Source organism: Malurus melanocephalus, unplaced genomic scaffold (genome assembly GCF_030028575.1).
Source record: "Malurus melanocephalus ecotype Western Australia unplaced genomic scaffold, MMel_1.1 scaffold_32, whole genome shotgun sequence".
Lineage (NCBI taxonomy): Eukaryota > Metazoa > Chordata > Aves > Passeriformes > Maluridae > Malurus > Malurus melanocephalus.
This window is the reverse complement of record NW_026623264.1, coordinates 1,513,336-1,584,881: the sequence shown is the minus strand read 5'-3', so window position 1 is coordinate 1,584,881 and position 71,546 is coordinate 1,513,336. Positions and strand designations below refer to the sequence as shown.

The 71,546-nt window shown below is 39.3% G+C and overlaps 3 protein-coding genes across 7 annotated transcripts in view; 2 read left to right on the top strand and 1 right to left on the bottom strand.

Annotated features, from left to right (window-relative positions):
• XKR9 (XK related 9) overlaps positions 1-3,965 on the bottom strand; it is a 10,443-nt gene extending 6,478 nt beyond the window's left edge. Inside the window, exon 1 of the mRNA XM_057363883.1 lies at positions 3,691-3,965. Coding sequence (XP_057219866.1) covers positions 3,691-3,965 — 275 coding nt within the window. The remainder of the gene's footprint in view (positions 1-3,690) is intronic.
• An 8,407-nt stretch (positions 3,966-12,372) lies between these two features.
• LACTB2 (lactamase beta 2) lies at positions 12,373-28,279 on the top strand. 4 transcript variants are annotated; one of them, XM_057363926.1, is made up of 8 exons: positions 12,373-12,604; positions 13,206-13,387; positions 14,685-14,808; positions 17,480-17,658; positions 21,560-21,708; positions 23,425-23,506; positions 25,663-25,725; positions 27,439-28,241. In XM_057363926.1, the coding sequence occupies exons 1-7, from the start codon at positions 12,483-12,485 to the stop codon at positions 25,704-25,706; spliced, it is 882 nt and encodes a 293-aa protein (XP_057219909.1). In that variant the 5' UTR covers positions 12,373-12,482; the 3' UTR covers positions 25,707-25,725; positions 27,439-28,241. The 4 variants fall into 4 exon arrangements, with proteins under 4 accessions (XP_057219909.1, XP_057219912.1, XP_057219908.1 ...); XM_057363929.1 differs by having other exon boundaries at positions 13,206-13,369; positions 23,425-23,502; positions 25,663-28,279; XM_057363925.1 differs by having other exon boundaries at positions 25,663-28,277.
• A 2,241-nt stretch (positions 28,280-30,520) lies between these two features.
• Positions 30,521-44,603, top strand: TRAM1 (translocation associated membrane protein 1). 2 transcript variants are annotated; one of them, XM_057363923.1, is made up of 11 exons: positions 30,521-30,744; positions 33,547-33,610; positions 34,199-34,320; positions 34,523-34,639; positions 35,543-35,601; positions 35,989-36,073; positions 39,303-39,373; positions 39,463-39,567; positions 40,081-40,224; positions 41,074-41,234; positions 44,408-44,603. In XM_057363923.1, exons 1-11 carry the CDS (start codon positions 30,622-30,624, stop codon positions 44,479-44,481), a joined length of 1,125 nt encoding a protein of 374 aa, XP_057219906.1. In that variant the 5' UTR covers positions 30,521-30,621; the 3' UTR covers positions 44,482-44,603. The 2 variants fall into 2 exon arrangements, with proteins under 2 accessions (XP_057219906.1, XP_057219907.1); XM_057363924.1 differs by lacking the exon at positions 30,521-30,744 and adding an exon at positions 31,598-31,616.
• Positions 44,604-71,546: the final 26,943 nt, after the last annotated feature.

Below are 71,546 nucleotides of genomic sequence, written 5' to 3'. Positions count from 1 at the left end.
TCCACAGATGTGACAGCTATTTGGTTTTGTTGTTTCACAGCTTCACAGCCTTCACATGTGACAAGCAAGCTGCCTTGCCAATGTTTCCATATCACATGCTTCCCCTCAGATTTCCACTGACTTTGCAACACAATCCCAGTATTACAATACATATCCCATCTCATCAAACTACACCAATAAATATTTGGGTGCCATTTAGAAATTCATAGAGGTAGGGTGGGAGTGGCCTGGCAATGATTCTTGTCCTAGATTCTGATCATGCAGTCACAGCTTTCAGCATTGTATAAATCCTTATCAAAGATAAATTACTCTCTGTTGCATGTTAAATTTCACCTCCYAAGCATCAAAATACTTTGATTAAATCCATGAAAATGATGCAACTAAGTCAATACTTAGGTCAGTAAATTTATATTAATAAAATATGATCAAACACTCATCACAGAATTGTTTASTTTGGAAAACATCCTTAAGATCAARTACAACCATTGCTCTAGCACTATCAAGTCCWTCACTAATCCATGTCCCTAATTGCCACATCGACATATCTTTTAAATATCTCCAGAGATGGAGACTCAACCACTTCCCCRGGCASCTCTTCCARTACTTGTCAACSCTTTCAGTGAAGAAATCTTTCCTAATATCCAATCCAAACTTTCCTGATGCAAGTTGGGTCCATTTCATCTCATCCTTTAACTTGTTACTTGAGAGAAGAAAATGACCCCCACCTCTCTGCAACCTACTTTCAGTTGCAGAGAGCAGTAAGAGTTTGAGGTGTTACAGGGTGTAGGCTGACTTCACCTCAGTGACATCTCCAAGATGGATGATCCATCATCCTGATTATTATTCAATTCCACTTTAAATTAACTCCTGCTATGASAGGGCACCTGTGAAGGTGGGGTAGTCACAGGGGAGACACACCTGCTGCACTGGGCAGGAACTTTTTTCCATTGCCCCCTAACCTTGAGTCACTGTGCTCAGCCAGGTGAAGGGTGGATARGGAATCATCCATATCATGTGTTCTACCTGCCTGTGGGGCTGTCTCAGAAAAGGCAGGGTGTGATTGCAGCACTCTGTGTCTCTGTCTCTCTGTCCCTGATACTCCTCAACCTAYTCACCTCCTCCCAGAGCTCTGTCACAGAGCACAGGAGTTCCTTTACCAGAGTGCATTTCCCATATTGGTGCTCACTGCTGCCAACTGCTACGGCTTCAGAGCAGGGCCCACCCTGCAGCCCRTCGCCCAGGTTGGCTCTGAATTTTTCTCACTGCCTTTTAGAAACATATAATGAAATAACCCCAGATTAGCAAAGCACTCACATTTACTCTGATGCCTCATGAATTTAGAATTAATCTTTGCAATTAAATGCAAAAAAAAAAAAAAAAGTCCTTTTCATCTGCTTCCATTCAAACTTGCAGGGCATTCTGAGCCTATTTCAAGTGTCATGAGGCACAACAGCAGCTGCCAGTACCACAGTGGCTGCTGCCTGTGTGACCTTCTAGTCTGACAGCAAAGGTCATGAATTGCTAATGTTTAGTCTTCCACAGGTGTGTCCTTGACTGATGCAGCACAGTGCTACAGATCAGACAGCTCCAGAATTCACATGGTGCCCTAAGGAAATGTCCTATTTTCCCACATTCCCTGTGTTGTTGTCTGAGTGTTATCTGTCATGTCAAGACTGTTTTCAATTCTASAAACATCTATGTGAGCCATTTAGATGGGTCAGATTGAATATCATTTTAGTCAGCGYAGTTAATATTTACATTTTTAACTTAATTTTGTTTCCTTGCAGAGCATATGATTTCATATGGAATATAATTGTAGGTATATGCTCTTTCCAATAAAAGAAACAAAAGCCTTATTAGCTAATAAATTCTATTCATTTCATTTTCCTCTAATTTTTATATATATATACATATGTATGCAAATATGATCTTCATATTTATTACTTAGCCTTATCAAAATGATAGCAAAACCAACCTGATTCCTGTTGTGCACTGTAGAAACATGATAAAGTTTCAATACCTAAAGGGTACAAGTTTGTAACTTACCAGCTCCAGTACCTAAAYGAAGCCTAGAAGGAATCTGAAGAGGGACTTTGTCCAAGGGCATGGAGTGATAGGACAAAGGAGAATGGCTTCAAACTGAAAGATGGTAGTTAAGGATGAGATATTAGGATGAAACTCTTTCCTGTTAGGGTGGTAATGCACAGGTTGCCCAGAGAAGCTGTGGATGCTGCATCCCTGGAAATGTTCAAGGTCATGTTGGATGGGGCTTTGAGCAGCCTGGTCAAGTGTCTCTGGWGTGCAACCTGAAAGGTGTCTCTGSCCATGGCAGTGGGGTTGGAAGGACATGATTTTTAAGGTCCCTTCCAAACCAAATCATTCTAGGAGTCTAAGTTCAAAGATGGATCAAGAYGTGTAAAAGGATATGAAAGAGTGAAGAAGGAAAGAAAGGAAGAAATGAAGGAAGACAATTTGGTAAGGTAATTTTATAATTTCAAGCATCCAAAGTTCCCTGACCAAATCCTATTTACTGGTTAGGCCCTCATTTTCCTGTGTGGTAAATGAAGAATATGGGTTTCTGCCCTAAATGACCTTGTGGAGAACCTCACCATAACAAGCGTGACCTGACTTGACAGAATCTATTTTTATTCATTTACTGCACAGATAAACCTGAGAGACTCACTGTCTAAACAAACTGCATAAATCAGTTGACTAAGAGGGAGGTCAGGAGGAAGTTGTACCTTGATACACCTAAAAAAACACATAAGAAGTATATAATAAATAATCACAAAGGTACAAGCACAGATGCCAGCTTGGTGTTATCAGCTTATACTTTACAGTATATATTAACACACTGCTGAATTGTGAGGAGTGGCTGAAAGAACTTTGTCATTTATACATAACATCTTGGAAGTTTTCCAAGCATARATAGCAGCATAGGAGAAAATAACATTTGGGCAATAAAGAACAGGCAACCAAGTTGACAACACTGTCAGAGTAAAGGACAAAATAACATTTACTAGAGTCACTCAGAGAATATKGAGCTAATTCTGAGAAAGAAGATTCAAAATTATAGAAATTCATGRTAAGAGGTATTCATTGGAAAGGGTATGAGTTCAGGTAAATCCACAAGTTTTATGGATTACTTTAGAGTTAAGGTAATTCATTAAGCAAAGATTCCTATCACCATTAAGTCAGTCCCTGTGGAAAGTACTACTGTAAATATTCTTACTAACTACTCAGCTATTAATTTCTCTCCTGAATCTTGGTGGKTTTTCTACATATGGTTAGACACTCAGGTTCAAACATTACCTCTTCAGCTGTCTCAGTTGTTCAGTGTACGTAATATCACTTTGAAAACTTGTATTTATCAGTTACAACAGCAGTACACTTCAAAGGAAGCATTTTTATTAAATATGCCCCATCAAATTGCTGATTAATCAAATAGAATTGGGTTGTAAATTATAAAAATTATTTCTTACAGGTATATGAAAGAAGAACTACATGTCCATCAAAACCTGACAAAATTTGCCACTGGCACAACCAGACAAAAATCCATTTGTTTTTATGGAGCAATAATCATTAAGGACAGAACTGTTCTTGTCCCTGAAGCCATACTAAGCACTTTTAAATAACAGTCCCAAAGCAACATGATTTCTCATTTTAAAATAAACTTTTTAATGTACTTACCTTGTAAAAATTCCACACTGAAAGAGATGAACTAGAAAAATCAGTTTCAGCTTCCAAGTATCAGTACCTTCCCAGTCGTTTTTAAACCACTCATAACTAAATATCTGAGTTATTAATGATGAAAGACCTCTAAAACACAGTATCAATAAACTCCAAGAATACTGTCCTTGACAGAAATATTTACTAGCTACCCAAAAGTCCACTCCAATATCAACTACATAAATTATCATTCCAGTAACTAAAAAAAAAAAATTCTGCATAGTAAATTTCATCATGTGTGAAACTGCCACTGTTGTCATTCTCTCCTCACTTCAYGTAAAGGARTATGAATGTTTTCCTACAATAGAGTCTTTTTCCTGTTGATACCACCTGATCATATTGCTTTATTCAAAGGAAAGTTGGGTTATGTGTTTTTATTATGGCAGGGGGGATTGTATTTTTCCACGCTTTTGATTTAAATATTAAACTAACTTCTAAACTGCACTTCTAAAATGCAATCTATTCTGGAAAAGATAAATGTAAATTGTCTTTAATTGATAGAGTTGTTCTTCATTACTGGTTCCTAAAAAGAAGAAGAAAAGGAGAAAAATCATCATTTAAAATACCATACAGCAATTCCCATAACCATTTAAACAGGCAAGTACAAAATGCAGCATGTACTGAGACACCGGTGAACAATCAGCCCAAGAGAGCTTCATTTCTGAAGCTGCAGAGGTCACCATCTCTCTCAAACCATGACTCTCCCTCAAGCAGCTCTTGACATAATTCAAARGAGCTGCAAAACACTAAGAAACAAGCAAGTTTTTTTTAGCAATTTATGGAAAAGAGATTGATTCCTTCCTAGATTTTTTTTTAATTTCTGAGCTCTTCTCCTTTACTGTGCACAGCACAAAACATTGAGAAAACTTTTGTCTTGAGTACACACCATGGTATCAGAATATGCATAATTCARCAGTTTYCATCTGTGTTACTGCATTTGTGTGCATACATCCAATGTTTTTATCATTTCTCCTTGGTTTTCCACATGCAATAAGAAAGTGCTGAATAGGATTGCAGCTTCMTTGTTAAAGAGGCTTGTAAGGAGCCAGACCTAGACCATGAGAAATGCCTTCCAAGCTGTGTTTAGCTACACATAGATGATTTAACCACGTAGTYCACTGCAAATATAATGAATTTGTAGCCAGAACTACATTCTACATTGCCCAACACTGCAAGGATTCTTGTGACCGMTTTGGATAGTCCTCACACCTCTTTCTCTGTACATCTGTGGCATTTGCCAGGTAAAATAAAAGCTGTAAGACAGTACATTCTTTTTCTCATTGATATCCACTCTGCAAAGCTACAGAATTAAAATTACAAAGTCCCTTTATTTCATTTACATATCTTAGGAAAAGGCTGCTGGCAGCAAACCCAAAGGATGGGACGCAGGACATGCCAAAGCTGAGCTGGTGCCAGTGCCAAACAGCTGCAGACAATACATGGGGAACAGCTGTGCCAGGGAACTTGGAGCAGGGGAAGGGGCATGTGGAGGCAGGTCCTTTTGGATTTTTGTGAATTCAGGCACACTGCCACAGAGGAATTAAATGAGAGAATTGGTTAATAGCCCATGAAGAACAAAGGTAATGACTATTCTTGGTTTGTGTTGACTGGGTTCATCTTCACTGTCACCCAGGTACAAACCCAAAAAAAAAGAACTTAAGGTCTTAATTTCCTAATTAAGACAAGTGGGACTATGCCAGCCTGAAAAGGTGCTGAGTGTATACGGATTATTTTTTTGGATCTAGGCCTTAGCTATTTCTAGCCTCTCRTTCCATCTCCTACTTGGGTTTCATGTCCTGGCCCAGAAGAGGTCAGAAAGATCAGGCAATCTTGCAGCTGGGATAGTTGGAATCCTTTTGCTGTTCTTTCCCATTCTCTCCAATAAAATACCACTAATCTCCTGCAAATCATTGAAGCAATTTATATTCAATTCACAGATTCTGGGAAATGCACTTCAGTACGAAGTTCAGCATAAACTGAACTCTATGTTTACAAACACAAAAAGACAAGTTAACCATGAGCCAGCAATGTCTCTGTGTGGCCAAGAAGGCAAATGGCACTGTGGGGTACACTATGAACAGTGTGGCAGGTCGAAGGTGGTTATTGTCCCCCTCTACTCTGTCCTGGTAAGGCTGCATCTGGAGTACTGCGTGTCTAGTTCTGAGATTCCAGTTCAATAAAGACAAGGAACTACTCGAGAGGGTCTGGCAGAGGGTTACGAAGATGTTTAGGAGACTCTCTCTCTTGAGGACAGGCTGAGGGAGCTGGGTCTGTTCAAGCTGAAGGAGAGAAAACTTAGAGGGGATCTTATTGATGAAGACTAATATCTTAAGGCTAGTCTCAAGCAAATAAGGCCAGACTCTTCAGTTACACCCAGCAGCAGGACAATGGGCAATAGGCACAAACTGGAACACGGGAAGTTCCATCTGAATATGAGGAAAAACTTTACTTGGAGGATGACAGAGCACTGGAACAGACTACCCAGCAGTTTTGAAGTCTCCTTCTCTGGTGATATTCAAAACCTGCCTGAATGCAATTCTATGCAACCTGTTACAGGTAAGCCTGCTTTAGCAGAGGGTTTGGATTAGACAGTCTTCAGAGGTCCCTTCCGAACACAATTGAGTTGTGACTGAATTTTTTTGCATCTGAAAATTTGTGTATGAATCAACCTGATAGTTTATTGCTAGGATTCATTCAGGAAAATTTCAAAGGAAATTATATTTATATAACAACATGCCATTCTGCAACTTGAGTACCACCTTTGTCAAGCTATAGCCACGGTCTTTAGAACAGATTAAAAACAAAAACAAACATTAAACAAAACAAAACAAGCAGGTTCACTAGCTGACTGRTACAGGTTACAGTAAGAGGTTAGTCAATACCTGGATTCAAAAYAAAGTTCTTTGGAAGAGAATTTATGGCCAAATTAGGCAAATACCAAGGTTCACATCTAATGAGTAATACTTTACCAGAYATTCAAGTGGCAAGGAGTAGCCTCTAACTTGGCACCTGAAATGAATAAAAATGGTAATGGGATTCCTCCCACTTTACAACCTCCCTGTCTTTTTTGGATTTGAGCATTTCACAAAGGAATATGAGAAAGGAACTTTTACAAGCTATGGACAGATTCCTCTGAATTAACAGCATGAAGAGCAGCTGTGAGCCAGGTGACTACTGCCCAAACTGCTGTCTGCAGACCTGTCCAGATAYCTTGGTGCTATTTGAAGCCATCAGATTTGAAGCTGAGATAAATGAAGAGCCACAYATTATCAAGCATGTCAGCTTGCTTACTGTCTCATAATTATCTTGAATAAGGAATCTAGTCTTGAAAGAGCCTTGGAATRGCTGAGAAGGCACAAGGTTTATATTGTACTCATGGCAACCTAAAAAATTTCTACCCAAGACTCACAAATCTGCATTCACAAATGTCCAGCACTTGAATTCCAAACCCAAGCACCAATGCCTGCTCACAGGTGCACRTGAAATCACTGTTGAAGGTCGAGCCCTTAACAGCCCTATATTTTATGCATGATACCACTCTAAAGAGCACCATGGTCTYGTGTACCAGGTGGGGTTCAATTAAATGCCACAGGAGAGAGTGTCTTGTATCACTCAGAATTACATTGTCCCCAGTCTTATTAAACGTATGAGATCTAACAGGAGCAGGAAGAGTAAACTGGCAGTCAACATAAATATAAACCTGCTCTAAAAAATAACGTATTTCCACAGAATTATTTTGTGATAAAGCAGAAACAATAAAATKTGATTAACAAGTCCTTCAGTTCTCACTATACATACAAAATTATATGAAAAAATTCAGTTACCTTAATACTGGCCATGGGCAGAGGTTTTTTCCACTTCAAAAAGCTGTAAATTTTCATATACACCGGTTTCTATCCATACCTTTACAAGACTTGCAATCCAAGGAAATTAAAGGGCTAAATGATATAACACAAAGTAAAACTCAAATCATATGGAAACCACATGACACAGTTAATGATTTGCTAAAGAACTATCCTTCTTATGACTGTATTAYAACAATTCTATTCTAGAAATTTTGTGTAGAAGTCCCTGTTTATAATTCATACTAAGTTTAACAGAATATAAATTTCTCTTCAATAAAATAATTTAACAATTTACTTCATAAAATTAAATAAAAGAACCACTTTCCCTCTGTATATATCTATATCTGTGTATCCATTTTCAAATTTAGACTTTTGTTTATTAGACCTGTTGAGCAAAAGCCAATAGATATTTCTGGAAACACATATATATTTGTGTGTGTTTATATGTATATATTTACTTATATATATTTACTCATTTGCTTGTACACCCATGTATATATCTTAAAGATTTATGCAAAAGAAGAAAGTTTATGGCTTTCGTTGAAAACTGCAGTACAATGCACTTTAAAAATCCTTTCTGTGTAATGATGCATGCAGAGATTGCACATGACCAASGACAAGTGATTAAAATTGTTTTCCCCTGGTAAAAGTACAGGTGTTTGCAAGAGTCTGCTCCAGCTGAGCTATTGGTACTCAYCAGGAAATTTTCATGCATGTTTAAAACAGCTGCAGGGTACAAAGAACAGGTGCTGTGATTCTGCCTCTATGACTGTGCTGCACAGGATGATGCTCACCCTCAGCCTGTAGCTTTTCCAGCTCTTAGGACAGGGGAAACAGTCCTATCAGCATCTTCATAATGATATCAACACTTATCTTTTCTTGTTGACTTTCCTGCTTCTCCCTAATACTTTAGAAACATCCTTGTCCTAAGCATTCCTTGCAGTGCTTGAAATACCATTAAGCCAGCCAAATCAAAGTCACTGCTGTGATCTTTGTTGTAATTACAGAAATGACAAAAACTCCACAGCATGCTGACAGAGGGACGGGCAAGGTTTGTGTACCTGTGGGGAGTGTAAATCAAGCAGCTCACAGGCTAAATTACTGGCTGGATGATTTATTTGTTTTCTGGCTAGACTTGGCATCAATGCAAGCACAATTCTAAATTGTGACAAATCTCYTATGGTATTCAGTACATATCCTTTTATTTGCTTCCAAATGTGGTAGGAAGGACCTTTCAAGTATTTATAGGCATTGATGARCCTTCTCTTCTCCAGAYTGGACAGCACCATTTCTTTCAGMCTTTCCTTATTAGAGAGACATCCCAGGTCCTTCATCATCCCCTCTAACCATCTCCCACAAACCTGTGGATCTGACATTTTATATTTTCTACACAAAGTGGCCTCTCTGTGCAGGAATCTTGCAGCCCATGGCCCTTCTCTGCAAAATCTGTTTCACTTCTTTTTGGCTTAAGGTCTTTTTACTTATCTCTGTACCAGATATAAAGAATAAAAATATAATGAAACAGAAATAAAAAATCTGCATCTAAAAAATCCTCTCAACAAATTTTCACATACCTACTGCTATGCAGATAAGTATCCTAAGACATTTTCTATCTGTTACTCAATTAATTCTAATTATTGCAGAATTACATGCTTGTGCTTAGTTCTATTAGGCTACTACACAGCCACAGAGGAGAGGCATTTCCCCTCAACATTTATGCTTAAAACGTGAAAAAAAGCCAAGTGCCAATATTCAAAGATTTCTTGAGTGCTAAAAGTTCAGTGACTTTGTGGGATTTTCAGAAATACCAATCTGTGTCTTGTATATCTCAAGGTTGTTACAAAACTAATCATTGTATATCACCACTAATCTAATTTTAGGTTCATTGAAACTCAGTTGGTCTTTGGTTTTTTTACTGGTAGTCTACCTGCCTCAAAACATTTTTCCCCTCAAAAATTTAACAATGCAAAAGTCAGAGAACCAGAAGAACTTGAGGGTATATACTCATATTTTCTTGTACGACATCAGAGCATAATAGCAGGAATTTCACTACATGTCCATTAACCCGTGCATTATAAGAGAAACAGGAGATTTTTAAACATCTGAGCCTGTGCAGGAAATTATGATAGAAGAACCTGGAGAATAGATAGAAGAACCTGGATAGAAGAACCTTTGGAGAATTTCATTCTCCAAAGGCACCATTGCTGCCACCTACTGATGAAAAAAAATCACAGCTCCTGCCTAACATCAGAAAAAGCTTTGCTACASGACAGCAACAGCGAAACAAGTATTCTCTGGAAAACAAGTCTACAGCTCCCCAAACAATTCTTAATTTGGAAAAACAAAATAAGTCTTGTGATGTTGAAAACAACTGGCACCTTACTGAGTTATCAATGACATGTGGAATTCAGATAAATAATTTCAGAACTCTTCTCCAACATTCAGAATTTTCTCAGAAATTAAAAACCACTTAAATACACAACTTGCTTTGGCTTAGGAAGTAGCTTCTTCTAATGACACAGCAACTAAACTTTACCTGAAGACTGCAAGTGGGTTGAATGTACCAATAGCTATATAAATATGCTACGAAATAAGCACAAGAGGGTGCTTCATGCTTAGGTCAATTCAGGTCTAGTCACGGTTTCTTACAAAAGAGTATACAGGCAAATTTTATGGGGAGAGACTGGAATATTGTGTAGGGTTTTCTTGGTTATTTCAGCAGAATACCTGCACAGAAAAGGTTTCTTTCCTTTGACCTGAAACATCCTTTATGTTGTCTGTAGTTCACGCTTTAATGAGCATGAAAATAATTAAAAAAAAAAAAAAATTAAAAAGTCAGTCATGGTTTTATATATCAAATAAGTAAATAGGTATCTCAAATCTCAAATAAGTAAAGATTTATCAGATAAATCAAAGAAATTGGCTTGAAGGTCTAAATATAGGACCTATCTAAATATAGCTGTTAATTTACAATTAACAGCTGCAATCACACTAGATGTCCAGAAGTAGAACTTTTTAATTACTGGGTAATATAGGCCTGCACAAGGTATTGCCCAGCATGTCACTTGTGCTTCAGAGGGCAATGTGAAGCATGGGTAACTGCAAGTATTGTCTATTGTTTGTGCAGCTGAAAGRTTAGCTAGCACTTCAGGTGTACTAACTGCAGCTAAACTGGCGCTGGTGAAACAGCTCAGAGGCAAGCAGAGAAGGTGCATCACTGCTCTCTGACCAAGTGGCTGAAAGGCACCATTTGTTCTCTCACCTTGGAGACCAGCAGAAAATCTGGGGTTGTAGGTCAACTTGAGCAAGAGCAGCATGGCCAGGCTGGTATCAGGACCTACCTCAAAGCTGCCTCCTCGCCTTGTGTCCTCCTCTGCCTCCTCATCTTTTGCTTTCCTCTGCCTCCTGCTGCCCTGGGAGCCAAAGGTATCAGGTGGATCTCTGGCATTCTGAGCACCASCAACAGTGGAAAGAGGGAAGAGATGTAGTGTTAGAGCAGGGAACACTAGTTTGTCATGCATGGCAAGATGGAAATTTTTATTAGAAACCTTGAAGTAAAGCATTGAAGCTTTTAATAGCAGATCTCCTGGCATGTATTGCCCACATTAGTATTTAAGCACATAAAAAACCCTGAACTTYGACATTTTGTGAAGGTAAAAAATTTCTTGGAGCCATGAAATTCTGATTTTCAGTTCTATGCACTACACTGAGCTGTTTGTTTCTATCAAGACTTTTGGATGTTTGCCTGTCAAGATCATGTTTGGGGTTTTCTGCGCCTTCAGAAGACAGCGAGAACTTGTTCTCTTTGCCCATGCAAATCCTAGAAATGGCCACAGATCACACACAAGGAGTACATTTGTATTTTCATATACTGAAAAAAAAACATTTAAGAAAAAAATATGCTACCACTTTTTTGTGATTTGTATTGCTATGATCACCTTATAACAGGTAAATATGTGATCTTATGTAAGTATAAAACATTCAGATAATATTTGAGATACTAATATTGCTGAAGTTCCCCACTGTAATATTATCTGTTATTTCAGGTAATTTTATTTTCAGGTGATTTTATTATTTCAGGTAATTTTATTTCAGGTAAAATTACATTTATTTTTTCATTTACAGGTAGTTTAAGGAGAGGAAAAGTATGCCTTATTTTATTTAATAATGTCACTTGAAAGGTAATTAATCAGGGGTTTCAGAGGAGACACTGCAAAACCAAACAGGTAAATTTCAGCACCTTGCCTGGCTCTACTACACACTCTCTCTTCAGGATTTTACATATATTGCTGAGATCTTCCTGAGCCTCTTYTTCTCCAGGCTGGACAGACCCAGCTCTTTCWGCTTTTCCTCACAGAAGAGATGCTCCAGTCCCTTCATCACTTCAGTGGACATTAGCTGGACATTCTCCAGGAGCTCTCCGATTTTCTTTAAAATGCTGAATCTTAGGCAGCTCCTATGTGCCGTGCAGGAACATAGCTCCTACATACGCTGTAASTGGGCGTGTTCCTGGGATATAGAGGTGTATCTGTCTATTACAACCAATTTCTCTGGGAAAAGCCGGSAGAKCCCTGACGTGCCTCACACTGGGGASCAGCGAGGCACCGACCGGGAGCACTGAACTCCACCGAGAACTGTCCTCCAGGAAGAACTTYATCCCCCTGGATCACCGCCGTGCTYACCGCTRGGATCSAGGCTCCAGCCRCACACCAAAAGCCGGCCCGCCCCGCCCCGGCCCGGCCGTGGGAGGAGGAGCCGCCTCAGGGCCGGGCGGGCGGAAGGCGCCGGGGCGGGGCAGCGGGAGGCGGAGCTCGGGCTATAGAGGCTTCCGCCGTGCGGGGCTGTGGCGTCGTGAGGGAAGCGGAGCCGGGAAGCGGAGCCGGGAACCCGGCCGAGTTCGCTACAGAGATGGTGTCGCTGCTGCCGCGCATCGAGCGGCTCTCGTCGCGGGTGGTGCGGGTGCTGGGCTGCAACCCGGGGCCCATGACCCTGCAGGGCACCAACACCTACCTGGTGGGCACCGGGCACAGGTACCGACCCTGCGCGGGGAACGGGACGGGGCACGGGGTACGCGGCTCCGCTGTCCCGGCCCCACTTGGGACCCGTGCGCTGCCTCCAGCTCGAGAGGCGGCTGCCGGCCTGTTCCCAAATCCCTTAGTCAGGGTTAAAAGGAGGAAAGAAACCGCACAGCGTTAAATTTTAGGGGCTAGTGCCCGGAGGTGGCTTGGGCAGGGGGCGGTGGAGCCTCGGCCGGGTGACYCTTGGGCTGAGGCGGGGAATTCCGTGAGGGAAGCGGGCGGGTGCCTCAGGCCGTGCAGCTCCCCCGCATTACTAAACGGTGGCTCCTGCCACTTGACCCAGTGTTGTGATTTTGTTGTTTATCCCTACAACTGTTATTTATCATTTATAACAAAAAAACATTCGTTATTTATCCCACTTTTTAAATTGTCATGCCTCGGGGGTGGAATATCATGAKGCAAGAGGTGGCGTGTCCATATGGAAACATGCATTATTGCTACATTTCCATGCARTGTATGTTTATTTTATTAATATTACTTGTCTGTCATATGAACACYCTTTATTCCCTGGTGTGTGTTTTTCCCTCCCTTTTTTTTTTTGGTCTGTGTGTAGGAGAGTCCTTATTGACACCGGGGAGCCAGCTATTCCTGAATATATCAGCTGTTTAAAGCAGGCACTGTCAGAGTTCAACATCTCCATTCAAGAAATTTTAGTGACACACTGGCATCGTGATCATACTGGTGGAATACCTGATATCTGCAAAAACATCCCGAATGGTAGGCCAGAGATTTCAGGTATTGCTGAAAATGTTAGATCCATGGCAAGAAAAAAGCATGGACTGAGTGTTTCTGTGCAAATCAGCAGGATTATTGTTTTGGGTTAGGGTTGCCATATTAACTACATGTCATTTCGTGGTTCTGCTGCAGTATGTATATTGAGAGCAATGAATAATTTGAATATTATAGTCATAATACTACAGTTTTTGTTCAATACCTGTGTGTACCTTCATAGTGAATTTTTCTTRCATGTGAATAATGAGACACCTAGTTCACATGGTATTAAAAGATGTGAGAAAAGTTTGATACTTCTTCCTCTTTGCAATGACAGCAATTACAAATTATTATATTCATTGTGTAAAAACAACTTGAATTTTGAAAAACAAAGATGCATAACTTGGAAATTCCTTACAGAGGCCGGTTAATAATTGCTGACAAATTCATGATCCTAAGATCATGAGGGGAATGTGGTAGGGCAGTGTGTAAATAAAATCTGAGCTAAAAACGTATTTCGTGTTGATGWACAGTAGGAGACGCTTCTTCATTGGTGTCTGGGAAGAGAATAAGCAGTATGGATAATGTGGTAATTCTTAACATCATTGGACTTTGTCACAAGCTTTGTCACAAGCTTAATTTTGTAAAGTTGCCAGATGCTTATCTGCAGAGAAGCCTGGGCACTACTGAAAACAATTGGTGTCTTGGGGCCATGGGCGTATTGGTGTCTTGGTGAGGATTTTGGGCTTGCCAGCCTATGAGTATGGTTGTAAAGACTAGCAAATTATAGAAATGCCTTTCTGGGTTGCTATCTATAGCTGTTTCAGCCAAGGCATTTATGTTTCATGCACTGTTCAGAATGATAAAAGCTGAAAGAAGTTGCAGGTTGAAAAGTCTTCATTCAGTTTTAGACAGATGTTGAGTGGTGCTTCTGTAAATCATAAAGCAAAATGTGAGAGCAGAAATCTTAGTGCTGGTATAAAAACTTGGGGGAGTTGGTTCTTGAGTCACGTATTTATATTTGTAAAATATAATCACTGATCTTTATTAATTTCATTTGTGATTTTTTTTTTCCATCTTCAAATTTGTTTCTATTACAGAGTACAGTATTCAGAATCAGTGGCTTTCACTGCTTGGTGGTTTTGGCTCTAGAATAAGGTTGCCTTACAAATAAAGTTACTCTGCAGAATTGTTTGTTTGTAGTTTTGCAGTCATGCTGTGTGATAATTATTAATGCTTATTCAAAATGACCTGTTTGTGCATTTAATTTTGTTAGTGACAAATTCAAAACATTGTTGTCTTTGCCTTCCTTAAATATTAGACTCAGAATATCGCGTGTGTAAGCTCCCTCGTGTCCCTCACCGTGAAGAAACAATAGAAGGAGGACATAAATATTTTTATCTTAAAGATGGAGATGTGGTGCAGACAGAGGGAGCCACACTCAGGTAAACATGAATTTCTGCATGTTCTTTTTTCTTCAGAGTTTTGACACATACGTGTATCCTAATTTCTAATGATTGCTGATCCATMTGTCTAATCTTTTCAGCACTTAGGCTTATAGACTTCCTACCATGATCCAGCAGGATACGTTAATACAAAAAAAAATTGTTTTTATGGATGAGAATTATCAGGCAGAGAAATTAAGAACATTTCCCTAGAAAAATACTTTCTCCAGGAAAATCAAATAGTATTTTACATGCTTTCTCATCACTCTTGCATAATTAGTTACTATTAAAATTGTGGAAGTCTGTGGTAGTGTGACTGGATTATTTAGCATGGCTTTCTTTTTACTTTAAAAATATTTCCCTAGGAGACTCTAAAACATTTTATACTTAAAATGTTAAAATTTAAACCTCGAACCTTTCGGGTTCTTGTAGGGTGCCAGTTTTGGAGTACTTTTTCCATGGAGCATACTGCTTATAGTGTTTAGTCTGAATGAAAGGCACTGTGAGATAGAAAGGCACTGTGCCTCATGGAAACACACACACARTAAAAAGTTCTGACCATTCTGTTGGCAGATTTCTTTCATTAACACGGCATTACTCTTGTGAGGACAAAGTTTCCTTGTTTTCCTCAGTTTAGATGGGAGCTACATCCTGCTTGTAGAATATGTCACTTGATTGGAAGAAAAAAAAGAAAAGGGATGTATTTTGTCCAAAAGCATTTTATTTTATTAGTGTAAAAAAAAAAAAAAGAAGTAAAAACTTATTCTCATACTGCATATGGAAGACCCTTCACTGCCCTAAATGGCTCGTGTTTGTGCCAAAATTTGGAGATGGAAAACAACTTTTTAAGTTTCAATCCAAGTAAGTTTAGTATTAGCACATTTTGAAGTTCGGGGGTGTGGAGGACCAGGCGTAGGCATGTTTTGTCTCAGGCATCCTGTTGCAACAGCAAAGTTGTGGTTGGCAGGGATCTGGAGGTGGGACRGCACTGTTCTGAGCCAGCTTCCTTTTCTGCCTTCGGACTCAGGCCTTCATGAGTCCCCCAGCCCAAGTCAGTTCYTGGAGGGCTCAAACAAGCTGGTTGTGCTGTTGTGGGAGCTGGGAGCTTGTTGAAGGGTGTTGTGAAAATACAGAGCTTGTTAGCCAGCAGCTTTGAGAAGTTTGTTGTGAGGATTAGAAACTTGTTGAAGTGTGTCATCAATGTAAAGGGCTTGTTAGCCAATGCTTCTGAGACCGAATAGTGGGCTAGTTGCTGGAGTTAAGGTGATTAAACCAGAAAGCATGGGAGTTCCCTGACACATAGTCCAGTGTCCTTGTTGATCCTGAAGAGAATTTGTAACAAACATCACAACCCATAGGGATGGGTTGTGACAGAGGTAATGTAGTCAAACTTTATGCTTGATTAAAAGCAGATATTCTCACCTGGTTAATTCGGTGAGCACTTTAGGATACTCTTAGATCCACCACTGGTTTCAAAATAGCAGCAACTTCATGTTAAATTTTAGTTAGCAACCTTCACGTTTTCAAGGTTCCTAGGCAGTCTTGGGTTCTCTTTCCGTTATTTTTCCATGTTAGTGGTTTGGCTTCCTGGTAAAGTTTAATCAAGAACTGAAGTTTACCATTTCCTACAAAGGCATCTTCCAACCCTTCAACTTGATTGTGGTGTTGCCTCCACGGGGCAATGAGTCACCTGCTTTTTGCTGAGCTCAGTATTCAGTAGGAGCTGGAAGTCATTGCATCAGATCATGCTGCACTTGCATCTTCCAGCCATCAATGTGGCTCGGAGCCGTTTAGCCTCGCCCTGCGCACCATGCTTGGCACCGGCTCTGTCAGTTCCTGATCGCTGCTTTAATGCATCTGCCACTAACAAGAASATTCTAATGAATTTCAGTACTGATGCTGGTCTCACTGTTACTTTCAGTCAGCATCAGCCTCAGTGTAAGGCCCTTCTGCTTTTCAGAAACCATAGTGAAAGGACACGAGAGTGCAGCTCCGTAGCARCTCAGGTTACTGTATACTATAGACATACCCACTTTCCCTTTGCTGCATGCTAATGCAGTGCTCATCCAAGCTGTGGGTTCTTAATCCTTACCATGCAGGTCTTTAAGGACCTGTGCATAGAGCAGCTGGAAGACCATGGTTCTTTGTATTTGTCAGTTGTGCTTCACAGTGCCATGGGGCCTTCAGGGAAAAATAAATTTTGGGAGACTGAACTTTGTCTGGGTTAGGTTTGGAGGTTTGTAGTTCATTTCTAAAAGAATAGCCATCATCCTTACCCTCATTGCTAAGGGCTAGGTGTATGTGAAGAACTTCACACGTTGCAATCTGGAAATAACATGTCAATTTTCTTTTAAAAGCTTCATAGTAAAGCCCTCTATAAACAAATTCTACATGGCTAGTCAGCTCCCTTAATGCACTTGTGTTATGATGTGTCATGTAACTAAAAGCATGTTAGAGATTATGATTGATGTTCTCTACATGGTATAATAAAATGGACTGGGATTAGACAAATCATCATCAACTGTTTGTATCGACTTTTCAGCCTTTTTTGGTCATTTTTTTCTGGTTCTTGTTACGGGCTGCTGTGCAAGTGTATGATTTTACCAATGGCTTCAAAAACTAAATATATAAGCTGTATGAAAAACATATGCTTTTTTTGTTCTTTAAACAGAGTTCTATATACACCAGGACATACTGATGATCATATGGTTTTACATCTAGAGGAAGAAAATGCAGTATTTTCTGGTGACTGTATTTTAGGAGAAGGAACAACAGTAATAGAAGACCTGTCTGATTACCTGAAAACTTTGAAAAAGTTGTTAGAAATGAAACCAGATTTGATATATCCAGGTAAGTGTTTCTGTTTTTAATTGCTCTCTTTTACTGTGCAAATTTTGAAATATCTCCTCTAAGAGTTTGAGAGCTATTGTTACAATCAAACATCATTCCTGATGTAACAATTCAAGTTAATTGAAAGTAATTATTCATTACTTAGTAAGTGTTAAGCTGACTTTGTCATGATGATTTGCAACACTTGAAACTTTTTAATGGTAGGTATCTTTCCTGTCTGAAAATTCTCCATTTGAGGGTGGGTCTTACCTTTCTGTCCCCAAAGACTCCAGAGGCCAAAATCTTTCACTGTTGGAATCATACAGCAAATCTAATTTTCTTACATTATTCTATCCCTGTGTATTAATGTGTAAATGTGTGTAAATGTGTATCCCTGTGTAAATGTGTATTAATTTTGTCCTGCAAGAAAAAATAATAGTTGTTCTTTTGGTMTTTTTTCATCCCAAATGCACTGTCATTGTGAGTAACCTAGTAATGTTTTTTGAGAGWGGTGTCTTTCGTTTGCAGTACAGATTAATCATAAAGTCATCTTGGAGAGCTGCAGAACTGTAAAATAGTTGTCTTAGTTAATAACTTTGGTCTCTTGGCTCTTGTTCAAATTTAACCTAGCATATTCTAAAAATGTTGCCAATTCATTCAGTGTGTAGGTTTCCTTTAATTCTTTTCCTCTCTCTTCTCCAAACTTTGGGAATGCATTTACTTTTCATATATACCACGTCTTTTTGACAAGACTGCATTTTAAGAATTCATTATGTAACCAAAGTTTAGGCTTCTCATTTGATTTTTCAGAGCTACATCTCAGGATTTTTTCTGACTTTTTCTGTTTCATCTTCAACTTGTCATTCCAAGCTACTGTATCTATGTTCTTAGTTCTGCCTTGTTCCATTAGCCATCTATGTTTAGCCTACTCTCTTGTGTTCACTCTCAAAATAGCCTTCTTTTATAGTMGGTGTCCTTTAAGATCTAAACATGAAAATGCTGTTTAAGAAAAACATAGATATTCCATGGATGGAGAGGTTAATGTAGACAGAATAGTGACTTGGTCATATTTATTGACTTAACTACTGTTAAAACTAACAATTTTTTGAGATCCAGAKTCTCAATCAAGTGTTTTACTTTCTTTCTTAACTTGCAAAACACAGTCTGTTCTTCTAACTGAATTTCTGCCTTCCAAAACCCCATATATGCCAAATTCTATTTGGTTTATCAATTTTATCTGTTTTATTTCACTCTGTTCTTAATGGTTATGCACCTAGATTACCTAGATTCTCCAAGGCTGAACATTTGTGCTCCTTATTTGTAACTGTTTGCTCCTGTTTTGACTGTGTTCATCCTGTAATTGCAATTAGAAAGCCAGGCTGACATAGTGCATTTTCAGTGATCATAGCTAAGTATTGAGATGGTTTGGAGCTTTCTTTTTTCATCCATGCACCACAAAATGTATATGCAGAAGTGGCTATTTGCCCAATTAGAACAATTGTGGATACTGTTGGATAACCAAGAAGGGGTAGTTTGCTTTACCAATACTTTCTGWATAAGCCAAATATAGAATTTATTATCTCTGCTGCAATATTAGGTCTTCATAATTCTTGAACTGTTTCTCTGTTCCCCATTCATGCTTTAGCACTCATGTGGTAGCCTCAGAATTAGATGAATTTTTGTAACAAACTGATGTCGGGCTAGATGAGAACAGGTGAATTTTATCAATCCTTTCATTTCCATGTTGTTTTGTTTTTTTTAATTTAATGTGGAAATTACTCRGGCACACCACTCATGACATCTGTTTACTCATTACTATTTTAGATGGCATTTGAAGAGAATCCTTGGGACAGGAAAAGGGCATTTTAGTCAGCAGAGGGCTCCCCATCCTGTAATAATGAACAATGTTCCTTGGTAATACATTAAAAAATGGTAGTGGAATTAGGAATCTGGAAGATTTCATGAGCCAATTGTTTTCTTCACTTCTGTCCTTTGTGGTGTACTTTAAAGGAAGAATTTCACACTTCACAATGTGTTATGAGGAAATAATATGAATCTGTCTCATATTGGGGCTGAATTCATGGAAAGGCATTCATATTTTGAGAGTGCTTTTCATATGCTCAGAAACATTTTACATTTATTCAGATATTAATCCATTTATTCATTAATAAATAAATAAATGAATTGCCATTCCTGAAAAATGATGGATGGGAAAGTTCCACATCTGGATTTAGTTACAAGCTTTCTGAGATCATTTTAATGTATGTCTATGCATACACAACAGCTATGGATTAGATGATGTAATGGATATTAAATCCCTTTAATTTGTAAAATGTGGGTTCCATTTCATGTTCTGACATTGGTGTTGTAGTCTRTGTCAATTAAATCACTTGGAAGAGTAGGGCCAGGTTTTAAGAATGCCTTGCGATTCCATGTGCAGTTTTTAATTTTGATTACATTAGTGAGACTTCTGTCATTAGAGAAGGCAAGAGAATGAACAGTTAACATTACAGTCTGTGGTTTGTATATCTTATTATATTTTTTCTAAAATTAAARTTTTGGGTTTGTAAATGGTAACAGTAGATACTGTTATACTTGTAATTTATTTTGTAAGGAAAAGTAGCTCTAGACTAAATATGTTTGAAATCATTAAATGTAAATGCAYATGACGTATAGTTTTATATTTACACATTACATATTGTGTATTTATAATACTATATTTAAACAAGGTAAGCTTCAATGTATATTTAGCCATTTCAAATGTGCTGGAGTGTATWAATTGAGATATGTATAAATATTTTGACTTACAGAAGGATAGATTCTTTTGACACTTTAGTGCAAAACATGARAAATCAGCTGCTCTTTTTCTATAAGCTACCTGTCCTCAGATAAAATGCGCTTTAATTTAAAAAGCTTAAAAAAATAAAAACTGTTTAAAGTACAAGTAAAAAATGAGGTAATTTTTTAAAAAGAGTTAGGGAACCTCAAAAGAAACTGATTTCGATGATGCTAAATAACTTCTAAAAGGAAACTTACAGTAGTTTCTTTTCTACTAATTTTATAAATTATTTAGAGTTTTCACTGGCAGAGCTGGAAGTTGCTCCTGCTACTTCAGGTGAAGTGTACAGGCAAACAAATACGAAACCTTGCTGCAAAAAGCATGTGATGAATATTTGCGCAAGTCAATTCCTCTATATGTAACACATCAAATATAATTTCTGTGTATGTAACTCTCATGCTAAACAATAATTTGTCATTTTAATGTACCATGAGGCAGTATTCGGTTTTTTCATAAAGGTTAGTGCTTTACCAATTAAGCTTTTTGATAATGTGATTCAAAGACCTGTCAGTAAGTTGAACATTTCTGATCTGCCAGAGTTAGTCCAGGAAAAAACATGTGTTTTGGTTATTAACCAGCCAGACATAAAAGGATAACCTGTAACTTTCCCTGTGCCTTCCTTTTTCCTGCCCTCACACATTCCTATTGGCTCACTTATTTGTCATCTATTTTTTTTTATCATATTTATGACCATGTTTTTAAAGGCATAAAATACAGTGTGTGAATCAGTTTTGAAGATTTGTTCAGGAAAATTACCTGTCACAATTAAAGATATGTCACCTTGGTTTGCTGGGTAGTGCCCCAATAGGATGGTAGTACCTGAATCCATTGCAACAGCCTATAGTCTTCCTTTGCTTTCCTTATTCCATCTGAAGTATTCCCTTTCCTCATTCAGASTTTGCATATCCTAATGCTTCTTTTTGTTCTTAATACTTTTCAGACACAGAGTGGAGTGTGATACAGACATTTAAACCTTTACAAACTTTTAAATCTGCTGGAGTTTACATAAGAATGTTTCAGTTATTCAGTAGCAAATTACAAATGCAAGTAATAGTGCTCTGGTACATGTGTTTTGATTTTTAGGTCATGGCCCAGTAGTACGTGATGCAAATACTAGAATCCAAAACTACATTTCTCACCGACTTGCACGTGAACAGCAAATTGTGAATGTTTTCCAGAAGAATGCTGGTAAATCCTATACATCCTCAGAGCTTGTAAAGATAGTATACAAGGTAAYTGTTGATTAAAAGTTTTTAGATTAAACATGAAATTTGTATTTATGTTTGTCTTGAGTGAAAACCATAGTGGCTTTTTAAAAGGGTTTAAAAAACATATTTCTGCCTGTTCAGGGTTCACTTATGACTGTGCATTTAAATTGTTTTGTTTAAGCACTTAAGTGGAATGAGGCTCAGATGATTCTTACGAACTTATTTAACTGTCCAGATGGTCTTAGGCACAGTTTCATAAGACTAAGCAAAAATAAAATTGTGGTGCTTGGTTAAAAGTGAAAAGTATGACATGATTGTTAGTTGTGGATTTCGCATAGTATGTTTGGAGTCTCATGAAGATTAAAAACTTGTTAAAAACTTCTAGTTCTTGATTTATCAGTTTGCAGGTGTAAGGATATTGTAGCTCAGAAGTTGAATAGCTCATATGTGTCATTAGACTGGTGTAAGAGTACTTTTTTATTACTTCATCATTCTTCACGTAACCGCTGCAATTTGTCCCTGTGATGTGGGGGTTGCCCCTCCTAACAAGCAGAGATAAGAGATGTAGCATTTCTGCATTGGAGGAAGATGTCAAAGATGCCAGTGGCTGTGGCTTGCAAACAGGTCTGTTACAGATTCACAGCCCGTTTTTCATGGTTCTGCTGATTCSCAGTTTCCAAAAGAATGATTACGTCACATTGAACATTTTGCAGTACTGATGTACCATTACCTATGGCAGTTCAGCTTCTGCAGTTCTCCTGTCTGATCAAYTAGATTTTAAAATACAGAGCTGTTCTTGCATTTCTGTAAATCACAAAYCACTTGTCCTGTCTAGGTAAGAAATTTTTCAGTAGTACTAAAGCTTTATATTACAAAAAAAAAAAAGGCAAATGCTTTCAAAGTATTCTAAATTTAACTAGTTTCCTAGTGAATTTTCCTGCCACACAAATTATTTGAAGAACTTCTGAATTTTGTAAAAAGGGAAAAGTAGCTTTACCTTTAGGATGACAGAGSTGGAGAGAGGATTTTGAGCAATCATCACACAATCATAGAATAGTTTGGCTTGGAAGGAACTTTAAAGGTCATCAATTTCCATCCCCCCTGCCATGGGCAGAGACACCTTCCACAAGACCAGATTGCTCAAAGCTCCATCTGCCTTGTTCTTGAACCCTTAAGACAAACCCTTGTATGGATGGGGCATCCACTGCTTTTCTAGGCAGCAGGTGTTACTGCTTTTTATATAATGAGCATTGAAAAATTGTAAGAGATGTTTTGTCCTGAAGCTGTTACATTTTATAATTCTTTACCCACTGACAGATACTAATTGCTASGGGATATTTAAACGTAGGCATATATTGTCATGGAATAGAAGAAGTGATAGATACCTGTGGAGAAATGCACCATAAATTTGTCTTTAAAAATACTCAGCTACACTGACAACCCAGGGTAGACCAAGCTCAGAAGAGGAGTCTTCTTAGTGCTGGCATAAGTTTTCATCATGCAAATGGATAGTGCAAGAAAAACAAAGTAAACAAATATRTGTTGTTAGACTACTTGTTTAACTGGTGTAAAATTGATTCACTCATCTTAGTTTCCTCTTGTTACATAACTAACTGAACAGTCCACATACCAATTCAGAAGAGGAAAATCTGTGGTAATAAACTATGGATTCTGTACATTGAAAAAATAATTGATGGATATTTAAACAARTACAAAATGCTTAAATTTTGTTTCCATTAGGAAATCCCAGAAAATTTACTTCCAGCAGCAGAAAGTAACCTCCTAGTCCACTTGAAGAAGCTGGAAAAAGAAGGAAAAGTGTGTAAGTTGGGGATGGAGGGTGGAAGAAGGGTCATTTTCATTTTAATATTCTATGCACTATTTCTCATGTTATTTTAGTACATTCTTTTCTAGGAGAAAAAAAATGGGTTTTTTTGCAGTAGCTGTCCATTAGACAAACTGAAGTAGAGTAATATGCAAAATGGTTGTACAGTATTTCCAAACTTTTAGAAAATATAAAGTATTTGAGTGCTTAGAGCACAGATTACTGTGATGCATATACCTTTAATTCTTGATTTAAAACATACCATAAAATAAATTCCTAATGCTAGCAATTATACCTTCTTGTATTTTCTGAAATTTGTAMCTAAATATGCATGTACATAGTATTTTATGGGTTTACATTTAAGTTTCTCTTTAGGCTARTTTTGTGCAGAATGCCATAGAAACTTCATCAGCATGGTACTTACTGCACCAGCTTTTAAATATTGTTCTTGGTTATTAATATGCAGTTATTAATATGCATCATATTAATGCATTTCTCCAGTTTTGTGCCACCAGATTCATCAAGGGCATCAGGTGTTGTTGACTGTTTTTCCCTTCTTTTCACTCTCAAAGTAGTTCAAKCAACAGCATTTTCTGTTGATCAAGTAGCAGATAAATTAACTGTAAAAGTAGTCTTCCCTACAAGAGACTCTATTTTGAATGCCCAGGAAATAGCTTGGTTGACTAAGCTACTGACTTAAGGGTTTTGTTTTCTCAGAACYACCCTTTTCATGTTTACTGAACAAAAATAGCTCAGTTTTTCTCAGAAGTCGCTTTTCAGTTTTGAAGAGAGAGCAGATATGTATCTGACAAAGTATGTCATGTATCAGATACAGTCATGTATCATTCACAAAGTATCAACTACTTGAAATTATCAGAATGGTTAAATAACTAGAGGTGATGCTAATCAGAATAATTGTTGTGAGTCTCCTGCTCCAGTTGGAGGTCCTTGATTCAGATGCGTGTCTTGCTTTCCAGGAAGCACAAGATGTGCCCTTTGTAGTTTGTTTTGTTTTCTAAACTTGAATTTGAGCCCACAGAGAAGGTGGGAAGCAATGTCATCAGAACACTTGGGGGTTTTATGTGCTTATCTCTGCAGTGTGCAGTTGCTGAATTKTTAAATACAAGTTTAGCCCCAGACCTATGGTGAATGCTTAACATCACGTGACCTGTGCCCATTTTTCAGTTCAAATTAAGGGCATCTGTTAAGGAAAACTGATTCTGTTCATTCTGAGCATGTAGCATACAAATGCTTGTGTACTCATGGTACTTGCTCATTTGATTTTAATTTACTTTGATGCCCTTTCCACATACTCTAAGACCTTGCAGCATCCCGAGTTTTGTTCTCATTATGGAAGACTTGAGCTGTAGACATAACACTGTCTGCCTAATTTTCAYGAAACATTTTTCCAAAGAAACATCTTGTCAGTATCGATAATGAATGTGACAGGCATTACAAAATATTACAACCTTACAAGAGAGTTACTCAATGCAAATGATGGCCATATGCTGCCTGCTGCARTCATTAATTAACCACTTCATCCTAGGGATTGCGGGTTTTGTTGGTACATAACATTTATAACTGCAATTGGAAGTGACACTGCCTCTTACAAGTCTGCTTTTCTTACTTTAAACAGAAAAATCATGTCTTGTAATCAGGACAGTGGCACAATGCACATGTGTAAGCTTTCTCCTGTGTTTGGATATAAATAATTTGGTCATTGTTTCACATCATAGCAGACAAAGAGATAAAAATAATTTGGCTATTCTTAATTTAGCAGCACAAATTTTTTCCATCTAAAGGTTRTAAATTTCAGAAAAGCAGCAGGTGCTCTACTACCTCAGATTTCTTAATATCTAGAAAGTTAATATACTGAACTTTAAATAACCAGAGGATTAGTATAACCTTTTTATTAATCAATCTTTATATTGCTAAATTACATTATGAAACAATTACAAATTGAAACAATTTATGTTTATCACCTTCCATTAAGATGGAACACTGGCATGAAGGAAACCATTTCATTAGTTTTAATTTAAATGTCATGTGTCGACATACATACACTTGTACAGTTAAGTTTGAGATAATCTAATRTTTATAAATAAAATCTTAAGTGTTGGTTTGTAACTAATTTGGTCTCTTTTTCTTAACAGTACGTGATGAAACTCCCAGCTTCAGATGGAAAAATAATCTATAAGTTTGGCAAAATTGCTCAGGTATATATTTAATTTGCACGGTTGCTGTATGAAAAAAACATAATAATGAGCTCAGACTATGTAAAATAAAAAATAATTTTTACTTATTTTTTTTATAAAGTGGTAATAAGTTTAAAGCAACATTACAGCAAGGTATGTAATGTCTTTCACATTCTACTATGTTAAAATTTTTTAAATATCCTGGTTAGTATTGAGTCAATAAAATGAAACAAGTGTGAAGAATTTAATCTTACCTTTGTTATAAAATGCTCAGTTTTATCATGAGTGGCAGAAGACAAATAGCACRGTCTTATAAACTTAATATTACAATATCATAAAACAATATTATGAACTTAATAAATCACATATATAAAAGAAATATCCAGTTAAAAAAAAAACAGAATGTGTGTTATTCTAAACCTGTTTTCACATGCTTGTTCTTCTCAAAAAGTGATTTTTCTAGTGAGTTACCTGTATATTCTAAAAAACCAAGTTATTTTTGCTAACAGATGTAAATAATCGGGTTTATGTTCCTTTTCTAATTCAGCTGACTGTACTCATCYTCACTGGTCGCTCAGTGCAATAGGTGTAACAAACACTGAAGTAATTTCAGGCATCTATGTTTTTTTTTTTTGTGAAAACACCATTTCTATGGAATTCATTCAAAGGATTCATTAGWTTTAACTAACGAGAGTCCAAAAATGCATTGAGTTGGAGCAGACTTAAATTCTGTATAAGATTGTGCAAGAATGTGATTAAAAAGCTGTATAAATTGAGATATGTATTGCACGTTGTATGAAGTTGACCTTGTTTGTGACATCATAACTAACAATCTTCAAGTTTTGCTCTTAATCCACTCAAACTACAAATATTTAACTAAAAGGTTGTATTTGGTTGTAAGATACATTGTATAATGTATTAAAATATGTTTGGAGATTAATTTAAACCTCAAGTTCAGTCTCTGTACCTTATGCTTGTAGAATAATGCATAAATATCTGCATTACTTTGAGTGTTCAAAATGTGTGACATTTCTTAATATATACATTTCTTATAATGTTGGCTCAGCCTTAGAAAACAAAAGCAGATATGAAATGTTTGAAAGTATTGAGGACAAYTTATGTTCTTGAAAACCTTTCTCAGTCCTGTACCCTCATTTGTGAAACATGCATTTGTTTGGGTACTTAAGGCATGTCTTAATAATTGACATTTTTTATGAAGCTGGTGGCACTTGTTCTGATCAGCTGAGACAAATCCAAAACAAAAATAGTCCCAAAAATAGCAGTCCATAACAGAAATCGTATTCTGAAGTAGTAGCCAGACCCCTGAAGAAGGGGAATAATCACTTACTGCTAAAATGATTCTTCTTGCAAATTCCATTGATCTGAAATTTGGCCACATTGTGACACATGCTCACTTTCAACTTTTTGTGCAGTGTCATTTTGAGGTCTTTCTCAGGTCTCCTAGGTTTCATTCCTATTGTATTTTCTGTTTACTTGAATTTTCCAGACACTTTTTAGCTCTTCCTCCACAAAATATTTTTTTTCTTCCATTTTTTAATAATTACTCAGTTTTCACATGGACTTCTTTCCATTAATACTTAGTTTTCCTGTAGCTGTTCCATGAATTTGTAGTTACCTGTTCCAGTATTAGGAATAAAAACATAATTATCGCTGCTATTTTGAAAATGAAGAAAAGRTAATTCACATCCTCTGAATGGTATCATTTTGCTTCAGGAAAACAGAAATATCAGTGAAACGACACGGTTTTCTGTCATGAGGTCGGAGAACCTAAGACAGCAGGAAACTGGTATGAAGAGGTGATGTCTTACTACTTTTCTGAGCTGATGAAGAAATCTAATGTCACTTAGTGATTTTCTTCTGTTTTACTATAAATTTTTAAATACATGAAAACRGCCTTAGAATTTAATTAAAGGATTGTTGGAACTTGAAGAGAACAAAGAAAGCAAGAGGATACAAATAGCGAACTCCATGTTCCATGCTGTCCTGCAGCAAATGCCTGACATGTCCAAAAAAAACCCAAGGAAAAGGGCTGTTCAACCAGACAAGTCATTAATGATTGTGTATGGGTGTCTTTGGAATATAAGGATCAGAAATTGCACTGTTACTGAGATGTATATATAATAAAATATACTTTGCTATGGCATGTTGAAAGTCTGAAAGCTCCTTAATTATGTCAAATGAAATGTTTATCTTAAAACGGTAGTGATGTAAGCTATACGGCATGTATGCATAAAAATGGGGATCAGCCTGTTCACATCCCTTGTGGGGAAGATGTTCATCTGTGCAGAATGCATTGTAAGATGCAAATAAAAAGAGGAGAAAGGGCTACTTCTGTCTTACCAGGTTAAAAGGGCTAATATGAGTTGCTGGGATAACTTCATCTAAACAGCTGGGGAYAGAAGATGGAGGGAGCACAAATTGTGTTTCCAGCCTTCTTGACAGCTAATTTTAAGAACCTGCCCTGAGAAGGAATCATTATGTTTAAGACCTAGCAGTTTGATGGTAGGTATAATCTCGAAGTTTTCCATTCTGTTTCTTGCTAATTTGCTTATTTATATTTGTTTTAAAATATTGTTCTTGATTCCATGTATAAGCGGGTTTGATGACAAGTAAATTCAGGAAAGGTTCCCAGATAGTAAAAGTATTGCTCTGTTTGTGTCTTGTTACTGCAAGTGCTCTAATATGCTGCCTGCCAAAGTCTCCACGGTCTTCCCATCTCAGATGCTGTATTTGGTTTGGTCAGTAAGGTTTTGGGACACACACACGATGAGATTCTGTGATAAGATGCCAGAAACTCCCCGATTCAGATGGGAAGAAACTCCCTAAAGAATGTGATTATTTTGAAGCCTAGTGTTGGAAAATACGGCTGTCTGGAAAAGAAACCTGGCAARCATAGACCAGTCATCCATGGCCAGTAGCAGAGTGAGGGCTGACCATCCCACTTTGCCAAAAGATCCATGGTGAAACTTCATGTGGCAGAAGAGGAAACTCCTGATAAAAGGAAGGTGTGTAAACTTCAGGTGAGGCAATGCGTTGCCTTGTTTTYCATTTCAGTCTAGCAGTTTACAGCGTATCATCAGGACAAACACACAGCCCGGCCGAAACCGAGGGCCTGTGTGACAGGATATCAAGCCAGGCACTTGAGGCACTTGCTGATTAAAGCTTGAGGAAAGCAGGTCTTGTCCCAGTTAAGTCCTGTTTGTTATGTTCTGTGGAGATGAGATGGCCTGATTYAAGTCTGAGGTGGGAAATAGATGCAAATTTGTATTGCAAGAAGGAGTTCAATTTTTATTCCAACCTGATGTATTTCACAGGTGCAGTATGTTACATTCATGATTATACCACATGCAATCAGGAATATATTTTTGCATCGTTATTGTTGAAATAACATGCTTGCATTACATTTACAGAATACTGGTGCAGCCAGGAGATTAAGGCATTTCTAGAATATAAAAAAATCTTGGGACTAAAATAGGAATTCTTCTGTTGAAACTTAAAAAAAAAAAAAAAAAATCCTGTTGTGAAAGGAAATTTTTCTGTAGCTTTTTCTGCATTTTTAAATGTCCTAGATCATTTCCAGACATCAATTGTAGCTGTCTCATGATAAATTCTTAGAAAACTCTGAACATCTACACAGCTGATGAAGGAAGGTGTTTTGTGGTTGAAAAAGCTGGTCTTACACTGATAGTCTGTTCCGTGAGTCATTGCTCCGTTCAGCGGGAAGAAATCAACATATTTAAAACAGCTCATACAATGGMCTTGGTGCATGCTCTCCATTCTGGCAAAGCAAAGCAATACCAAATAGTTACACCTTGACTTCTTGTCCTGTATTCATTAGCTGCTGGCAGCAAAAGCCATCTGACAACACTAAATTTCATCTATAAGTTAGTCAGTTTCTTTTTATTTCTTTTTCATATATTCACTGGAAGTATCTTCCTGACAGAAGCCTTAATAAATAAAATAGCTGGAGTTTTGCGAGGGTTGAAGGACGGCTGAATTCGGCTTGGATGTTTTCCGCATCAGCGTTGATTTCCCAGACCTCTTCCTTYGTTCATTGCTTTAACCTGGCAAGAGCCTTCTGTTACGGGGTTAGGTTTTTTGATCTACATCTAGCCTCTCTTCCCTCTCTACTTCCCGGTTGTTTTATTGCAGTCTGCTTTCTTGGATTTGATGTCTTGTTACTGTTACTGTTCTTTCTAGCTACACAGTACCGTGTGAGCAGAGCTCGCTGCCGGCCCKGGGACATTGTACCCTACCCAGAACGAGCCCAGCGAGCGCGGCCTCCTCCTTACGCCCCGGGAGCCCAGCCGGCCGGGGGCTGGCGGCACCCAAACTTAGCCAGAAACCCGGTGGAGGAGAGAGACATCAGTGGTGAATATGGATAACGGGGGRTGCCAGAGGGGAAGTGGAGTCCGGCCCGGCTCCGCGGCACGACCAGAAGCGGGGGCAGCCCGCTCTGTTAGGTCGGGTCTCCTCCGTGACCCCCTCCAGGAGACCCACGGTCATTTTCTGTCGCCGCCCCCTCGGTACGAGAGTGAAGCTGGGCCAGTGCCCAGCACGGGCTTCGGGCTACCGCCAGCGAGTATGCGGCCAGCGCTGCCAGGGACGCGGCACCACTGCCCAGGTGCCACGACACCGCTCGGCACGGCACGGCTGTGCTCACACCCCCAGCCCCGCCGCCGCCCGGGTTGGTTGGTGGGTTTGAACGGGCGGGCGGGGGCGCCGCCGGCCGGCAGGGGCGCTGCTGGCGGCGGGGCGGGGGAAGCGGAGCGGCGGCGCTGCCATTCCCCGGCTGCGCGGCCGCCTCCTCCCCCTCCGCCTCTTCCTGGCCGCGGCGAGAGGAGCTGTGCTGGCAGCGGGGAGGCGGCGGCGGCGGCGCCCAGCTCCCGGCCCGCCATGGCGATCCGCAAGAAGAGCAACAAGAACCCGCCGGTGCTGAGCCACGAGTTCATCGTGCAGAACCATGCGGACATCGTGTCCTGCATGGCCATGATCTTCCTGCTGGGGCTCATGTTCGAGGTGAGGCGGCACCGACGCCCCCGCTGGGGGTCCTCTGCCCGCTTCCTCGCACTCCGCCGGAGGCTCTCGGTGCTGGAGGGGAGGGAGGGCGCGGGAGTCCCGCGGTAACGGGGGGCTGTGCGGAGCCCTGCGGCTGCCCCAGCCAGCGCCGCCGCCTCCCGGCGCACCTGCCCGCCGGCCCACGCCCGCCCGCCGTACGCGGGGACCGGAGCCGACCCCCGCCCGCCCCGCCGCACGGCCCGAGACCCAGCGCGGGGCTCCCTCTCCGCGGCGCATCCCCGCTTCCCCGGGGGGAACGCCCTTTTCCCCGGCTCGGCTCGGAGAGGCGCAGCCCGTGGCTGCCGCCAGGACCGGGGTCCCGCTTCCCCGCGGCGCTGCGCGGGAGGCCGTGCGGGGCCCGCGGCGGCGGCGGGAGTTCCTGCGGGCGGCGGGGWTACGTGGCAGCCGGGGAGGGAGGGAGGAGTGCGCGGCACGGCGGGGAGGGGGCGGGGGGCGAGGCCCGGCCGCGACAGCCGATCCCCCGCTCTCTCTTTGTGTGCGCGGCCCCGCCGGGCCCCGCCGGCACTACGGCTCCCGGCGGGCGGCGCGGCGGGCAGGGACAGCAGCGGTGACGTGTCCTTGCGGCCGCCGCTCGGGTCCCCCTGCCCGCGCCCCCGCACCGCCCCCGCCCGCGGAGCATCCCGGGGCTCCCGTTCGCCCGGGCCGGGCACCCCCGCCGCCTCCGCCCGCCTCCGGGATGCGCCGAGCTTTGGCAGCGGCCGGGGGCAGCTCTCCCTCCGGCCTGAGGGCCGGCTCTGCTGCAGGCCCTCCGCTCTCTGGGCTCCCATGTTGAATGCAGATGTTTTAAAATGTGCCTTTTTGGCACTGGAAAGGTAACTTACCTGTGTGACTGCCAAGATTTATCAGTGATCTAAGATCACTGATCATCGAAGTAAGGCGCTGTTGACCGAATGTTTCTGGTGTTTTAGACATTTGTTAAGGGTCGTGAACCTTTTTGTTATAGGCATGGTTTTCAGGATGGTTTTATCCAGCTGTTGATACAGCTCAGCACTAAAGGTCAGTGGAGTTAGGGAGAAGATAGATAAGAGATTATATATATATATATATATATGAAAGGTAAAAACAGGGCATACCAGCTAAGCTGTTGTGTTCGGGTTTGCTATCAAAAATCACCAAGATATCCATTATATGGTGGATATATCCATTATATGGTTTTCTGGGGAATGAAATTAAAGACGTGAGCCTAAACCGTTACATTTTGTGCCTACACCAGGCTTACTGTATTAACAGCATTACCGGTAGGGTTAGAGGTTTTGGGGGATTGAATGTGCTGAATTCYTTTGTTTGCAGTTTTTTTAACCCACGGTGTTTTCTAACCCAGTGTGAAAAGGCCATGTGTGTGTCATTGTGGGTACAGATGTGGTATGTTGCAATTTTTTAAACACTTTGATATAGGTCTTGGAAATCACTTGCTGTGGTTAATGTTGGTATGGTAAGGTGTTTATACTGCCTGACTTGTACAATTCAAATATTGAGAGTAGCTGACAGCCTTCAAAGGGCAGTTCAGAATTGAGTACTGTTTTGAATTGTCCTCTAAGGGCTCCCTTGATGAATAGGGAGCCYGAGGCAACTTCACTAATTTAAGCAAACTAGTTGGATTCCCTGAAGTTACATGGACTGAACAGTCTGCCACATATTCAGGGTTTCATAGAAAATCTAGTGCTTGTTGACAAAGCACTAGTTTTAAAAATCTCATTTCCTGTGAATGATAATTAATACTGGTAGTAACCTAATCATTATGTTCAGCCACTCAACGTGTCCTTCTAGGATTCCTAAAGGAGGGTTTTTTTTGGTTTTTTTTTTGTTTGTTTTTTTTGTTGGCCATATTAATTACCACAAAGATACTTGGCTTTTACAGCAATGAGAAATGAATTCTGATCATGAATATGGTAAAGCACATTATTTTTCCCTCTCAGTTAAGGCATGTTAATTCATGTTGGGATTCAGTGAAGATTTGTTATAAAGAGGTTTATGCTTATTGACAAATAAGAACTTGTACTCCATATTATTTATTGTGARGGTAGAATATCCCTTTCCCAAGGAAAGCCATTAGGACAAAGAACTGCTCTTCAAATTGCTTTTATTCATTCTGTGGTTACTTACAGCCCATCATAAAGGGRTAGTACCACTGTTGCTAAATTTAATTTCATTTGTTTTATGCTTCTTGCCGTAGAATCCCCAGGGTCATAAGAATGCTAATTGTGCTGAGTTGGTATCCCACTGGCCTGAAATTGTTTTCTATTCTTTATGCCTTTTTTCCTTCCCTGTCCACATTTTTCAGATCACCCACAGATTTATGAACATGATAACTGACTTTTTTCAAATAAGAAAAGTACTTTTAAATAAAGCCTATTCTCAGCCACTGCTGAATGCATAATGAATGGTCTAGGGACTCCATGATATTGTACATTCTGTTAATCTAATAATACAGTACGGACTGAGGACAGAACTGTAGCCTGTTTTTTTCATTTTATTGTTGTAGGAAAGGCTGTCTGTAAGTAGCGTTTTCAAGGACCTCTTATTTGTCAGGTTGAGTATTCTGTAAACAAACGTATAGAGACCATGCAATGTGTGCTGCCTTTGGAAAGTCAGGTGCAGTGGTGAGATAATGTGACTTGATCAATTTTTTGGGAGGAGACAAACGTGCTGGGCAAGTGTGCCAAAACTATGGGCAAGTGTTTTCAGTTCAATGTAGTTTATTTCCATGAGAATTTATAGCAATTCTGGTTTTTCCTCTTTCAGATTACAGCAAAAGCTGCCGTCATTTTTGTTACACTTCAGTACAATGTTACCATTCCTGCCACAGGTATGTATCTTGCTGAAGGTTAGTTATGAGACATTGTATCAGACATTATTAGTGTGCTGTGCTTCCTAGACTTGACAGGAAGGGAATTTGTCAATTTGAATAGATAATAAGCAGCTTTCAAGGATTTCACTTTATTTTTATTAAAACACTGTTTTGACTTATTAGGTTAGAGGCAATGTTTCTGTTCTGCTGGATTCATCATTAGTGCTAAACCACCATCTGACTGGTAGATAAGTTCTTGTGAATTCTTACTCWGGCTTTGCAAGTGACAATCTTTAATAGTCAAAGTGGGTTGATAGTTTAGCATCTTAATATTGTCCACTTTCAGTGTATTTGGGTAAGTTTCATCAGTGAACTTAAATTTTTCGTTTTAYAGCGCCTTTCCAGAGTCAAACTGGGTTTGTGATATGATGGAGAAGATAACTGTAAACAGTCTAGTGACCTCGTTCATGGTGGCAGTTTAACTCGACTTCTGTTTGTTCAGCTGACCACAAGCTATTTCTGTCTGAAAGGTTTCAGTCTGAGAAATAACCTTATTAACCATTAAACAGTATTGGTGCCTAACAGTTAATTCTGTTTGTCTTTTAGAAGAACAATCTGCAGAAACAATCTCTCTCTATTACTATGGCATCAAAGACTTGGCTACAATTTTCTTTTACATGCTTGTAGCAATAATCATACATGCTATAATTCAGGAGTATGTACTGGATGTAAGTACAAAATATTAATTCCTTCCATTAAGATAATTGTCATGTTTTAATTAGACTTTAAGACTATTAACTCAAAAGTAAACTTTTGCATTGAAGTTTTTAACTGTAAAAATATGCATTAAAASTTTTARAYATTSTAATGCAGTTACCAAATGAATGTTRAGTACTGCAACATATAAATAACAGTGGACTTTCATTTCAGAAAATTAACAGGAAAATGCACTTTTCAAAAACAAAGCATAGCAAGTTCAATGAGTCTGGACAACTTAGTGCATTCTACCTTTTCTCCTGTGTTTGGGGAACGAGTATTCTTGTCTCTGTAAGTATGCTTTCTCTTCTGTTTGTATTATGAAATTTCAAAAAATTCACTTATGCTGATGATAAATATGGTTTGGGCTTATTTTTTTGTTTTTTTCTGGTTTTAATTTTAAAGTGGGGACAAGGTTAAGGATTCTGTGTGGGTTGTAGTTGTCACTGAGTATAAAGTCAGTAGTGTTATTGTTGCTCAGTCTTGAGTTGATTTACTGTCAAACTGAATAAGGTAAAACCATTTAACTCCATTATGGAAGTTAATTCTCTGTAGGGTTTTTTTGTGCTGGTTTATTAACAGAAAAGTTTAGAGAAAAACACCACTCATAGCGTTCTGGAGCCTAGGGAATGGGAACATGGCCAGRTTGCTGTAGCCTCAGGTCAGTGTGTGCCTTTAGGCGACATACTCCTTGCCAGTGGCTGGATGTGTCTGAGCTTAGCTTCACAGAACAGGAACAGTGTGACTTTTTTGGGTTTTTTATTTTAACATAATAACTCCTGCAAAAGCTTTCCTTCTCTTCATTAAGTYCAAAGCTTGTCAGCAGTTCACAAGAGAAGACTTGTGGCTGTAGTTATGCTGGAATAATTTCCATCTCATAAGGACATTCTGTCTTGAATGATTACTTGGTTTCTTTGGTTGCTGTTTGTTTTCCTAAGCCAGTGCAACTGTCTTTTGTTTCGGGGATTTGTTTTTGGTTTGGTTTGGTTTTGTTTATTTGTGATTCCTTGGGGGTTTTTTTAAAAAAGGGAAAATTTATAGATCTGCAGTTTTTACTTGCCTATGTAGATGTGTTCATTTTTGTATGTACACAATTGGATATATATAAATGCACGCATGTAGGTCCAGTATTTCTGACTAGAAAGTAACATCTTCGAGGGCTTATTGGGTATTTTTGTTTTTTTCTTTTTTCAGGAGAACTATATATCAGATCCAACCTCTCTGTGGAGGGACTATCCGCACACTCTGATTCCGTAAGGCCTCTTCCTTAGAGAATTGCTGGGGAGAGGAGGGAGTGTTTTAAGCCTAGGGTGTGTCATGTACAATCTGCTTAGGATAAATAGTTTGTAAAACTCTATTAGTCACTTATGTATTTTGGGTCATATTTAYATGGGCTCTTGATTTTTTGAAAACTTGTAGCATGTATTTTCTGTGGACTATCACTTAAAGAATTAAATTTTTGCAAGCCTTGTCTTAATGATTTTGTTTTAAAAAATATTAATTTAGAGTTGGCTGGCAGGAAGGAACTGTATTTTTTTTCTCTAAGAGACAGTGATAAAATGAGTTCACTAGTAGCTTCTGAAATGTTTTAAGTTCATTCATATTAAGTAATGCTCTTCAATTCTTGCTGTATTGTACAGGTTTCAGATGAAGTTTTTCTACATCTTACAGCTGGCATACTGGTTTCATGCTTTTCCAGAACTTTACTTCCAGAAAACTAAAAAAGTAAGTTCAAAGCATAAATGGAAGTAACTCCAGAGCAAGGTGGCTTTTTTCTTTTTAGTTAAATCCTGTATTTATAATTGCAGTAAAATTGCTAAATATCTGTTGTGTAAATAAAAATTACTAGTGTTTCTCATCCACTGAAAGAATTTTCCCTAGAGCAAATGAATGTAAGATTTCCTTTTCAACTCCTTTTTTTTTTTGTTTCTCAGAATTGATAGTCTGAATAGTGTCATTGAAATCACAGTTGCTTCATGAATCATGATATAGGTGTAGAATATAAACTGTGAATAATTCTATAAATCAAAGGAGTATGAAAGTCTGGGATTTGATTTAAATAGCATTACCCTCAGCAGAATTTCTGGTAGTTATGTGTTGAATTTTTTTTCAGTGCTCTATTTTTCAACAGCATTATTTTTCCACTAAGGATTTTCTCTCTTTGGGTTCTCATAACTGAGTTTGCTGTAGATTTTTTGTAGCACACTTTGTGCCTTCCTGGACCAAAATAAGTAGTCTCTTTGAATGTTTTGGCTCAGATCATTTTGCATAGACATTTTCCTGCTCGAAAGTGTTGTAAGCCCCTCAGCATGGCTTCACCAAGGGCAAATCATACTTGACTARCTTAGTGGACCTCTGTGGTGAGTGATGCATCAGCAGATGAGGAAAGAGMCGCTCATGTCATCCACCTGCACTTCTGTTAAGGCTCTTGGTAGGGTTCCTTCAGAATTCTTACCACTAAACTGGAAAGAGATGGRTTTGATGGATAAGGAACTGGCTGGGTGCTGCACTCAGACACTTAGAGTCAGTGAGTCGATGTCCAAGTGAAAAGGAGGAATAAGTGGTGTTGTTCAAGCGTCTGTGCTGGAACTGGTGCTGTTAAACATCTCCATCAATGACACAGACAAGTTTGCTGATGATGCCAAGCTGGTTTGTTTGAGGAAAGAAGTGTCATCCAGAGGGATCTGGGCAGACTTGGGGACTGGGTCTGTGTGAACCTCATGAAGTTCTACAGGGCCAAGTGCAAGGTCTTGCACCTGAATTATGGCAATTCCTGAAATCAGTACTGGCTGGGGATGAATGGGTTGGAAGGACTTGGGCATACCGAGGGGATGAGAATGGGGCATGAGCTGGCAGTGTACTCTTGCACCCCAGAAAGCCAGCTGGCACCTGGRCTGCATAAAAAGCAGTGGCCAGCTGATAGAGGGAAGGCATTCTGCCCCTCTGCTCTGGTGAAACCAGTCCTGGAGTGCTGCATCCAGCTCTGGGGTCCCCAGCACAAGGAAGGTTCAAGAAGGTCCTGCTTGAGCAGGTCTGGAGGAGGGCCATGAAGATGAACAGCAGGTTGGAGTGCCCCTTCTCTGAAGGCAAGCTGAGAGAGCTGGATTTGTTCAACCTGGAGAAGAGAAGGCTCCAGGGAGAACTTACTGTGGCCTCTCACTGTTTGAAMGAGGTTTGTGAGAAAGATGGAGAGAGACTTTTTATTGGGGTCTGTAGTGACAAGGAACAATGATTTTGAAAGAAARTAGGTTKAGAGTAGATCTGAAGAAATTCTTTGTGATGACAATGGTGAGACACAGGAACAGATTGCCCTGAGAAGCTGTGAATTTTGCTTTCATTTGAAGTGTTCAAAGTCGGGTGGGATGGGGCTTTGAGCAACCTGATCRAGTGGTAGATATCCCTGCCCACGGTGTAGAGGTTGGACTGCTGTAGAGGTGATCCACAGAGACTGGACTACTGTAGAGGTGCTCTTGGAGCCCAAACCATTCTGTGACTGTTGCTCTGTGACTAGGCTGCACCYCTCTTACCAGCTCTGCTTTATTCAAGAAAATGAAACATAGGTGTTACATAACCATAGGACTTTGTACAGGAGCCTAGAAGAGGCTTAGTGAAATATTATGCTGCTCAGATGAAGTATGAACACTATTTTGTAGATGCACTGCAGCTGATGTTCCCATATTGTGTTAGTGACTTCTCAAATGTAGCTTCATGGCCAAGTGTGGAGATTTTTTCTTAAAATAACATCAGGAAAGCTGTCACAAGTGGCCTAAGTGCTGTATGTTGAATAGGAATCTTTTATTTGGTCACTGCTTGAAATTATGCCCTCTGACTTTTGCATTAAATTTGAAGAGTGATACTTTGTTTTAGCAAGTTCATAGTTGATATTTCTTTAACCACAGCTGAACYTCTGCCATCTTGGTTTCCTTGCCATATTCCTTCTCTTGAGGGAACTGGCTGCTTTTACTCAGGGTCTAGTTGTCTGTCCTGCTGACATAAACAAGACATAAACAAGAAAAGAACTTCTTCACTCTGGTTCCTGTAGAGTCATGTATGTCTTCACCTGCATTATTCTACAAGGCCTGCAGTCTCTAACAGTTTGTGTAAGCAGGCAGGTTTAAATKTTGCCTCAGTTCTAAAGTGAAAGTGTAAGAGTCTGGTCCTGGTTGTTCTTGGAGAAATTCACCATTTGTATGGACTATTGTCTTTGTCTGAAATAACTAATTTTTCATTTTCTTTCAGATAATTTAGAGTAGGTCTTTCTCCAYCTGTTTTCTTGTTCTTTGTGTATTAAGTGGTGTTTGCTGTAGTCACAGTTTTTTATTCTGTGGTTTTGTTGGATTTGATACTGAATATTGAATAACATAGTATAGCTCTTACAAGTTTAAAATTTTAGTCCTTTTTTAAATGCATGTATACAAGACAAAGCTGAAGATTCTTGCTTGAAGTTCAGGGAATCTTTCCAAAAAGGAGTTTCTTAAGCACAACKGAATGTACTCTGCTACCACTCCAAAGCAGATTTTTATTTTGATCTGGCATACTTCACTGGTTCTTTTGTTCACAGATGGCACAATCTGCATTCTCTGTGCTATGTGTCTTCCACTTCATTATTTTACCTCCATTAAGTGTTCAGTTTAATGGGGCTGGCTAAAACCTGATTAAAAGTGTGACTATGGGGTTTAGCATGGCTGGTTAATAACAATATTCTCTATATTTGCCAGCAACAGTTTGCTAGAATTTTGGATGGCCTTGGATTTTTAAAATTGATGTCAACACTTGGAAAACTTCTCACTTTGATTTATATTTTGCCATTTTATTCTGTAGCAATCTGACAATTTGATGGGCAGGAAATATGTGGAACTGATGATACAGTAATACATACAAAATATTKTAATAGCTTGTACAAATACTGTATAACATTGTGCATAACACGTGCTTGCTTTTTTCTTCCTGACAGGAAGATATCTTTCGCCAGATTGTCTACATTGGACTTTACCTCTTTCATATTGCTGGAGCCTATCTCCTGAAGTAAGTCAWTTGTAAACTTTTGCTGGCTTCATTCTCTGCCCTAAATATCTTACAAAATGTCTGAATGTTTGTTTTATTTGTTTTGATAGTCTGACCCATCTTGGACTTGTTCTTCTGGTATTGCATTACTTCGTTGAATTTCTTTTCCACATATCCCGTCTTTTCTACTTCAGTGATGAAAAATACCAGAAAGGGTAAATAGTCTTTAAAATTYGTGTAATTTCTGTCTTAAAGCCTTTTGCATTTAACTAACCAGTAACCAAAATTATGAGGGAGTTCAGTGTTTCTGAAGCAACCATAGTTCTCCAGATTGGTGTTAGTTTTTATTTTTCTAATCCAAGTACTTTTTACCTTGTTTTAGCCCATTTAAGTAAATGTTAGTAGCAGTATAAAATGAAATAAAATCTCTCAATGGGTACTAATGTGTTTTTAAAAATGTTTTGTAGAGAAAGGAATAGAATAGTTTGCTAGTACAGCCAATTCTGTAGGAACTAGTAACATGCTTTTGTTCTAATAGTACTGGAAAGCACTTTGCATTAAGTTGAAATTAGTTTTCATAAAATAATATAAGATAGGTGCAAAATTATGAATTTAGGTAAATTCTTGCATTTCAAGCAAATTTGGATGGGGGAGGATAACATTTGCATTGTTAGTGCATGTGTTTTGAATAGAAAGTTTATTTAATGTTTGTGTGGTTTTATTTCCAGATTTTCACTGTGGGCAGTTCTTTTTGTTTTGGGAAGGCTTCTCACCTTGATTCTCTCAGTCCTCACTTTTGGCTTTGGACTGGCAAGAGCAGAAGATCAGCAGCTGAATTTCAGTACTGGGAAYTTCAATATCCTGGCTGTTAGGTATAGTAAACCTGAAACAGTGCTTATGTGCTGTAAACCTGTGTTCAGTACACACTGTAAATGGTATGGTACTAATACCAGTAATTCTGAATGACTGAGTGTTTTCATGCAACCAGTGGGATCAATAGGAGCAGCTTATGTAAGAAACTTCTAAGGCACAGTGAAACATTTTCACTTTTTCACCATGAAATGAATTAACTGATTTACAGTCTAGAGCTGARAAATCTGTAACCTCACCCAACTAGAATTAAAAGGAATATCCAATTACAGACACTACTTTCAAATGTTTTAGAGATAGTAAATTGAATTCTAGATATAATTGCTGCATGTAACCCTTATCTTAGAGGTCAAGGCATTATGTCCAGAGCATCTTTGGTCCTGGTTGAAGATTTCTGCCTCTTTCTCTGCCTTTTATGGCTCCTATTGCTGCTGCATGATTCACAATGTTCAGCCAACTACCTGGCCTTCTTAAGAATGCAGAAAAGGAAGTTACTGAAACATTGGCAATGTCAGCATTAGCCTGCAAAATTGATACACTGAACTGCAAGACACTCGAACCTTTTACTGCCCAGTACCCTGAGAGTAATTCTGGGAAARACAGCAGGGAAGAAAACTGGTACTTCCCAGTTTTGATGGGCAAAGATTTCACCATCAGTCTATACCTACTTTTTATCATCTGTGCTTAAGCCCAGTCTTGCCCTGTGTGAGCAAACCCTTGGCTTAGAAAATGAGTGTTACCAGGAGGAGGGGGAGGAAGTTGCSAGAAAACCTGAAGTGTTCTGCTTTCCTTTTCTGTTTGAGTAATGAAACAAACTTACTGATAAATCTTTACCTATTATTTGTTTCTAGAATCAGTGTGCTGGCCTCAATCTGCATGACTCAAGCATTTATGATGTGGAAGTTCATTAATTTCCAGCTTCGGAGGTGGAGAGAGCATTCTTCTTCTCAGCCTCAGTCAGTGAAAAAGAAGTTTGTATCAGCTAAAGGAAAGACCTCCAGAAAAGAAAGAGGTTTGTAGATTTTTCTGTTTCCTTGGCTTTTCAAAACCAGCTTTAAGTTGCTAAAGAAGTATTTTTTGTTTAACTGGTGAGATGACTCAGCTGCAGAAACAGTAGTGGTGAATACTATCGTAGGAAGAACAGATTTTTAAAAAAAGCATTATGTATTGTTGGGCACTTACAACCGTAAGTGCCCAAATGAAGGAATTACTGGTTTGTTTTGTTTTTGTTTTTTTCAGTTAATGCAGCAGTTTTTATTATCTTTGATTTCATTATTTGAACAAAAATGTGTCATGCTTATGTTTTGTTCCCTTATGAAAAGGGAACAGGTGCAATTTTAGATCTGTTCTCTTAGACATTTATTTATAAAATTTTCTTGAGGTGGATTTCAAGCTTGTTTTTCATGGCCACGAAATTCTGAGGGTTTAGGGCAAAGATGGCTTGATGATCCACCCAATAAAAAGTCTTGTGTTGGACTGTTTTTATGAAAATTAGAGTTTGATAGTTCTCTAAGAGTGATAACTACYCACCACTCTAAACCTGTGTTGAAGCATTTAGAAATGAACTGATAAGTCCTGGTCTGTCTTTTTGATTATGTCCCACCCTTTTGATGAAAAGGGCATGAAAGATGAACTGAATTCTCTTTTCTCCAAGAAAAACATATGTGCATTTTTTAAAAAAAAAAAAATGAAATACCCATACTTCAGTATATCTGTTGCACCAACAGTTCAACTTTTGTGGTTTCATTGCTAGCTTGAATAACTTCTATAYCTTTTTGAAATGGCAGAAGTTGTTCCAAAAGCTTTTTTTTAGCATTATTCTTTCCTCCCAAACATGTATTACCAACCTGTTCCACTTTTGGTATATTGAACGTAGTGGATGTCAAGACCATTTGCACTGAGAACTGAGATTTGTGGTGGGAAATCAATATTTCTTTTTTATTTCCTCCAACTTTCTATTTTTTATCCAAGTTACATGTTTTGGAGTATTGCTGCATTCTCTTTAAATCAGTTTTAATTATCACAACTTACCTTTTYATAGTGTCAGGGGTTTTTCTTTTCATCTGAAAAATCATTTGAAATTTTTTTTTATACTTGAGTGAAGGTAGTTTCCCATGTAATTGTCTTGTTTAATCAGAACTTCATGTTCAGGGCCTGTTCATTATAGGCTTTTTCAATTTAATTTTATTATTTTATGTCAAATAATTTTAAAATATGTGCCTTGATGGTGATTTAATTAGGGAGTCAGAAATGTAATAGCTTTTTTAAATCTCTTAATCTATTTCATTCATTTAATTTGGTGAATCTGCTGGGTTGTGCCCAACTTCAATAGTAAACAAAACAAAATAAAACAAATGGTAAACAAATAGTGAAAACTAGAGTTGTGGTTTAATTCACAAAATAGTTGAACTCTGCCTGTCTTGAGGACTGAAGAATTTTATTCCTCATTTTTTAATGGAAATAAAAGAACTCAGTTTATTCATATTCTTCTGTTTTGAATACTCCTGTTATGTTGTCTGTTCAGAACACTTGCACAGGGTGCAGCAAAACTGTGTTTTTGAAAGAGTAATACATGCAATTGAACTGTTTAAAACACTTTTTTTGGTTGAATGTTTTTTTGGGAACCAGGGCACCATAAAAATGTGTTACTTTTAGTCTATGCCAAAAGTAAGAATTGACAGTAGGAAAATCCTGCTGGTGATGTAGGTGGGGTACCCAGCCACATGCTGACTCGTGTTCTTCGTTTTACCTAAATTGTTTAAGAAAGTATTATTTCAGTTAGCTGGTTTGGGTTTAGTTAATTGCTTGTAAGCTTCTTTATTTAAAAATAATTTGAACATTTTCAAAATAGCAAAAGACCACCTTACACAGGCTTAAAATGGTGGTGTCATTTACAGCCCGGTATGTGGTCAGACAGACTTTGACTGTGTCTGGTCTCATGCTCATGTGTGTTTCTGATTGTTAAAATTTTTTTGGTTGTTGCTTGTTTGCACAAATGGGAGCGTTTGGGTGTTGTAGGAGAGAGGGGGAGGCCAACAGCTGTTTTTGTAAACTGGCCAAGCTCTGGTGACCTTCAACACATCTGCAGGTGGAAAAACCACATTTCATCAGTCTTTTGTAAATATATAAATATATATATATCTAAAGCATCAAAAAAACCCAGCAAGTGTTGCTTGAAGTCAGAGTGATATGAGTCAGCAGAGATGTTGGGCTGCAAGCGTTATGGCTGGCTATGCACTCTGCTCTTTAGATCTGTTTTATAAATACAGTTGCTGTCAGGCAACATCTGTTTCCTTGCTTGTAGTGAAACTGAGTAACAGAGGTACTTTTAATTCACAAAGGCATCATATTGCTCCATTTTATTAGTTGTAGGCACTAAAAATCCACAGATTTTGCATTGTTGGTTTTGGGGAATCTTTTGCAAACCAATCACCACTGGGGTACTTGAACAGATTAAAACTCTTGCAATCTTTAAGCTGACCCTGGAGTGGGAGAGAAGCAGAGAGTTGCAGCTGGTGACTCGTGCTTGCTTTGTGTTCTCAGATAGGTGCCTTATCTTGTACTCAAACTCTTTCCACCTACACATACTCATTGCAAATCTGAAACMGGGTTTTACTTCTGTCTGTCTTATCTGCTTGTAAATAAATGCCTTCATCGTAACATAAATTAATTCTGTATGTTAAAGTAGTTGCTTTAAAAATTGTGAATGTATATAAAGGATTCCTTCCACATATCAAATACTTGTAAAGGTAGGCAAAGGAGCATAATTGTAGCAAGAATTATCATATGAAATAGGTGGGATAAATAATTAAGACCTGAAGCAGGGAATTGTGTATATACTGTGTCTTCAAATTTTCACAGAACTGTCTCATCTCCACTACAGGTTGTGCTTTACTTTTTCACAGAATATCTTCCAAAATATCATAACTGGTCTTGATTTTCAGTCTAGATGTATATAATGCACACATTTCAGTGTCTGGCCAGATCAGGAAAGTGGGATCTATTGTAGTAAACTTTAAATACTGCACTTTGTGAAAACTTCATTATACTGTTACTCTCTGAATGATAATCAAGAGGTTTAACAAAGAAGGTACATCAGAAAAGAAGTTAAAATGCTGTTTGCAAAAATGTAATAAAATATAAAGCATGTCACTGTATTTGAAAGATGTTATCTTTTTTTTCTAGAAAATGGAATAAATGGAACAGTGACCTCAAATGGAGCAGACTCGCCTCGCAGCAGGAAGGATAAATCCTCGTAAAACTGGGTTTTATTAAGTTAATTGACTAATGTCCCCAAAGAATCTGCTTTTTACATGGATGGCCCTTCAGCACTAGAGATATTATGGATTAAAGAAAATACAATTCATGTTTTTTGATTATTGCTGTTGTTTTGAGAAACTTTTTTTAAAAAGCCATTTTGACTAAGGAAAAAGGTTTATCTCTCTTCAAATACTTGGGGGGAGGATTCAACACTTTTTAAAAAACATTGATGCTTTTTTAAATATTTACTGTGATGAAATAACTTACTTAATGAGGATCACTGTTGCAGTGTATTATTTCCTTCTAGTTTTTGTAATCTTGGTGATACTGTTCTATCAACTTCACTTTTTCCAAGTTCCTCAAGAAGTATTGCAAAATTGGAGTAAAAACATAGTATGCATTTTCAGATACTCTGGATTTTCAGTTAATTACCTTGGCTCAAATTTACATTTCAAATTGGGATTCCAAGACCACACCAATAGACCTCATTATCTGGTAGTTAGTAGCTGCACAATGTCTGCTCTAAGAATTGCCCCWTATCATTAAAACAAAACTGAACTAATTGGAAATGTTGCAGAGTCTTATTGTTTGTTGGTTAGAAATCTCTTACAAGGAACAAAACACCTGTTTGAGATATAGCTTTTAGCACTTRAAAAATTAGAAGGGAGCGTGTATGGTCATAGAAAGAGTTGATTTGAGTAGCACTGTCCACTTCTGTCTGTGCTTTTGAAGTGTACGTATCTTGGAGAATTAGTGTGCGTTGGACCTTCCTTGAAAACTTGTCTGTCTGATTTTAGGGGGTGGAGGTTTTTACAATGTGTTGTGTTTATTTTGGGAGGCTATGAATTCTTCATGAAGAGGGAATTAGATAAATGGATCAAGTTATGAGAAACATTCCTCTATTCTAACTGCTTTGCTTTGTTTCACCTCTGTTAGGAAATAGTTTGATTTCTCCTATATATATTTTTATGAAAAAATATTTAAAAGCTACAGCTTCTTAAAACTGATTTATTGTGGCCTCTGCTACGACTGAAAAAATCTAAATTTTAGAATGTTTCCATTATTTTTCATAATTGTATTCAATGTGAAACTTTGTCCAGTTAGTTTTCCAGTTTAATATGCAGGTGTTTCCTCTGTACGCTTTTGTAATGGGTATAATTCAGCCCGTTTCACTTGAGAGTGAGTGAGACATCTATTTCAGTCTTAAGAAGAAGTTGCTGAATTAGTCTATCAAGTTAACCCAAGTATTGAATTGCTTATTGATTGAGGAGTAATTATGAGCAATCAAGCTGATAAATAAAATAATTTTAATTAAAAACTGTTATTATAATTGAGTTTATACCCAACAAAGTAATAAATCTGCATTCTGTATTTTCTACAGCTCAATTGCTTACTATTCAGAATAAACGTTTCTAGTACAAAATACTCACTACAAGTAACTATCCATTCTTCAGTTGTTTAGTGCTATTTAGAGTTATTGCATTATAATTTTTTCCATGTTTTGGCTGATTACAATGACAATTCCCAAGTATTTGGTTCACAGCTCCTGAAGTGGCCTTGGCAGGCTTGTGCTTAGCTTGAGAACTCTGGGGCAGTGTGCCCTGTGGTTTGCCCAGTCTGCTTCAGCAGAAGTAGCTACTCCATGTCTTGATTTGAAGGGGTAGAAATGTGAATCTGACCGATCTGACCGTGAAACTGGAAAACTGGAACTCGGAAATCTTGAGAGAATTGTGTACTTTATATACTCATTGTCCAAAATCATGTTTTGTGTCTAATGTTTYTAGAAAAACCTTTACAGATTCTGTGTGCCTTGCTCTCAACTTGTACCTTAAGCCAAAGGGGGTAAATTTTAAGTGTCTAGTCTGGTACTTGGACTCTAAATCAGTTTTCTTGTGATATYTGGTTGTACTGGGGCTGTCAGAATCATAAAAGGTGGAGGAACAAATTATGAAGGGAGCATTTAAGGTACTTCTTGAGATCTTCAAGACTTATTAGAGTCTGAGGGTTGTARTAGTTGTTTCCCTAAGGCAAACTATTTCTTGTAAACCTCATTCTTTGGCACAGTAGTCTTGAAATGCAAACTTCAGGTTAATTTCCAAAAACTACAAAAGAATATATTCTTGACTGTTAATACTGACATTGCTTTCTGTCTCCTTTTGGCCTTACGGATGGACATTCTTGGCCTTTGGACATTTACAAAAGCACTTTCATTTCCACAATGGCTTAATATTCATCATTGCCTTACAGGAGTTGTTGGTATCTGCCAAGAAATAGAAAGTAACAACAGTTGTTCTAGAATTTGGATAGAGTATTGGAAGCCAGTACTTTCTGCCTCTTGTGTCGTAACTAAAAATACATATTTATTACGTTTGATGCAGCAAAAGCAGTAATTTTTAATTACCTGCCTTGGGATGGAAACACTCAGAAGATTTTGAGRCTTCTATTTCTGATTTGATATTGTTTGTTTTAGCGTAAGAGTGTTGTTTGGCTGGATAACTTCTTTTGAATTGCTTAAAATCAATTTTCAAATGTTACTGCGTTTTTGGCTCTTTGCTTGTAATCTGGGATTCAGCAAGATGGAAGAAGATTAGTTGTCTAATCATGTTCTCTTAATTATGGAATCAGGAAAATTAGAAATGGAAATGACTGAGGAGTTCATCATTTTATCCTAAGCCAAATAAAATAGGCAGTAGTTAATTTATCCTTGTCAATTACCAGGTCCCAGGAATAGAAAGCTTTGTCCATTTAGATGGATTTGAGTTGRATAATTACACACACAGTGGATAGGGTTTGTTGGGTTTGGATTTATTTTTTCTTAAACCTCCTTCTCTTTGCCTCATCTTGTCAGAAATTTTCAAGATTTAGCAGCAGATGATTTCAAGCCTTTTTTCACCCCCAAATGTGTTTATATGCCAGAGCCTTCTATCAAAACTAGTATGTTACTTTTAAAGTGATTATATTTAATTTCTAAGTGCAAACAAGGAATKCAGAGCAGCTGAGATTAATTTTCAGAGTTTTAGTTTTCATCTGGACACTTTCTCCTTGACTGACTGTGAAGACTGATCTCTTCTGAGTGAATCATTCATGAAATTATGCTTTAGTAATATTGCTTTGCTGGTGATCCCATGCCYAAATTTAGGAACAGTGAAGGAATTTGCTGAGCAGAGAAAATATATAGGCTATTTCTACTAACTTTAGGTTATGCTGAAGTTAAATTTAAGTATGTTGGGATAATGCATTTGGAAGATCAGCAGTTATTTGTAAGCATTTGGTATTTTTTCTAAACACTCTATTTCTCTGAAAATTCTACTTGTGTTGATGGAGTTGTAGCACCCAGTATTGTAACAAGCAGTGTGGTCCTCTGCTATAAGTAATTGGACATCTGTAAAAAGGTTTCAAACACATCTGCAGATTTTTGTGCTTTGAAGATTTCTGACTGACTGCACCTGAGTTGATTTTGTTAGGGGCAAAACTTAATATGAAAGGAAAGGGAGGATTTCCATAGCCATGGTAGCCTGAAGGTAACGTTGGTTGCTACCAAAATTGAGGTTTTGTGTCTTGCCTTAGCACAAGCCTTTCTGGTTGCATSGTGAGCTATACCACGGAGCTGGTGCACCTGAAAACAAGCATGTTTGGGTTTTTGCCACTGGGTTAGTTGCCTGATAGTAATCCCAGAGTTTCACGAGTAATTATATAATGAGCAAGAAGAAAAGTTGCAGGGAAAAGATAAATCAGGTTCTAAGGCAGCTCCCCTTTTCAATAGGGTGTTATTTAAAAATTGGACTAGATTACAGTGTGGGAGATCTTTAAAAGCTTCCAGTTGTCAGTACCAGATGGGACCTGGTCTCTCTGGTARCTCCTACATGCCAAATCCATTAAGTATTAATGGATTTTTTTTTGAGACCTTATAGGGGAAGGGGAAATACTCAGTGTGGTTTACTGTACTGAGATACCTTTTATCATCAGGGTTTCCAAGCAGTGCAAGAGGGTACTGGTGGTGTAGAAATATGATTTTGAAAGTRTCAGTTGTCCTGGATCAAACAAACAATATTACTTTCCTTAATAGCCAGTAAACTATGGGGGTTTTTTTTGCTTTTTTGGTGGGAGATTTTTTGCTCCACATGAACCTTTTATGTATTGAAGTAGGTCTTCCAGAGAGCTTTGCAAGGGTTGCACTGTATGCWTGTCTTGGTACATGGAGGGGAGGATTGTTTGGTTTCTCTTACTTTGTTTTCCTGTTTTCAGGAAGTTCACCAGCTGATTCCTAGGTCATACTTGGGTTTGGTTCCATTTGTGACTCAGCCCTTGGGGCCTGTGTGGTAAATGATGGAAACTGGCAGTTTCAATAGGCTCCCTATGCAGTGGTGATCATTGCTGTCCTAATTGTTCTCTCTGGAAAATGTCAGTACTGAAGGGACTCGAACACAAAGTAGAGACAGTGGTGATGTCTGCAGGGTTTGCAGGGTGGTGAGAGCCCTCACACTCATACACCAGAGATGGTATCTGGAGGGGGGACTGTGGTTTAATGCCTGCATCGTGTTATGCAAATATTTAGGTTATTTCTGGTGCAGGGTATAAAAATGTCCTACAAAAATGAAGGCTTGGGGAATATTTAGAAGATCCTTTAAAAAGAAAAAGACTTCAAAGGACTGACGTCAGTTATCATCTGTTCATCATATTTGAATTTCTTRCATCGTGAGCTGTGGATTATCTTTAGAGCACTGGATTAGCCCATGCTTGTTGGTTTATTGGTGGGGTTTATRTGCTGTGGGTAGTCATGGTGGATGTCTGGTGAGTATCCCCTCTTCATGCTGCTCCTTGAACTACTCCRTTTTGGATCTGATAACCCTAGATCTGTACGCATTAGGGAATTTTGTGTGCTCTTCAGAACTAAAATAGGATCAGTGCTGGAGTGTTTCTGGATCAGACATGCAAGAAATAAGCACATCAATACGTTGAGTGCCATCAGAACCTCCTCAGTGGGTACTGAAGCTCTTTGGGATGAATACATTGCAATACAACTTGGATATAGCTCACCTCCCCGTAAGAAATGCCATTGTGGGTGAAATGGCACTGCTGTGGGCACCCATCACCATCAATTCCTTTTAGTGAGCGATGGGTGAGGAGTGCTGGGCTGCAGCAGCAGTAGACTGCTTTCTGCYTTTTAGAGAAGTTGTTTTGATGTTGCCAATTCAAAAGGCAACAACTCTTTATGTCTAGTTAAAAAAAAAAAAAAACCCAAACATATGGCCTAGTTTTCAATCCAATACACTTGCTCTTGATCTCTTTCTATGTGTCCTGTCACTTTTATTTTAGGTTTCTGCAAATAATTTAGTTTTATCCAGCTCGAGGATGGCAAGTCTGTGATGTGAGTGCCAGAAATGCCAACTCCTTTTTCTTCTTTTTGTGTTTGAAACTTTTTGCAGAATCAGAGCAGCTAAAATGTAGCTTTATAATTCAGTAGTGTTTCAGTATTCATTCTTTGTCCGTATTTATTGTGGTTACCATTAAAGGTAATTGTCGTTCAACCCAACACAGTTGTTACTTCTTCATGCCACACACAAGAGTGTTAGGCAATTTGATATACTGAATTGAAAAAGAAAAGTTTGGTTTAGCAGAAATTGGTATTCCTGGATGGTTTTGCTTTGCATATTGCAGTTCTCTCTTACTGCCTTTCTCATTTAGGAAACTGGGCACTTAAGATCTTTGAATCTCTAGACTGCAGTTTTGCTGGATACCTCTCAAAAAGTTATAGTCTAGACCTTTGTGTCTCCTTATATTGGTTTTAAATGTTGACGAGTATATCWTGCATTGTAATCAACAGATAAAATTTCAGCCCATAAATAAGAATACTGTAACAGGGTAAGAATTTCAACTTTTGAACTCCAGACTAGAAACCAAGCCAAAACCTAACTCGTGTTCTCACACAGGTGATTCCTCCTCTTTGTTTCTTGATTAATCATTATCTTTGTTTTTGTTTGTGTAGACTGTAAGTTCTCGTGGCAAGGGTTGTCTTTCGTGCGTGTGTGTGCGTGCGCGTGTGTGTACCCAGGACAATAAGGTCTGGAGCCCCGGTCTCTGGAAGCTGTAATAAGCAATCACCTTGTTATTGTTTTCCTGGATATCATAATAAAGAGTATCGAATTAAAACCGTGCTTGAATAGTCTGTTACCAAAATGGAAATTGCATCTGGCCCTGCTTGCAGCATCAGGGAGATGCTGCTCAAAGGCAGATACAGTGTTTTGGTTGGGGATATTCGCTTGTCACAGTGAACACAGACACAGGGAATCTGCTTGGGCTGAAGAGGAATGGCTTGTAACTCAGGCTGGAGCTGGAACTTGCACAAAATTATYGGGGGTTCAGGACTGAGTTTCTCACCTTCTGTCAGCTTGAGAAACTGCATTGGGTCTCCTCCCTMKTGGGAAGGTGGGGCTTGTTTGCTGYAATGTTTGTGCAGCATTTTGTAYCCTTTGARAAGCRCTTTCAGCTTGAGAGAGTGRCCATGAACTTGTAGAACACCAGGAGCTGGGCACTGTCTGGTGTGGCCTGGGAACTTGCTATTCCAGTGTCTGCACTCTCTTAGGCTGAACAACTTTTAAAGCTTTTATAGATTCAGCTTCCCTGATACAGAAGAGTAAAATCTCGTCCAAGCTGAATCAGAGCCTCCACACTGATCTATTGTTGATCTAGGGAATGTGATAGGATCTTAGAATTGTGCCCAACTTAGGAAAAGTTAGACTATTTTGGAAATCTTTTACCGTGAATATTACTTTCCATTGGGTTTGATTTSATACATGGTAGAGATACATGGTATCTCCAGCTCCCATGAGCTCTGTATTCAGTTCAACGTATATCAGATTGCTGCTTTTGAAGAACTGTTGAAATCATTCTTGAAAACCTACATTTGTAACTTGTAAATGCTCAAACTAATTTTCTAAAAGACAATGTAAAGTGAAGATTAGTCTTTCATTGAGACATGTCTTGTTCTTGATTCCATTGTTAGACATCATAGCTTAAATTGTGGTTTAAAAAGAAATAGTGTTAGAAAACCAATGGAAAACAGAATTTCAAGAACAAGTGCTACCTTTCCACTGTTTGTGCCTGTCAGGTGAGGTGGTGAGGACAGGTAGATTTTGATGGCTACATGGCATCTGAGATGATTGYAACAACTCCTACCTTATCTTTCCCCTACTGCACCTCTCGATATCATCGCCTCACTCTGATGGCAGTTTTGGAGCAATCCAGCAAGCACGGATGTGGAGCAGATGCAGCCTTAGGAGTCAAATCATGTGACGAGTTTGGGATGTGGGCAAAACAGCCACTAGAGGCCACCAAAGTCTGTGACAGCTGCGTTTGAATTTGGGTGACTGGTTTGGCAAGAGTATCTCCAAAGGCACACTTCTTTGCTGCACTTTCAACAAAAATTATATGTTGCCTTTTAAGAAGCATTTCTGCTGTAACTCAGAAAACAGAGCATTGAATGAAATTAGACCAATCTCCTTGTAGTTTTGACACAGTAATAAAAYCCATGTTATATTCTGCAGGGTTTGGAAGGTGTCCTTATTTGGTGAGAATCCACTTCCTCATTTCAGGTTGAGAACAGGATGTAGATGYCCAGTATTAAAGCTTTTATCTTAGCCCAAAAGTGCAGCACCTTAGATTAAAAGCAGCACTGTGAGTGCAAAGTAAGCTTCAGATTGCATCTGCTGCCTGAGCTCGGTTTTGTAGGCAAGTGCTCAGTGCTGTGGCAGATGCTGCTTCCTTTGCTTAATCCTTYGGGTGGGAGGAAAAACAGAAAACCTGCTCTCTATTTCCACCAATTTTTAGGGCTTTCAAAATGAAGTTATTTGATAGAAAGKCTTGTGAAATTGCTTCTTGCACTGAAATTTTATCTGCCAATAGGAGACCCTTGTTTAGTGGAAATGTTGCTTTTGGATGTCTMCCTTTAGATGCTGCAGGAGTTGTATGAAAACAACATACAACTTAGCCCTCAGTAGTTACACCAGCTTCTCAGAAAATGAAAGTTTAAAGTTGCAGCCTGCATTTTTTTTTTTTTTTTTACAATAACAAGGAAGTGTGTTCTTCTTTTAGGACATTCCCCTTTTTGCATAGAAAAAAAGTGTTTTGGTGTGTGACAATGGAAAACAGTGTAGTTCACTAATTTTTGTAGTTGTCTTTGGGGGTGATTTTGCCCTAGTCTGCCCAGAAAAAAAAAAAAAAATTATCCTGCACTAGCTCCAACTCTTCTGGGTCCTGGTAGGATTGCTTCTGCTTCCAGAAAGCAGTGCAGTGCAGGGAAATCTGTCTCTGGAAGAATAATAAGAAATATGGCTCTCCTTCAGGAATGTCCYGGGACTTTGGTGGAGTCTGGGCAAAATTTTCCTGAGCATCTGGATTTGGGTAGCCCTGGTCAGAGATGGCAAACTATCTGAATCATGTTATGAACTCTGAATGTGCTTTGTTTTGTAATTAATTTAAACTGGTGGTGATGTGTTGAGTGTCTGACCTGGCCTGGTCACTGACTCGGTGTTGCCTTGCTTTGCTCTGGAGTGTGGAACATCAATTTGTGTGGCTCCACATCCATTTACACATTATGGAAACGCAGCTGAAAGCAGGTCCAGTGCAATGCTCACACTGAGAAGGTACACCAAACACTTTTCTCTTGCTCTGGCTTTGGAGATGAATGGCTGCACTGAGACCTGCAGGAGCCAGGAGATGAGATTGTGCTGGAAGCAGTTKATTCCTTCAGGACTTGAATACATACCCCTATTTCCCCATGATCAAGTCTGCCCCGCTTCAAGAGCTTCAGAGATTTGAAATGGAAACCTTTTAATTTATGGTGATAAACACAGCTCAGCAGCATGGGGGACATTAGGAGCCTCTGAGTAGAGAATWGAATATGCCCCACCCTGGAGAGAATGATGTAAATCACTCTAATTCTTGGCACTGGTATTTCAATTTTGTTCATAGCATGCCATAAAAAAACACATTCAGACACTGTAAACTGTCTGTGTTGTCAAGAAAACTCTCAGAAGCTTTCTGGAGGAAAATTTTTCACRATGTGGATGAAATGGTGTAGTTTCTAGGGGCAACATGAAATGGTGCCATAGTTCTCTTGACACTCTGCTTCTGCTCTCTCACTCTCCCCTCTTCCCCTTCTCTGCCCACAAGTCAGTGGAGTCATGAGAATGAGCTGCARTGAAGGCCAGAGAAACCATGGTTAACCCTGGAGGTTCCTCTTACAARGAAGCCCAGCAGACTTCTTGTCTCCACAGCTGTAAGGCTTCTCTGCAAAGAGCTGCTATCCTGGACAAGCCCAAAAGACCACATGCTCCAGTGCCTGGCACTCGTGGCTCTTTAGGGAAGGGATGCAAAACTGTGAAAAGTGTCCTCCTGTTTCATCTCCCTGGTTTCTGGCAGTTATCACTTTACAGGCTTCTGAAGCATCTGGCGCATCAAAACTGTAGGGTTTTTTTTTTTTCTTCTTTTAATTTTTTATAGCCAGCAATAGAAGTATTCTACATGCATTTGTATAATCCCTCTTGAACCCATTTAAATACTTGGCATCCACAACACTCAATAAGTTACACAATTTAACTATGCCTTGTTTGGGAAAAATATTTCCTGTGGCTTGTGCTTTAAACCTGATGATTTCCTTGTGTGAGTCTCRAGTAGTGAATAATCATTCCCTCTTCATCTCTCTCATATTATGCTTGATTTTAGAGACCTCTCTTTTTCAAGCCTGAAGTTCTCTGTCTATTTAATATTTTCTTGTGCAGAAATTGTTCTGTACATGTGATTATCTGTGCTATCTTTTATGGATCTTTTTTAGTTCATCTAAATGTTTAATTTTTGACCTTTTATGTTAAGTTTATTGGGAAGTAGATCCTAACAGTTCATTCACTTCTAGGTTTGACTTTTTTCTGTCTTGAACCACATTTTTCTGTTACATATTTCACATTATAGAATCAAAGAATGGTTTGGGCTGCAAGGGACCTTCAAGTTCCAACCCCCTTGCCATGGGGGGCAGGGCAACCTTCCACTAGACCAGACTGYTTGAACACCTCCAGGGATGGGRCATTCACAACTTCTCTGGGAAACCTGTTCYAGTGCCTRTTCCACCACCCTCACRGTAATGAATTKCTTKCATCTAATCTAAACCTGCTGTCTTTCAGCTTGAATCCATTCCTCCTTGTCCTGTCACTACATGGTCATGTAAAATGTCCCTCTCCATCTTTCTTATTGGCCCCCTTCAGGTACTGGAAGGCCCCTGTTAGGTCACCCCTAAGCTGTCTGTTTTCCAGGCTCAACAATCCCAATCCTCTCAGCCTTTCCTCATTAGAGATTCCCTCTAACCATCTTGGTGTCCCTCCTCTGGACCCACTCACAGGCTGATATACTGTCTGTGCTGGGACCCCAGATCTGGATGCAGTCCGAAAGGTTGGGTCTCACCAGAGTAGAGCAGAGCAGAGGGGCACAATCGCCCTGCTCGCTCTGCTGCCTACACTGCTTTGGATCCAGTCCAGGACATTTTTGGTTTTCTGGGCTGCAAGTGCACATTGCTGGGTCATGTCCAGCCTCTCATCCACCAGCACCTCCCAGTCCTTCTCAGCAGGGCTACTCTTGGTCTGTGTCAAGACGGGCTGCTTCCCCAACCCAARTGCAGCACTTTGCACTTGGTCTTGTTAAACCTCATGAGACTCCCATGAAACACTTCCCGAGCTTGTCCAGGTCCCTCTGGATGGMATCCCATCTCAGCTAGTTTTGCTGCAGGTGTTTACATGTCAGCTGAATTGCATAACTGCATTCCTAGAATGCTGAGCTATTAATTTTAGAACTTTGATTAGTGATACATTGGTTCCTCACAAGGAAAATAAACAGTTACTTGCCAACACAGAAGTGAAAGACCTTATGTTGAATGAAGCCTGATCTCCCTCAGCCATATTCACTTTCTAGTGGTCTGTTGGTTTTATTTGTAATGTAGTGCTCATGTGGTGGTTGTTCTCTGTTATTGCACTTGTTGATGCTATCAACATGTTTTTCAGATGATTTGGGAAAATGCTTTTTTACATGCAAGCAAAACTGACTAATACCTTAGTTCTGCAATATTTCAATAGCAAGCACAGGACATTTCAAAGGTCTGGGAATATGAGATCTTGAAAGCAGGCAGCATAAAAATCAACCCCTTCTGGCAGGAGCGCCGCTAGCCCACCCTCTTTGCTGGGAGTAGCTTGAATTTCTTTGGAGATCAGCTAGTTCTTAAAGGGTCATAACTACTTTACAATACATAATTTTTAGAAACAAAATCTTCAAGACAGAGCTACATTATTATGCTGGTTTGTTTTGTCCTTTTCTCATTTAATAGCCACCCATCTTTCTCCATGCTAATTTCATAAAACGCAAAGCAGTTTTCTTCAGGTGAGGAACTATCGTTTGGAGCCCCAAGCAGTACGGTTTGGTCACACCAACATCAGCTGGCTAACACTTCCTAGAGCAGATTTAGATCTGAGAGCAAAGATCTCAGTCTTTTTATGAGCCTTGGAATAGTGATTTTAAACTTAGTACCTGCTTCCCTCTAAACAGCTAAACATATTTAGCTCATATAGATATGAGGACACCGATTTAAGGATCCATGACCTACAAATGTATTTTATCTGCTGTGCCTTGCAGTTGCTGCTTTAGASGAAAATTATTGGGTTCATCATGGCCAGATGCATGGGGAAGGTTATCTAAAATCACCAATAATTTCAAAAGCAGATTCTGCTACTCAAGACACACATGATGGGAACAAGATGTTGTCCTGCAGTGCTTTGGATTTTCCATTTTTTCAAGTGGGAGTCCTTTGACCTGGATATCTGAATGACACTGTGAGTTAAAAAGGAARCACGTCTGCTCTAGAATAGCTAGTGGCAATAGATAGATGCAGGACTTGCATCTAAATGTGATAAAATATGATCTGTTCATCAGACAGGGAGAACTGGAGGAGAAGTATATTCTAATCTTACAGCAGGACAACCAGAGCTGATGGTCCAAAGGCTTCTGTGGCACCATGSAGCGTGAATTGCAGTCCAGCCACTGGATGTGTGCAGTGGAAATGTTGTCTTAATGTGTTGTTAAAATTCATCTGAAACCCTCAGATATATTGGTTTGGTTTGGGTTTGTTTTTTTAAAAGGTGAACTAGAAAGAAGAACTGAAGAAAGTTGTGATTTGRGAGGCATTCTAATAACCAAGACCTAGAGACTGTGGGGTGCCAGTGTTCAAATGAACTTGCAAGTGCCTACAACAAAAAGGAGAACTTTGTTCTGGAAGTCACATGCCTTYGAGGGAGCTGCTGACTTCAACACTCAGGCTCTGAGGTACAGTATAGCCATTTATACTACTCCAAAACTGTCCCCAGAGGACTCAAAACTTTTTCAAGGTTTTTTCCCCCTGCTCTGGCACACAGTCCCTTTTCCGTGCCTGCAGCTATGAGCAGCACTTGTATCTGGGCCTGTAATTTGGTGTGGTTTGGGACTTGCAAGTTCTCCGGTGCCCCTACAGTTCTTGGCAGCAGCAGAGCTGCGAAGCGGCCCGAACTTCTGATCTCCGTTCAGCCTGCAAATGAACATTTCATSCAACACCTCCGTACCTGTGTTCCCCAGAACAATCAGACTCTTGATTGCCTGCTCCATCCCTCCCTCCCTCCCTTCCTCCCTCCCAAAGCRGAGCTCAGCAGAGTAGCTCCACAATGGATGACTGTACTTCCAGCAGTGTCTGGAGGACTATAAATAGCCTTAAATAAATGCGCGTAAGGATCCAGCGCATTGTCTGAATGATCTAAAATTAGATTSCTCTAATGTTTGTGCATCAGTCTTCCTATGCTGCAGGAAAATGAATTTCTTTCCAAAGTATTTAAGCTTGAATTATGGTTCCTGAAGGATGGGGGAGGGTGGGGAGGCTGCTTGAGGGGAAACTCCTGTAGGGATGGGTTTAGTTTTCTTATAAGAAAGAGACCGGCCACAGTCACTAYGGAGGGAAAAATAGCAGCTGCAAGTTCCTGGAAAGCATGGATGTATGTAGATGCAGTTTGTTCCCAAAATATCACCTTTATGCTCTCTGTATTTTTCTCTTTCAAGGACATTCGCACCTTGAGTGCAACAAACATTTTGAAAGAGAAGGTGGGKTGGAAAAGTCCCAGAGAGCACGTTTCCTTTTTTTCTTTTGCCTGGGATTAAATGACATTGTATGTCCTGTGTTCAAGGCATTTTAATTCTTGATCTCCAGCCATTCTTTGCAACACATAACAGTAGCTGTGTATTTTAGATAAATTTGAACGTTTCCCGATATCAGCTGGAAATACCTCAGTTAGCTGTTACTTCTGTGAATACACATATTTGTTCATGGCACATAATGGAATAGCACTTTCTTATTCAAATATCTCACTATTGAGTTAAGAGAACACWAATTTCAACAATTGCAGTCTTCTGTTCCCATCCTCACTCTCCGGTGTTTTGGGGGAGGAATTCATTGTGCATGATATTTCATATAAACCTTCTAAAATACTTGTGATTTGTAGCATWGAAAGCATAGAAAATAATTCATTGATTTCTTGATTAAATTGCAGCTTGACTGGAAGTAGTAGTGGGCTTTTTTGGTTTTTTTCTTTTTCCCTACAGGGACCTGTTAATGTAAGCTCATTGTGCTAAGCTGCATAAGAAGAGTCCACTGCATTGAGACAAAATGAGAGGCATCCTCTGTTGTGCTATCAAGGTGGAAAACAGGGCGAGGGAGGGGGCTCTGAGGCATTAGGGTGCCTTGGTACAGCACTGCTGAACAGCATTAATAACACATCYCTTGTCTACTTACACTCAGTAAGGGACTCTGTCATCACACTGTAYACTGGACCGATAAATGCCATTCAGGTGTGAATTAACAGATAAATTGATGAGGTTGTGGACTCTCTGAATGCTCACTGAAAGTCATATATAGGATTCTGCACACTCTGAGACGATATTTAAGGGTGTGTGTTAATCCTGTGAAGGGATCCTGTAGTTTCACATCCTTAATTTTGAAGCTACGCTGTGGGTTTAACTAGAGGGCAACAATTCAATCAGTGTTTGCATATGAAAAACTCGATTCCTTACAGCCTCTTTTGTACGGTGTTGTAGATTTCTCAGTATCAGATCCCAGTTTGATTTGCTGTTTTTATCAGCCTTTTGAGGGATGTGATTTTTTTTAGCCTTTTAAAACAGATACAAGGTGAAAATGTCTGTTCAGAGTGAACTCTGTGCGAGGTGTGTTACTGTATTCATAATTGTGCATGCGTGAACGCGTATGTGACTGTGCATTGAGATGCAAATTCAGGCAAATAATCCTTTCTTCCCTGAATTTTCTTGCAAAGATCTGCAGTGCCGCTAAATTAGCAATAGTGAGGTTTAACCRCATGAGGGAGCGATGCTTATCTGCGCTGGGAACGCTGCAGTCCCTAGCAAGGCTTAGCACCTATTTACAAGATTAAAAGTCTGTATTTTCCATTCTTAGCACTRTTCTGCCCGGTTTTTCTGTGTCTCTTGGTGAAGTGCGTGATAAAAAGAATGTAAGTAGAAAAGATAAAGCACAACATAGTTGATTATAAACCTCCAACTACATCAGCTTTCACCTGAAAACGGCGGAGTGGTTTTGAGCAGAGTGAATCCACCGAACCCTGGGTACATAATGCCAAGCCTGCCTGAGACAGCGCTTCTGCCGGAGGATTTCTCTAGCAGAACTGAAAACTGCAGCCACATCTCCCGATTCTCCAGAGCTACGCTTTCCTCTCTGATTCCCTTCTGCTCCCTTGGAGGCAGCAATTGGAAATATAATTTTATTTCATTTTGTTTCAGATGGGTTCAGAAAGCAAATTATTTTCTTTTGCTCCTGCAGGCTGCTGGTGCATTTTTTACTTGTTTGTTTTTTGGGTTTTTTTTTTGTTTTGTTTTGGGGTTTTTTTTGTTTGTTTTCTGGTTTTGTGGTGTTTTTTTTGTTTTTTTGTTTTTTTTTTGTTTTTTTGGTGTTTTTTTTTGGTTTTTGGTTTTTTGGGGGTTTCCCCCTTCCCTACCCCCACCAAAATATTCCGGTTAATGTTTAAGACTTTCTCCTGGACACTGGCCACTTTATTMGGTGATTCCTAAGCTGGGATATGAGCACCTGCAGAGGGGAAACCAGAAGAGCTAAGAAGGAGGTCTGGTTACCTCCAGCAGCTAATGAACTAATGGCTAATGAACTACATCTGATTATGCAAGAGCAGTCATAAAACAGGGCAAAATGGGAGCAGCAGAAGTGGCTGGTTGCTCTTGGGTACTGCTGGAGACAAAAATCTTGAACGTGAAAAAGCGAGAGGGCTGTGGACAGGAGGGGTGAGGAGCGAGGAGGTTTGACAGCTGGTTGAGGAAGTGCCATGGATGAGAAATCTTCTGCTGCTCAGCTTGARGCCCCAGGCTGAGAACCTGGGAGGGAGGGCTGCTGTCCTGGTCTCCTGCAAGGAAGGGAGTGACTCCCTAGAGAAGAAGAGTTGTGAGGGCTAAAGGTGTCAGTCAGACTGGGAACCTGCCCCAAGTCACTGCTAAGGATTCTCAGATTTGTAGGTATTTGTAGGTATTTGTAGGTATTTGTAGGTATTTGTAGGTATTTGTAGGTTGCTGTGTGTATCCACACTGTGGGTACAGATCTAGGTTAGAAGACTATCTGCTGCCTCCTTATAAAAAAAATATATCACAGTGATCCATTATTAGTGACATGGTTTAAGAGAAAACTCTTACTGTCAATATGCCTCATCCCAGCCCCACCTGGAGTCCATGTAAGTTTTCTTGAGCTACCAAAAAGTATGAGGCTAAAATAAAGTTTAAAGATGGTGTTAAAAAATGAAAGACATTGTCATTCTGCTGTTTTATTTTTCTTTACATGCCATTTTGCATTTTGTTTTCRTGCAATAGATCTCGCTCGGTGGGTTTTTTTAACATACCTTCCTTTTCATGGAAGACTAGAGAGCYGGTCTGTAATGCAGAGATATCACACTCTTAATGGCAGCCTTGTCACTGTTCATGGGTTCTCTTCTCTGGCAAAAATGAGAAATGACATGCATTTTGCTGTAGCACAGCTGCAGCAGGCGCTGCCAGCCTGGTGCAGCCTCTGGACACCCAGCAATGCCCTCTTCCAATGCAGGAATTATGGCTTTTTTTGGAGGGGAGCAAAGGGAAGGGTCATAGGGTTATTTTCTAGGTTCTTAAAAATGCACCTAATAGCGCTCCACACTCTTTCCAAGCTTTCACAAGGGTAGTCAAACTAAACTTTTCAGACAATAACAACGTATCCAAATTTTTTTTTTTGGAACTTGTTACATTAAGGCAGCTCTTTTCCTGCTATGATATGAGCACAACTGAACTTTACATTGTGTCCATGCCTAGAATACGAAATGATGAGGAACAAATGTACCTCTGGCAATGTTCTCGGGGTAAGTAAGGCTGTAGATGGTCGATTAGGCTGGAGGATTCAGTAGAAGTTTAAGTATTTGCATATGATAGAATTGGCRGTTGTTAAAGGGTTTTATTACAGGGTTTGATCTAAGCTATAATAGGAGTTTGAGCCTGGATACAGAAAATCATCCTTCCCACCAACAATGCTCCATGCATTTGTGACAGCCAACATGACCAAAAATGCTGGAACTTCCCAATGGGTGTATCCCAAAGAAGAAATTTTTGTAATGCAACCAGAAATGTGCTTTAGATCAGAAAGACTGGATAGTTTTGATCTGCTTTTCTTTACATAGCAAAACTTGGCCTGAGTCAGAAAACCCTKTGTGTAACAGCTAATTTTTTATCTATTTCTAGCTGTTTGGGTGATTAATTATTTTTTTTTCTGTCTCATTTCTCAAGGATGCTTGGGTACTTAAGAGAAAAATGTATAATTCAATACCAGATACATAGAAACATTTAGGTTGGGAAAGACTTTTAAGATTGAGTCCAACAATAAACCAAACACTGCCAAGCTCACCACTAAACCATGTTTCTAAACGCCTCAACCATTTCCCTGGGTAGCCTRTTCCACTGCTTGACAGCCCCTCAGGTGAAGAAATTTTTCCTGATATTAATTCTAAACATCCCTTGGCACAACTTYGAGGCATGCCTAGTTCAGTTGCCATTCTTCCTTTTGCAACCTGTTTATAGGAAACTAAATTATCATGGTAGTTTATATGCCTCGAAGATGTTTCTGAAAACACAGATTTCCTCCAGAGCCACTGGACCAGGGGAACTGTGTCCTTGGTCTCTTCGCTGCAGGTCTGATAGTGTGGCTTGCTTTCTTGTAGAAAAGGCAGTGGTGGGGAGAAAAAGAGAAGAGGGGTGCATCTCCTRTTGCAGTCATCTTGGCTGTATGAAACTATGTGGTTTTAAGAAATTTAGAGACAAGCTAGACCTTTCCTAGTTTTTTTCCTCCATAAAATACCAGTTCTGATTCATGAACACGCTGATCAAACATACCTGACAGCATTGCTTGGCGAACAGGGAAAGAGTAATGCTTAGAAATGTTTTAGCAGATCAAGAATTGTTATGTAGGGGGAGAAATTTCTGGCAGGGTGATCAAGAAGACACCCAGAAGAAATCAGTACAGGTGCTGGTGACCAGAAGTTTGAATTTGGTGTGGAAAGCAAAACATTATAGGTGTAAAATTTATATCTCCCTGGAAAGAAAGCAAAAAAAAAAAAAAAAAAAAAAAAAAAAAAAAAAAAAAAAAAAAAAAAAAAAAAAAAAAAAAAAAAAAAAAAAAAAAAAAAAAAAAAAAAAACACAACAAAACAGAACAGGAAAAAACAAAAGCCCCTGAAAAACACACCCTGAAACAAAAATTTAGTGTATGATGAGCAAGAGAAAGTTAGTTTCAATATGTAAAGAATACCCTGGTTTACTTTTGGGGATGCTGAAGAAATGCTAGCATGACAGCAGTGCTTCTATGGAGGAAGGAGGGATCTGTCAAGTTTAGTTCTGCCATGACATTAAGAGCTTGTGTTGTGCTTGGACATCCTCTTTTCTTTTGCTTTACTGAGATGACACAACGAAGGAATAAAGCCATTTTCCAAAATATTTCTCATGCTCCTAAAATGCAGCTGTGAAGTGCACAACCATATTCCTGCTTTTAGAGAAAGATCTCCAGGGTCACGGGATCAGTCATTACTAATGCCACAACACAAAACTAAAGACAGTAACAAACCAATATTCACCAAAAAGTTTAACAAAACAAAATTGTTGCATTTACAATTCCCCTTTTAATTCCAGAGCTGCTCTGGGAGTTTTAGTATTGGGAAGGTTATTTCACCGATGACTGAATCACAGCACTTCTGCTTGAAAGAGCAGTATCAGTTTGACAACTCAGAGCTTTATTGCTCAACAGCTTTGAGCAGGAAGAGGAGCCGATAGTCATCTCGGAGGAGTCTGAGGACAGCTTCCAAAGCTGGAGCCTGGCCAGGAGTCTGGGCTAGGCTGTCTTGCTGAGAAGCCTGTGCCAAACTCTTTCCCTTCACCCACAGTCATCCAGCACTTCACATTTTGGTCTTGTTCTGTAAATTCTGTCTGTTTTTTAAAAAGCACACTTCTTGAAAGCCTTTTTAAAATACCAGTGATCTAAAAATAGGACTTGCAATGCAAAAGTGGGGAATTTTTTTCCCTCAGCCACTAGGTGCTTCTGGATATGCTCATTTTAGACAYGTTGTTCAAGTGTCAGCTGGATGCTTTAATGCTGTGACTACCCTAGCTCATCTCCAGTTGCTGTTCAAAAACAGRCTGAACAGAGTTGCTCTCTGCTCCAGTCCTAGGCACACAAAAGCTTGTAGAAATTGTAAGAATGTTAGAGAGTTTTGCCTGTTTTCTTCTTGTTCCAACTGTGCATGTTCTCAATTCGTACATTTACACCAATGGAACGAACAGCCAGAATTAAAATTCATAACATCCCCATTGGCTTGGAGATTGCACCTCTTCCATCCTCAAGGAACCTCTARTACCTCAAAAYACAGCCCWACAGAGTAGATCTGGGAATTTRACAAAGACATATGTTTTATCACTRCATCAAACTTCCTTCTTTTCCWTGGTTTTCCTTTTACTTTTCTTCATTTCCCTGCTGGGCCCTGGTTTRGTCCCCATAAAAGATCTTAGATTTGATGGGTTGTATTACTTAGGATTTTTAAGTGAATCAGCATAGCTCTATTGCTTTAGATTATTTGGGTTTACGTTTTGGGSGTGGAAGGGGCGGTATTCTGTTTTCCAGTTGTCTAAGGTTTCCCAGGTGTTTAGTGCTTTAAATGCTGAAGACTTTTTTTCTGTACAGGGTAAAAAAGCTACAGAAATGCAGCAGCTAAAGAAARAGTCTTCAAATTCCTATATGTGTTCTTACATTGCTGTATTCTTTCTGAGAACCGAGTCTGGATTTTGCTGCATCCTTCATGTCTGTAGAGACACCCTACTTAAGTAACTTTCCACTTTTAGYAAAACAGCCCAGATTCCTGTGCAGTGCATCAGCCTCACTCAAGAGGTGATGTCAGTACAGTAGTGTTACGGTTGTAAAGCATTTTTCTCCATCTCTCTTTTCAAAATCCTTKTAATTTTTGTTAATACTGGGCTTATGTTCCAGATTATGTTAAGAATATTCATAAAAGTGGACTTAYATGACTTTCAAAMTCTAGTTGAAAATKAAAAGYAATTCACTTWTGTTACAGCAATGAAATTCCATGTKAAGGGGGTTTTCACTTKTGGTAGTGAGAAAGATGAGTGYTTTACATCTGTTGAGAGTCTAATTGTCAGCAAGGTGATGGAAAGGCAGCTCTCCTCTGCACTGTAACTGACTCAAAGAGTGTCCTAGGGATAAAATTATTTAACTCCAGGTTTCACACCTGGCAAAGCAGTGGTTGGTATCAGCGATGCGTATTGCTCCCAGCTGCACATGGATGCTCTCTGATGCAGAACAATGACATGTCATGTCTTAAAGGTGCAGGAAACAGGGCTCACAGGCCATAGATTTCTGAAACTCACAGAGGACTTTGGAATGCCTTCATTTTTGACACTCTTCTTGATGCCAGCTGCCTTTGAGAAGCCTATTTGTTGCACCCACCACCAGGCCATCTTCTTAAGTGTTCCTTTTAGGATTTCAGCTTGGCTTCACAGAAAAATACACTTGAAAATATTGATGACTTCTTCAAATGTCTGAATCTCTGGAAAGCATTTGGAGCTTATTAGCTGAAAAGCATTGCAAGCAACTGTGAAAGTATTAGGAAACGATGCCGTGCAACACACGCAGCATTTGACCAGGACAGGCTCTGGCTGCACTATTCACTCGGTGTGTGCTGTCAAACWCTTCTCTTTGTTGCCTACTCTACAAAAGAAATTGTTTTCACCTTCAAAGTACATGAATTGCATTTTATGTCAATAACAGGGTCACTGAAGGAATTTAGAGACCTTGGACCTACAAATTCTTGTCCACAGTCCAGGGATGGTTGAATGGCACGTGCACTGCGAGTGGATCAGGGTGTCTTTATCATGCTGAAGATGAAGGTGTCAGATTTGTTGCACATGGATAGATCCGTTTAGTGATATGATTCTCTTACATGTCTGCAGCTCTAGCCCTAGAGAAACAGAAACAGAACCTTGCTCTAACAGAAAAGCTCTGTCCCCTGTGCTTTTTCTCTGCCATGGTGAGGTTTTTCTGGTCGTGTACTATGAAGTCACACAGTATTTACTGTRTCTGGCAGCTCTATTGCAAATAATGAGGGCTCTCCAAATCAGTACTCAGGCTCTATAACTCAAGCCCTTGCCTTAAGATGACACCACTTAGCTGAAGAGCCCCCRTGGCCATGTGAGGACTGATTTTCACAACAGGAATTTTTCATGGCCCTTACCTTTGGTTGCTGAGGCGAGCCCAAGGTCTTTACAGTCTTTTGCCATGCGTCCTTTGCAAAATGGAAATCTTTTGAGTTATATCTTATACATATATTTATATATAATTTCAAATTGTATATAAATTCGTATATATAAATGTAAAAACCAGTCACATAGCAAAGGGAAAGCAAAATGAAACATCAAAATATAGGAGAAAAGCCTTTGAAAGGACTGTGAGTGCAGAGTATATTTGTGTGCATAGATGTATATRCACATGTACACGCAACCATCTGGATGTTTTCTGGTTACATCCCAGTCACAGCTGCAATGCATCCAGAGTATTTAGGTGATTGGCTTCCTTATGGTGCTTTTTGCATCATGTATAAATAATAATGTTTGACATAGATAGCTGCTGTGGGTCAGGAAAGAACCTGTTCAGAATGGCAGGTAATTTCTTGTACATCTACCTCAGTGAATTGTTTCTGTTTTCTGTTTCTCTTTGAAAACCACCTGTCAGCATAAGAGCAGCATTTTTATGTCAGTGATTGTTTTATATCAGAGTTTGTGTACTGTAGACTTACTGTCTTCCAGTARAAGTTTTCTCATAAACAATAATTATATATATCTATATTTATATAAAATACATTTCAACTTTGTTTTCCTTTTAACAAAATATTCTGWATTTCATGAGGTTAGGGATTGTTTTTGCCAAGAGACTGGTTTTTGCCACTTGTAAAAGTCATTACCCTACTGCCTTCAGTCAGGATGGCCAAGTGCAACATACGGAATTGCTGTTCTGTGGAAATGTGTTTATTTTTCCAAGAGGTGATTGTGGCTCYCAAAATAGGCTCTGTATGACTGTGTAGTAAATTTTAGATTTGCCAGTCTTGGCACTGTCCTTTCAAGCAATTTATTTTCTCCTCCATATTACTTCCATGGTATCTTTAATGAGTGTATGTCTCAAGCAGTCACCAGGGCAATTTGAGTCCATCTCATTTCCTGGTAAACATGCAGCCTTCAGTGGAATAAGCTCTTCTGCATTTCAAGTTGTGTGCAAACTTTCACTTGCATTTATTGGCACTTCCTCAGATCAGCCAGCAGATACTAGAGCAGAAAGAGAACAAGAAGATTTTTATTTTATTCAATTCTGGGGTGAGAAGAATAACAGGAAATAAAAGCATAATGTGTATTTTTACTTCACCTTTAGTATTGTTAAGTGGGTAGTGCAAATCAAGCTTGATTGCTTTTATTCTGTTAAGACCATTGAATATWTGTCATGGTTTAACCCCTGCTGGCAACTAAACCCCACACAGCCCTTCACTCACTCCATTCAGTGGGATCAGGGAAAGCATCAGAAGGGTAAAAGTGAGAAAATTCATGGGTTGAGATAAAGAAATTTAATGGGCAAAGCAAAAGCAACACACACAAGCAAAGCAAAACAAGGAATTAATTCACCGTTTCCCTCAGGCAGAGAGGTGTTCCGACATCCCCAAGGAAAGCAGGACTCCATCACACATAATGGTGACTTGGGAAAACAAACACCATTACTCTGAATGTCCCCACCTTACTCCTTCTTCCCCTCAATTTGTATACTGAGCATGATGCCATATGGTCYGGAATATCCCTTTGGTCAGTTGTGGTCAGCTGCCCCAACTGTGCCCCCTCCCAGTTCCCAACTCCCAGCTGCTCACTGCTRKGRTGGGGTGAGGAGCAGAAAAGGCCTTGGCTCTGTGCAAGCCCTGATAAGCAACAGCTAAAACATCCCTGTGTTATCAACWGTTCCCAGCACAAATCCAAAACACAGCCCWATGCCAGCTACTATGAGGAAAACTGATTCTACCCCAGACAAAACCAGCACAATCTTTTCAGCCAAAAAGACACTGACAGGTATAGAAGATTGGTAGAAGTTTTGTCTGGAAACCAGGGAGAAACCTCAAAGCATTCATCAGTAATTGGGAGAAAAAATATATTACAGGGATGTTACAACATGGAGAAAGCATCAGAAATGCAAAGAAATAAGAAGAAAGGCTAATGAAGCCCAGGAAGGTCTATGTGAGGAGACCAGCAATTAGAGGACTATCCTCCTTGCAGTTTGGTTAAGCAAATCTTGACAATGACAACAATTAAGGCTGTGAATCCTGACAAATTTATTAAAAATGCATTTTATGATATTTTACTTCCTGCARAGCAGTCTCATTAAGCATTTCCCTCCCTGGGACCCTTGTGTGGGCTCTGTTGCTAATCTTCCACAAGTTACAACATCCTTCATGCCTCATGGGACAGCAGCCAAGGTGTCTTCTGAAGAGGATGTATCCCTTTTCCTGCCAGGAGATGGAGAGGGACAATGAAAAATAGATTAAAGGGACTGTCTTTGGGAAGGGTGGCCGGTGGTCTGGGACCAYGTTGCTGAGAGCAGTGGGAGGTGACAGCTGTTTGGAGAGGGGACACTCCTCAGCAGAGTCCCATCCACAGCTCTGTTTCTCAGGGCTTGAGCAAGGACAAATGTTTGGGGCTGGAGACCAAAGAGCTGTGGGACAGGGGGAACTTTCTGCTCATGAGCTCTCAGCATTTTTCAGCTCTGTAAGCACAACCTGAACTGCTTGGGATGGGGCAAGGGAGTGCTGTCTTCTGCAAGACCTCATTATAGAAACTATCTCACAGMCTGTCCTTGTCAGAAATAAACTAACAGGCCTGTTCTTATTCTCAAAAAAATTACTTCTGGACCCAAATGATTATTTTCTTCATTTTGGGAAAGAGATTTATAACTGAAATACTGTAAAAATTGAGTTGCAGCTTTACTGATAAGGTGTTGTTTACATTTACTTGTGGACTACCTCTATAACACCAGCTGAAGACAGATAGCAAATCTTCCAGTCTACACAAACCCAAATGCTTTCCACCTTTCTTTCTTCTCAGCCTTAATACCGTGTTGTCCTATATACTGAGTTATGATAATTAGTAATAGAAAAATCCTTTAAAAATATACTGAAGGCCTGACTTGGCTTATTTTTATATCAATAAAGCTTCTGTAATTTCTCAGCTGTCTTGTAGCTTCAGAGAAAATTCAGAGTACCAGCAGAGTAACTGTAGTGTGGGAGGGGTTCAGCTGAAGCATAAATTAACTGTATTTCATTTCCCCTTAATAAAGAATTTCAGTTTTTCCACAGCTAACTGTATAATCAATTTGATCCCCTGCTGGCTTGCTAACTTGCTGTTGGCTTTGCTTCAATAATATCAAGGCTGTAATGAGGGAAATGGGAGGCTCTAATCACACAGAGGAGAAATAAGCAGCTSCAATTGAACGTGTAGTTTAACTGTGCAGAATTTTGCTGCGGCTTTTATCGCTGAAGAGCTCCAATATACTTCCCCCCGTGTCCGCCTGGCTTTGGAGACTAAAAAGCAGTGTACTCCTCCAGACTCATTAATCATATTTCACTGATTGGGTGACACTAAATACTTAAATCCTATTCAGTTTTCGGCAGCCTTGAGCTCACTCCTTCATCTCTGTAAAGTTTTAGCTGTAAGCTGTACTTGCGTAGCCAGGGTGCATTGCAGCTCTGCTTTGCTGTATTAGTAATGTCACATAATTCGTTCCATTCTGCCGTGAAATTGTTAGTCAAAGTATGCTTTAATTGTAACATTATTGTGCCACAAGTCTGGGAGTGCTTATACAGAAAAAAAAAAAAAAAGAATAAATAGAGTATAATAACTGCTGAGTTTGTTTTTCCTGCCTTCACCATGCCTAGAAATTATACCCTGTGTTATGGGTTTGTTCAGTTACTCACTTGTAATTCCGCATTTTTTTTCCAACACTTTGGGTATACAAGACACAAGTTAAACATACAAGATAAACAAAGATTATCTTTAGTCACAGTATCGCCAGACAAAAGACTCTTCTGAGCTAGCAGTCTCCACGCCTACATTTCTATTTCTGCTCTTCATTCTAAATGCTCTACTTCTCGTTGCAGATAATCTGCCTGGCAGAAATCTGCAAAAAGGAAAGTCTTTGTGTGAAATTAAAGATTTTTGCTGTTTGTCTGGGGTTTGTTTGTTTYTTTGTTTGGATTGTTTTTTGTTTGACTTCAGTATTAGTGGGGGAATGACTTCTGCTTCATGTTTGAATCTTTTTTTTCCTGTCAGTGCATTGGGGGAATAACTGGTGAGAAGAAGTGGGGGTTAAAGTTCAATTTTAGTTTTCTGCGTCATTTGAGCTCATTTTGACTTGTGGCCATGTGATCAGGCAGAATTCAGTGCATAGAGAGGCAGAGTGGGGGAGGCTGAGCCAGTGTCAGCAAAGCTTAGAACGAAAGTACAGATCATTGACTAATTTTTTTATTTTACTTTGTGCCTTTTTTCCTCATCATTAATATAAAATAAAATCTTTTAAACTATTTCTTGTTGCTTYGTGTCTTGTTTTGGAATCCCCTATATTCAGAACTCTGATGAAAAAGACTTTTTCGTATTGCACACAAGCATCATAGGCAATATTGCTGTAAAGGTGTCTGCTAATTTTCTATGTCATTAGAAAGTCCTTGATGCCATTCCAGAATATGTGCCCTGTTTATGATGAAAATTTAAAAACCAAAGTGATGTAAATGTAATTAGGAGAACCATCTTGGTTTGATTTATAAATAGGATGATGCGTATCGATGATTCTGCCAACGTAGTGCGTATTACAGTGCATGAAATGGCTCTCTTTTTGAGAGGAAAGAGATCAGAACTCATTTGTCACCTTTTTTTCCAGCTTTCAAGGGCTGTCACCCTGTRTGTGCACGCAGGCAGGTATGTGAAGGTGGGGGTGCCTGCTCAGGTATCGGGAGCTGGCAGGAGGTGGGATGGCTGCTCGCCTTCRCACTCCTCCAGGCTCAGAGGACACACTGCTGCCCACAGTGCAGAGCTCTGTTTATCTACTGCTGTGTTTGGGCAGAAMTCATGAGATACAGCCCAAAAACAGGGCACAGAAGAAATCCTGTGGCCAAGGCCTGGCAGGGTGGAGTCCTGGAGATGCTGGAAGTGCCATGGATGAGACAGTCTGGCTGCAAACTGGGGATAAKCTGAGTGCATGTGCTTGTTCCAAACATGATGGGTAACCACCAGAGGAAGAGTCTTTTAGGAGTGAGGGATCTTAGGGTGGGGGTGAACATTCTCTGACATTGTTTTGTATGCCGGCTGGACTGAGCAGTTCCACACTATGTTGTTTTCTAGTAGGATCCCAAGATTTATGCAGCAGATGAGGCKTTCTGTCTTGGCTCAAAAGACAGAGTTGTCTTGCCTTTTAATTCTGGTGAGTCACCATTTTCAAATCTGAGTGCATAAAATTAAGGATGAGAAGCATGTTGTTTTGGTTTTAGCCCTTCAGAAAGGAAAAAAAAAACCCTTATTAATTAAGTTTTATGGTTCTCCCTCTGCATGAGGAAGAGTGGTTCTTATTGCAACATCACTACTCCAAAGTTTCAGAGAATAACAGTAGCCCTAAGGAAGAAGYGCACACAAACCCTACTGGGCTGGTTATATTTATTACACATTAGGCCAGAAATTGCCCATTCTCAAGACATTTGCCAGTTGCAGCCATTACCTGAAGCTCTGGTGGAGAGAGAAGAGTTGAAAAGTCTTGAAATAGRGTCAGGGACAACACAATTTAAAGGAAGCTTTGGCAGGATGAAGGAGTACCAAAGTCTAATGGTGGTCATGGTGGTGCTCTTTGCTAAACAACAAAATTTGTGATTTTGCACTTCAATGATTTACTGTGATTTGARTGTCAGTTTTCAGAATGACACATTATTAAAATGTTGGTCAGAATGCTCGTGAAAAATGCAGATAATGAGCTCCTGGTCCTCATGATGAATATTGTTCATGAAATAATTTCAGAATTATTGAGAGCACATGTATCTGAAAAGAAGCTACTTGTCTTCTCCTTTCAGATCTTGACTCTTTTGTTGTGACTGATGGAGATGTCATTTGGCACAAGGCCTTTGCAAAATGAAGCCTTTCTCCATGGGACTAGCAGAGAGAATGACAGCCCATTTCTAATTTGCCACCATTCTTCTGCAAGAGACTTTGAACGGTTTCTGGCTGGAATGAATTGACTCAATCAAAAAATATACCCATTGCCARCCCCCTCCTTCATTTCCCTCCATCATGTTTTATCTAATGTTTCCAAACTTTGCCTCTTGTAACATTTGTGAAGGGGA

Bases quoted from the DNA above. Each gene is read 5' to 3' on its own strand.
- LACTB2 (XM_057363929.1), top strand. From the start codon at position 12,483: ATGGTGTCGCTGCTGCCGCGCATCGAGCGGCTCTCGTCGCGGGTGGTG. The intron at 12,605-13,205 runs GTACCGACCCTG...GTCTGTGTGTAG, and splicing joins CTGGTGGGCACCGGGCACAG to GAGAGTCCTTATTGACACCG. The intron at 23,503-25,662 runs GTGTGTAAGTTG...TTTTCTTAACAG, and splicing joins AGCTGGAAAAAGAAGGAAAA to TACGTGATGAAACTCCCAGC.